The 56,857-nt window shown below is 56.1% G+C and overlaps 2 protein-coding genes and 1 non-coding gene across 3 annotated transcripts; all 3 read right to left on the bottom strand.

Moving 5' to 3' along the window:
• Positions 1 to 13,070: 13,070 nt before the first annotated feature.
• On the bottom strand, positions 13,071 to 18,416 carry GOT1L1 (glutamic-oxaloacetic transaminase 1 like 1). The gene is made up of 9 exons (XM_062213819.1): positions 18,302 to 18,416; positions 16,489 to 16,670; positions 16,033 to 16,144; positions 15,404 to 15,513; positions 15,144 to 15,236; positions 14,918 to 15,068; positions 14,364 to 14,529; positions 13,467 to 13,609; positions 13,071 to 13,252 (listed from the first exon to the last, which is right to left on the bottom strand). Exons 1-9 carry the CDS (start codon positions 18,414 to 18,416, stop codon positions 13,071 to 13,073), a joined length of 1,254 nt encoding a protein of 417 aa, XP_062069803.1.
• A 10,663-nt stretch (positions 18,417 to 29,079) lies between these two features.
• On the bottom strand, positions 29,080 to 36,474 carry ADRB3 (adrenoceptor beta 3). Its single transcript, XM_062213818.1, is given in 4 exon segments — positions 29,080 to 29,175; positions 34,484 to 34,710; positions 35,300 to 35,400; positions 35,402 to 36,474. Coding segments are annotated over 4 exon segments (1,497 nt in total).
• Positions 36,475 to 39,772: 3,298 nt separating this feature from the next.
• On the bottom strand, positions 39,773 to 39,879 carry LOC133775545 (U6 spliceosomal RNA). The gene has a single exon (XR_009868273.1). It is a non-coding gene; the product is annotated as a U6 spliceosomal RNA (small nuclear RNA).
• Positions 39,880 to 56,857: the final 16,978 nt, after the last annotated feature.

Raw genomic sequence — 56,857 nt, 5'->3', positions numbered from 1 at the left:
TGGGCCCAGCTGCAGACATCTGGTAGTGCCGGTTCAAATCCTGGCTGCTCCACTTCCAATCCAGTGGGCCTGGGAAAGCAGCGGAAGATGGTCCAGTGCTTGTGTCCCTGCCACACATGGGGAGATGCAGCTGGAGCTCCATTCTCCTTCCTGGCTGGCTTTATCCTGGACCCGCTGAAGCCATCTGGAGAGTGCAGGTTCCCATCCTGGCTGCTCCACTTCCAATCCAGTGCGCCTGGGAAAGCAGACGACGATGGCCCAGTGCTTGCGTCCCTGCCACACATGGGGAGATGCAGCTGGACCGCCATTCTGCTTGCTGGCTGGTTTTTCCTGGAGCCAGCTGCAGCCATCTGGAGAGTGCAGGTTCCCATTCCTGCTACTCTGGCTCCATTCAGAGCAACTGGGAAAGCAGGGGAAAGATGGCCCAGTGCTTGTGTCCCTGCCACACATGGGGAGACCCAGCTGGAGCTCCATTCTCCTTTCTGGCTGGCTTAGCCCTGGACCCAGCTGCAGCCATCTGGAGAGTGCAGCTTCCCATCCTGGCTGCTCTGGCTGCAGTCCACTCTGCCTGGGAAAGCAGGGGAAGATGGCCCAGTGCTTGTGTCCCTGCCACTCCTGGGGAGATGCAGCTGGAGCTCCGTTCTCCTTCCTGGCTGGCTTTATCCTGGACCCAGCTGCAGCCATCTGGAGAGTGCAGCTTCCCATCCTGGCTGCTCCACTTCCAATCCAGTGCGCCTGGAAAGCAGGGGAAGATGGCCCAGTGCTTGTGTGCCTGCCACACATGGGGGGACGCAGCTGGAGCTCCATTCTCCTTCCTGGCTGGCTTTATCCTGGACCCAGCTGCAGCCATCCGGAGAGTGCAGGTTCCCATCCTGGCTGCTCCACTTCCAATCCAGTGCGCCTGGGAAAGCAGGGGAAGATGGCCCAGTGCTTGTGTCCCTGCCAGACCTGGAACTTGCTGCAGCCATCTGGGGAGTGCAGGTTACCACCCTGGCTTCTCTGGCTCCAATCCAGTGCGCCTGGGAAAGCAGGGGAAGATGGCCCAGTGCTTGCGTCCCTGCCACACATGGGGAGATGCAGCTGGAGCTCCATTCTCCTTTGGCTGGTTTATCCTGGACCCAGCTGCAGCCATCTGGAGAGTGCAGGTTCCCATCCTGGCTGCTCCACTTCCAATCCAGTGCACTTGGAAAGGAGGTGAAGATGGTCCAGTGCTTGTGTCCCTGCCACACATGGGGAGATGCAGCTGGAGCTCCATTCTTCCTGGCCTGCTTTATCCTGGACCCAGCTTCAGCCATCTGGAGAGTGCAGGATCCAGACCTGGCTGCTCAGGCTCCAATCCAGTGCGCCTGGTGAAACAGGGGAAGATGGCCAAGTGCTTCTGTGTCTGCCACACATGGGGAGACGCAGCTGGAGCTCCATTCTCCTTCCTGGCTGGCTTTACTCTGGACCCAGCTGCAGCCGTCTGGAGAGTGCAGGTTCCCATTCTGGCTGCTCCACGTTCAATCCACTGTGCCTGGGAAAGCAGGGGAAGGTGGCCCAGTGCTTGTGTCCCTGCCACACACGGGGAGATGCAGCTGGAGCTCCATTCTCCTTTGGCTGGTTTTTCATGGAGCCAGCTGCAGCCATCTGGAGAGTGCAGGTTCCCATCCTGGCTGCTCCACTTCCAATCCAGTGCGCCTGGGAAAGCAGGGGAAGATGGCCCAGTGCTTGTGTCCCTGCCACACATGGGGAGACGCAGCTGGAGCTCCATTCTCCTTCCTGGCTGGCTTTATCCTGGGCCCAGCTGCAGACATCTGGTAGTGCCGGTTCAAATCCTGGCTGCTCCACTTCCAATCCAGTGCGCCTGGGAAAGCAGCGGAAGATGGTCCAGTGCTTGTGTCCCTGCCACACATGGGGAGATGCAGCTGGAGCTCCATTCTCCTTCCTGGCTGGCTTTATCCTGGACCCGCTGAAGCCATCTGGAGAGTGCAGGTTCCCATCCTGGCTGCTCCACTTCCAATCCAGTGCGCCTGGGAAAGCAGGGATACATGGACCACTGCTAGCATCGCTGTCACACCTGGGGAGAAGCAGCTGGAGCTCCATTCTCCTTCCTGGCTGGCTTAGCCCTGGACCCAGCTGCAGCCATCTGGAGAGTGCAGCTTCCCATCCTGGCTGCTCCACTTCCAATCCAGTGCGCCTGGGAAAGCAGGGGAAGATGGACCAGTGCTTGTGTCCCTGCCACACATGGGGAGACCCAGCTGGAGCTCCATTCTCCTTCCTGGCTGGCTTTATCCTGGACCCACATGAAGCCATCTGGAGAGTGCATGGTCCCATTTGGCTGCTCCACTTCCAATCCAGTGCGACTGGGAAAGCAGGGGAAGGTGGACCAGTGCTTGTGTCCCTGCCACACATGGGGCGACGCAGCTGGAGCTCCATTCTCCTTTGTCTGCTTTATCCTGTGCCCTGCTGCAGCCATCTGGAGAGTGCAATGTCCCATCCTGGCTGCTCCACTTCCAATCCAGTGCGCCTGTGAAAGCAGGGCAAGATGGCCCAGTGCTTATGTCCCTGCCACACATGGGGAGACACAGGTGGAGCTCCATTCTCCTTCCTGGCTGGCTTTACCCTGACCCAGCTGCAGCCATCTGGAGAGTGCAGGATCCAGACCTGGCTGCTCAGGCTCCAATCCAGTGCGCCTGGTGAAACAGGGGAAGATGGCCACGTGCTTCTGTGTCTGCCACACATGGGGAGACGCAGCTGGAGCTCCATTCTCCTTCCTGGCTGGCTTTACTCTGGACCCAGCTGCAGCCGTCTGGAGAGTGCAGGTTCCCATTCTGGCTGCTCCACGTTCAATCCACTGTGCCTGGGAAAGCAGGGGAAGGTGGCCCAGTGCTTGTGTCCCTGCCACACACGGGGAGATGCAGCTGGAGCTCCATTCTCCTTTGGCTGGTTTTTCATGGAGCCAGCTGCAGCCATCTGGAGAGTGCAGGTTCCCATCCTGGCTGCTCCACTTCCAATCCAGTGCGCCTGGGAAAGCAGGGGAAGATGGCCCAGTGCTTGTGTCCCTGCCACACATGGGGAGACCCAGCTGGAGCTCCATTCTCCTTCCTGGCTGGCTTTATCCTGGGCCCAGCTGCAGACATCTGGTAGTGCCGGTTCAAATCCTGGCTGCTCCACTTCCAATCCAGTGGGCCTGGGAAAGCAGCGGAAGATGGTCCAGTGCTTGTGTCCCTGCCACACATGGGGAGACCCAGCTGGAGCTCCATTCTCCTTCCTGGCTGGCTTTATCCTGGACCCACATGAAGCCATCTGGAGAGTGCATGGTCCCATTTGGCTGCTCCACTTCCAATCCAGTGCGACTGGGAAAGCAGGGGAAGGTGGACCAGTGCTTGTGTCCCTGCCACACATGGGGCGACGCAGCTGGAGCTCCATTCTCCTTTGTCTGCTTTATCCTGTGCCCTGCTGCAGCCATCTGGAGAGTGCAATGTCCCATCCTGGCTGCTCCACTTCCAATCCAGTGCGCCTGTGAAAGCAGGGCAAGATGGCCCAGTGCTTATGTCCTGCCACACATGGGGAGACTCAGGTGGAGCTCCATTCTCCTTCCTGGCTGGCTTTACCCTGACCCAGCTGCAGCCATCTGGAGAGTGCAGGATCCAGACCTGGCTGCTCAGGCTCCAATCCAGTGCGCCTGGTGAAACAGGGGAAGATGGCCACGTGCTTCTGTGTCTGCCACACATGGGGAGACGCAGCTGGAGCTCCATTCTCCTTCCTGGCTGGCTTTACTCTGGACCCAGCTGCAGCCGTCTGGAGAGTGCAGGTTCCCATTCTGGCTGCTCCACGTTCAATCCACTGTGCCTGGGAAAGCAGGGGAAGGTGGCCCAGTGCTTGTGTCCCTGCCACACACGGGGAGATGCAGCTGGAGCTCCATTCTCCTTTGGCTGGTTTTTCATGGAGCCAGCTGCAGCCATCTGGAGAGTGCAGGTTCCCATCCTGGCTGCTCCACTTCCAATCCAGTGCGCCTGGGAAAGCAGGGGAAGATGGCCCAGTGCTTGTGTCCCTGCCACACATGGGGAGACCCAGCTGGAGCTCCATTCTCCTTCCTGGCTGGCTTTATCCTGGGCCCAGCTGCAGACATCTGGTAGTGCCGGTTCAAATCCTGGCTGCTCCACTTCCAATCCAGTGGGCCTGGGAAAGCAGCGGAAGATGGTCCAGTGCTTGTGTCCCTGCCACACATGGGGAGATGCAGCTGGAGCTCCATTCTCCTTCCTGGCTGGCTTTATCCTGGACCCGCTGAAGCCATCTGGAGAGTGCAGGTTCCCATCCTGGCTGCTCCACTTCCAATCCAGTGCGCCTGGGAAAGCAGGGATACATGGACCACTGCTAGCATCGCTGTCACACCTGGGGAGACGCAGCTGGAGCTCCATTCTCCTTCCTGGCTGGCTTAGCCCTGGACCCAGCTGCAGCCATCTGGAGAGTGCAGGTTCCCATCCTGGCTGCTCCACTTCCAATCCAGTGCGCCTGGGAAAGCAGACGAAGATGGCCCAGTGCTTGCGTCCCTGCCACACATGGGGAGATGCAGCTGGACCGCCATTCTGCTTGCTGGCTGGTTTTTCCTGGAGCCAGCTGCAGCCATCTGGAGAGTGCAGGTTCCCATTCCTGCTACTCTGGCTCCATTCAGAGCAACTGGGAAAGCAGGGGAAAGATGGCCCAGTGCTTGTGTCCCTGCCACACATGGGGAGACCCAGCTGGAGCTCCATTCTCCTTTCTGGCTGGCTTAGCCCTGGACCCAGCTGCAGCCATCTGGAGAGTGCAGCTTCCCATCCTGGCTGCTCTGGCTGCAGTCCACTCTGCCTGGGAAAGCAGGGGAAGATGGCCCAGTGCTTGTGTCTCTGCCACTCCTGGGGAGATGCAGCTGGAGCTCCGTTCTCCTTCCTGGCTGGCTTTATCCTGGACCCAGCTGCAGCCATCTGGAGAGTGCAGCTTCCCATCCTGGCTGCTCCACTTCCAATCCAGTGCGCCTGGAAAGCAGGGGAAGATGGCCCAGTGCTTGTGTGCCTGCCACACATGGGGGGACGCAGCTGGAGCTCCATTCTCCTTCCTGGCTGGCTTTATCCTGGACCCAGCTGCAGCCATCCGGAGAGTGCAGGTTCCCATCCTGGCTGCTCCACTTCCAATCCAGTGCGCCTGGGAAAGCAGGGGAAGATGGCCCAGTGCTTGTGTCCCTGCCAGACCTGGAACTTGCTGCAGCCATCTGGGGAGTGCAGGTTACCACCCTGGCTTCTCTGGCTCCAATCCAGTGCGCCTGGGAAAGCAGGGGAAGATGGCCCAGTGCTTGCGTCCCTGCCACACATGGGGAGATGCAGCTGGAGCTCCATTCTCCTTTGGCTGGTTTATCCTGGAGCCAGCTGCAGCCATCTGGAGAGTGCAGGTTCCCATCCTGGCTGCTCCACTTCCAATCCAGTGCACTTGGAAAGGAGGTGAAGATGGTCCAGTGCTTGTGTCCCTGCCACACATGGGGAGACGCAGCTGGAGCTCCATTCTTCTTCCTGGCCTGCTTTATCCTGGACCCAGCTGCAGCCATCTGGAGAGTGCAGGATCCAGACCTGGCAGCTCAGGCTCCAATCCAGTGCGCCTGGTGAAACAGGGGAAGATGGCCCAGTGCTTCTGTGCCTGCCACACATGGTGGGATGCAGCTGGAGCTCCATTCTCCTTCCTGGCCTGCTTTATCCTGGACCCAGCTTCAGCCATCTGGAGAATGCAGGTTCCCGTCCTGACTGCTCTCGCTGCAATTCAGTGCGCCTGGGAAAGCAGCGGAACATGGACCAGTGCTTGTGTCCCTGCCACACATGGGGAGATGCAACTGGAGCTCCATTCTCCTTCCTGGCTGGCTTTATCCTGGACCCAGCTGCAGCCATCTGGAGAGTGCAGGTTCCCATCCTGGCTGCTCCACGTTCAATTACTGCACCTGGGAAAGCAGGGGAAGATGGCCCAGTGCTTATGTCCCTGCCACACATGGGGAGATGCATCTGGAGCTCCATTCTGCTTCCTGGCTGGTTTCTCCTGGAGCCAGCTGCAGCCATCTGGAGAGTGCAGGTTCCCATCCTGGCTGCTCTCGCTGCAATCCCGTGCGCCTGGGAAAGCAGCGGATCATGGACCAGTGCTTGTGTCCCTGCCACACATGGGGAGATGCAGCTGGAGCTCCATTCTTCTTCCTGGCCTGCTTTATCCTGGACCCAGCTTCAGCCATCTGGAGAGTGCAGGATCCAGACCTGGCTGCTCAGGCTCCAATCCAGTGCGCCTGGTGAAACAGGGGAAGATGGCCAAGTGCTTCTGTGTCTGCCACACATGGGGAGACGCAGCTGGAGCTCCATTCTCCTTCCTGGCTGGCTTTACTCTGGACCCAGCTGCAGCCGTCTGGAGAGTGCAGGTTCCCATTCTGGCTGCTCCACGTTCAATCCACTGTGCCTGGGAAAGCAGGGGAAGGTGGCCCAGTGCTTGTGTCCCTGCCACACACGGGGAGATGCAGCTGGAGCTCCATTCTCCTTTGGCTGGTTTTTCATGGAGCCAGCTGCAGCCATCTGGAGAGTGCAGGTTCCCATCCTGGCTGCTCCACTTCCAATCCAGTGCGCCTGGGAAAGCAGGGGAAGATGGCCCAGTGCTTGTGTCCCTGCCACACACGGGGAGACCCAGCTGGAGCTCCATTCTCCTTCCTGGCTGGCTTTATCCTGGGCCCAGCTGCAGACATCTGGTAGTGCCGGTTCAAATCCTGGCTGCTCCACTTCCAATCCAGTGGGCCTGGGAAAGCAGCGGAAGATGGTCCAGTGCTTGTGTCCCTGCCACACATGGGGAGATGCAGCTGGAGCTCCATTCTCCTTCCTGGCTGGCTTTATCCTGGACCCGCTGAAGCCATCTGGAGAGTGCAGGTTCCCATCCTGGCTGCTCCACTTCCAATCCAGTGCGCCTGGGAAAGCAGGGATACATGGACCACTGCTAGCATTGCTGTCACACCTGGGGAAACGCAGCTGGAGCTCCATTCTCCTTCCTGGCTGGCTTAGCCCTGGACCCAGCTGCAGCCATCTGGAGAGTGCAGGTTCCCATCCTGGCTGCTCCACATTCAATCCACTGTGCCTGGGAAAGCAGGGGAAGGTGGCCCAGTGCTTGCGTCCCTGCCACACATGGGGAGATGCAGCTGGACCGCCATTCTGCTTGCTGGCTGGTTTTTCCTGGAGCCAGCTGCAGCCATCTGGAGAGTGCAGGTTCCCATTCCTGCTACTCTGGCTCCATTCAGAGCAACTGGGAAAGCAGGGGAAAGATGGCCCAGTGCTTGTGTCCCTGCCACACATGGGGAGACCCAGCTGGAGCTCCATTCTCCTTTCTGGCTGGCTTAGCCCTGGACCCAGCTGCAGCCATCTGGAGAGTGCAGCTTCCCATCCTGGCTGCTCTGGCTGCAGTCCACTCTGCCTGGGAAAGCAGGGGAAGATGGCCCAGTGCTTGTGTCCCTGCCACTCCTGGGGAGATGCAGCTGGAGCTCCATTCTCCTTCCTGGCTGGCTTTATCCTGGACCCAGCTGCAGCCATCTGGAGAGTGCAGCTTCCCATCCTGGCTGCTCCACTTCCAATCCAGTGCGCCTGGAAAGCAGGGGAAGATGGCCCAGTGCTTGTGTGCCTGCCACACATGGGGGGACGCAGCTGGAGCTCCATTCTCCTTCCTGGCTGGCTTTATCCTGGACCCAGCTGCAGCCATCCGGAGAGTGCAGGTTCCCATCCTGGCTGCTCCACTTCCAATCCAGTGCGCCTGGGAAAGCAGGGGAAGATGGCCCAGTGCTTGTGTCCCTGCCAGACCTGGAACTTGCTGCAGCCATCTGGGGAGTGCAGGTTCCCATCCTGGCTGCTCCACTTCCAATCCAGTGCACCTGGGAAAGCAGGGGAAGATGGCCCAGTGCTTGTGTCCCTGCCAGACCTGGAACTTGCTGCAGCCATCTGGGGAGTGCAGGTTACCACCCTGGCTTCTCTGGCTCCAATCCAGTGCGCCTGGGAAAGCAGGGGAAGATGGCCCAGTGCTTGTGTCCCTGCCACACATGGGGAGATGCAGCTGGAGCTCCATTCTCCTTTGGCTGGTTTATCCTGGAGCCAGCTGCAGCCATCTGGAGAGTGCAGGTTCCCATCCTGGCTGCTCCACTTCCAATCCAGTGCACTTGGAAAGGAGGTGAAGATGGTCCAGTGCTTGTGTCCCTGCCACACATGGGGAGACGCAGCTGGAGCTCCATTCTTCTTCCTGGCTGGCTTTATCCTGGACCCAGCTGCAGCCATCTGGAGAGTGCAGGTTCCAGACCTGGCAGCTCAGGCTCCAATCCAGTGCGCCTGGTGAAACAGGGGAAGATGGCCCAGTGCTTCTGTGCCTGCCACACATGGTGGGATGCAGCTGGAGCTCCATTCTCCTTCCTGGCCTGCTTTATCCTGGACCCAGCTTCAGCCATCTGGAGAATGCAGGTTCCCATCCTGACTGCTCTCGCTGCAATTCAGTGCGCCTGGGAAAGCAGCGGAACATGGACCAGTGCTTGTGTCCCTGCCACACATGGGGAGACGCAGCTGGAGCTCCATTCTCCTTCCTGGCTGGCTTTATCCTGGACCCAGCTGCAGCCATCTGGAGAGTGCAGGTTCCCATCCTGGCTGCTCCACGTTCAATTACTGCACCTGGGAAAGCAGGGGAAGATGGCCCAGTGCTTGTGTCCCTGCCACACATGGGGAGACGCAGCTGGAGCTCCATTCTCCTTCCTGGCTGGCTTTATCCTGGACTCAGCTGCCGCCATCTGGAGAGTGCAGGTTCCCATCCTGGCTGCTCCACTTCCAATCCAGTGCGTCTGGGAAAGCAGGGGAAGATGGCCCAGTGCTTGTGTCCCTGCCACACACGGGGAGATGCAGCTGGAGCTCCATTCTCCTTTGACTGGTTTTTCATGGAGCCAGCTGCAGCCATCTGGAGAGTGCAGGTTCCCATTCCTGCTACTCTGGCTCCATTCAGAGCGACTGGGAAAGCAGGGAAAGATGGCCCAGTGCTTCTGTCCCTGCCACACATGGGGAGACCCAGCTGGAGCTCCATTCTCCTTCCTGGCTGGCTTTAACTTGGGTCCAGCTGCAGCCATCTGGAGAGTGCAGGTTCCCATCCTGGCTGCTCCACTTCCAAGCCAGTGAGCCTGGGAAAGCAGGGGAAGATGGCCCAGTGCTTGTGTGCCTGCCACACATGTGGAGACGCAGCTGGAGCTCCATTCTCCTTCCTGGCTGGCTTTATCCTGGACCCAGCTGCAGCCGTCTGGAGAGTGCAGGGTCCCAACAGGCTGCTTCACTTAAAATCCAGTGCGCCTGGGGAAGCAGGGGAAGATGGACCAGTGTTTGTGTCCCTGCCACACATGGGTAGACGCAGCTAGAGCTCCATTCTCCTTTGGCTGGTTTATCCTGGACACAGCTTCAGCAATCTGGAGCGTGCAGTTTCCCATCCTGGCTGCTCCACTTCCAATCCAGTGCGCCTGGGAAAGCAGGGGAAGATGGCCCAGTGCTTGTGTCCCTGCCACACATGGGCGGACGCAGCTGGAGCTCCATTCTCCTTCCTGGCTGGCTTTATCCTGGACCCTGCGGCAGCCATCTGGAGAGTGCAGGTTCCCATCCTGGCTGCTCTGGCTCCAATCCAGTGCGCCTGGAAAAGCAGGGGAAGATGGCCCAGTGCTTGTGTGCCTGCCACACATGGGGAGACGCAACTGGAGCTCCATTCTCCTTCCTGGCTGGCTTTATCCTGGACCCAGCTGCAGCCATCTGGAGAGTGCAGGTTCCCATCCTGGCTGCTCTGGCTCCAATCCAGTGCGCCTGGAAAAGCAGGGGAAGATGGCCCAGTGCTTGTGTCCCTGCCACACATGTGGAGACGCAGCTGGAGCTCCATTCTCCTTCCTGGCTGGCTTTATCCTGGACCCAACTGCAGCCATCTGGAGAGTGCAGGTTCCCTTCCTGGCTGCTCTCGCTGCAATCCAGTGTGCCTGGGAAAGCAGGGGAAGGTGGCCCAGTGCTTGTGTCCCTGCCACACAAGGGGAGACACAGCTGGAGCTCCATTCTCCTTTGGCTGTTTTATCCTGGGCCCTGCTGCAGCCATCTGGAGAATGCATGCTCCCTTCTGGCTGCTCCAATTCCAATCCAGTGCGCCTGGGGAAGCAGGGGAAGATGGACCAGTGCATGTGCACCTGCCACACATGGGGAGACGCAGCTGGAGCTCCATTCTCCTTCCTGGCTGGCTTTATCCTGGACCCAGCTGCAGCCATCTGGAGAGTGCAATGTCCCATCCTGGCTGCTCCACTTCCAATCCAGTGCGCCTGGGAAAGCAGGAGAAGGTGGCCCAGTGCTTGTGTCCCTGACACACATGGGGAGATGCAGCTGGAGCTCCATTCTCCTTTGGCTGGTTTTTCATGGAGCCAGCTGCAGCCATCTGGAGAGTGCAGGTTCCCATCCCTGCTACTCTGGCTCCATTCAGAGCGACTGGGAAAGCAGGGGAAGATGGCCCAGTGCTTGTGTCCCTGCCACACATGGGGAGACACAGCTGGAGCTCCATTCTCCTTTCTGGCTGACTTTATCCTGGGCCCTGCTGCAGCCATCTAGAGAATGCATGCTCCCTTCTGGCTGCTCCAATTCCAATCCAGTGCGACTGGGAAAGCAGGGGAAGGTGGACCAGTGCTTGTGTCCCTGCCACACACGGGGAGATGCAGCTGGAGCTCCATTCTCCTTTGGCTGGTTTTTCATGGAGCCAGCTGCAGCCATCTGGAGAGTGCAGGTTCCCATCCCTGCTACTCTGGCTCCATTCACAGTGACTGGGAAAGCAGGGAAAGATGGCCCAGTGCTTGTGTCCCTGCCACACATGGGGAGACGCAGCTGGAGCTCCATTCTCCTTCCTGGCTGGTTTTATCCTGAACCAGCTGCAGCCGTCCGGAGAGTGCAGGGTCCCATCCTGGCTGCTCCACTTCCAATCCAGTGCGCCTGGGAAAGCAGGAGAAGATGGCCCAGTGCTTGTGTGCCTGCCACACATGGGGGGACGCAGTTGGAGCTCCATTCTCCTTCCTGGCTGGCTTTATCCTGGACACAGGTTCAAACATCTGGAGAGTGCAGGTTCCCATCCTGGCTGCTCTCGCTCCAATCCAGTGCGCCTGGGAAAGCAGGGGAACATGGACCAGTGCTTGTGTCCCTGCCACACATGGGGAGACCCAGCTGGAGCTCCATTCTCCTTCCTGGCTGGCTTTACCCGGACCCAGCTGCAGCCATCTGGAGAGTGCAGGTTCCCATCCTGGCTGCTCCACTTCCAATCCAGTGCGCCTGGGAAAGCAGGGGAAGATGGCCCAGTGCTTGTGTCCCTGCCACACATGGGGAGACGCAGCTGGAGCTCCATTCTCCTTGCTTGCTGGCTTTATCCTGGACTCAGCTGCCGCCATCTGGAGAGTGAACCAGCAGAAGGAAGATTCCATCCCTCTCTCTCTCTCTCTCTCTCCCCGTCTCAAATAAATAAATGCAGCTTTTTAAAAATCTTTCAAAAGATGGATGGATTCATTCTCAAGTCCCGAATTTTGAAGTCCAGGCAAAGCTTGTCATAATACCTATTTTGGTGAACTTTTTGAAGACCCCTCATATGCATGGATTTAAAAACAAAATTGAACATCAAAATGCATTTATCTGTCAACTCTGTTTTCCGCACACACTCTGACGTTCCCTCGTATCTTCTGGTATCCCAGGGGACCACAGAGTTCCATGGGTGAGTATCCCCAAGTTACAGTCACGTTAATTATCATGCCAGTTGTCCTCTAACCCTTCACTTCCTTCTAGCTCCCTTCCACCTGCGGTCGCCATCAAGTCCCATCTCCTCCTACGCTGTGCCCCAGCATGCTGGCCCACAGAATCCCTGGTCCCTTTATGTCTACAAGATCCACGGTGCCATATCCCATTCAGCCTTGAATGCCGCTTCTCTGTTCCACGTGGCAGGGTTTGTCTCCCCTGAACTATAAGCCTCTGGGGGAAAAGGACTGAATGGCTTTCCCATGGCTTTACAGGCCAGGCTCGGGGCCTTCACATAGCAGGTGCTCAAGTCTTCAAAACATTCATGGAAACGGTGCCATGAAGAAGACACTATGCTTGGTTTTCATTTTGCATTCCACTTTTTTTTTGTTTTTAAGGATTTATTTATTTATTTAAAAGGGAGAGGGAGAGGGAGAGGGAGAGGGAGAGGGAGAGGGAGAGGGAGAGGGAGCGTCCATCCACTGGTTCACTCCCCAAATGGCCACAACAGCCAGAACTGGGCCAGACCAAAGCCAGGAGAAGCCAGGAGCTTCATTCTGGTCTCCCAGGTAAGTGGCAGGGCCCAAACACTTGGGCCATCTTCCACTGCTTTTCATAAGCCATTAGCAGGGAGCTGGATCAGAAGTAGAGCAGCCAGAACTTGGGGCCGGCACTGAGGCACAATAGGTTAATCCTCTGTCTGTGGCACCAGCATCCCATATGGGCGCCGGTTCTAGTCCTGGCTGCTCCTCTCCCAATCCAGCTCTCTGCTATGGCCTGGGAAAGCAGTAGAAGATGGCCCAAGTCCTTGGGCCCCTGCACCTGAGTGGGAGACCTGGAAGAAGCTCCTGGCTCCTGGCTTCGGATTGGCCCAACTTTGGCTATTGTGGCCATTTGAAGAGTGAACCAGCAGATGGAAGACCTTTCTCTCTGTCCCTCTCACTGTCTGTAACTCTACCTCTTAAATAAATAATAAATAAAATATTTTTTTAAAAAAAGAGCATCCAGAACTTGAACTGGCACTGTATAGAATGCCAGCAATGCAGGTGGTGGCTTTATGCGCTACACCACAGCACCGGCCCCTCTGTTTTTCCATGAATTTTTTGAAATACCCTCAAGTGAGACGGCCAATGAAAGTAGATACTGCCTTGTTCTCCGGGCCTTCTCCTCCCATGTCCTGACCCCGTCTGTCTCCTGAGGCTCCACTCGTGTTTCATAAATGGATGGCGAGAGTACTTTGTAGGGGCATGAATGACAACGGGACGAATCAGCACAGATCCTTTGCAGAAACTAACACGTTTATTGGACCCGGAGGTCTTTTGCTTGGGGATCCTCCTTGGTGGCGTGGGTGAGCAGCACAGCCTCGTGGATGCTCTGAGTGATATACTCGATGTTGTTGGCATTGATGCAGGTGAAGTTGACCCTGCTGTTCCGGGGGATGTAGATGTGCTTCTTCTTAACCAGGTAGTCTATCTGCTGGGCTGTGACCACCGCAGCAGCTGCTCAAGCCACTGCCAATGCCGCCCCCCCCCCAGCAGAACGCTGACGGATCAGGGGTGTCAGTGCCCCTGGGGCCTCCTACCAGCCTTGCAGACAGCCCCACGTTGCAGAGGAAACCCAACTGTGGAGCAGAGCAAGGCACTGGTCCCCTAGCATAAGGCTCCGACACAGGCCCGCTGTCCGCTGGATACTCACTGGTGAGGCCGAGGTAGCCGTGGGTCCCGTTCTGCTCAGTGATGTGATCCCAGGAGCCCGGGGTTCCCAGCAGCCGCAGCCTCTCCTTCACCTTCTCCTTGATCAACATGATGCTCTCCATGATCCCTTTCAGACTCTGCTTCCTGCCAGAGGCACAGCAAGCCATGAGGCTGTGAGGCTCCCCTGCTTTCGAGCCCCCTCTCTCCACTCCTCCTACCTTCTCTGACCTCCAACAGGGGCCCCCGAGGGCATGGCCAGGGACCGTCGTGGATGGAGCAAGTTTTGTTTTTTTTAATTGAAAGACAGAATGATAGAGAGGAAGACACACACACACACACACAGAGCTAGAGCGAGAGAGAGAGATCTTCCATCCACTGGTTCACTCCCCAGATGGCCACAACAGCTGGGGCTGGGCCAGGAGCTCCACCCAGTCTCCCATGTGGTTGGCAGGGACCCAAGCTGGATTGGAAGTGGAGCAGCCGGGACTTGAACCGGCACTCCAATTTGGAATGCAGACATTGCAGGCGGTGGCCTAACCCGCTGTGCCACAACACCACCAGCCCCCTGGGAGGGAGGTTGGATCTTGTATTTAAGCAAGCCAAGCAGGTGCCCAGGCAGAGGTTTGCCAGAGCAGCAAACCCTGGGTGCTGTCTAATCTCCTGCAGCCTGGAAGAGTTCAAATACCTCACTGGTCTGTATCATCCATTCCCCCAAAGTGGGGCAACTCTTGGAATAGCCCCTGCCACTGGCACACAGTAGGTCCTCAGTAAATGTCGAATGGAGTGAAGGTGCTACAGGGAGAGGGAGGGAAGCCCCCAGCTGACCCCGTGAGGCAGCACGTCCGCAGGTGTGCGGGGGCTCTGGCCATCCTCGCCTGCCCCAGTCGTCCACCCTTACCATCCTTCCTGCAGGGCTGGGTTGCACAGGATGGAGGTGATGATGCGAGCCCCCATGGATGGAGGATTGAGCCACAGGGCCTGCGCGTAGCTGCTCAGATGAGAGAGGACACGCAGCAGGCACTGGTTGTTGAATGCCACCACGACCAGGATCCCCACGCCTTCATCTGCAGCATGGGGAAGACAGCCTGGCCATCAGTCTGCTGCTCCGTGCCCACAGCCCTCCCCTGTCCCTCTCTCTCAGCCTGGGGCCCTCCTCTCAGCCCAGCCAGGGAGACGCTACGCAGGTCCCAGGAAGCCGCAGGAGGCTCATCTTCAGCACCAAGCATCCCTAAGTCAGGGTCTTCTGCAGGAGGAAGCCCCATGAGAGACCCCTGAGTGCTACCCTCTCAGCTAATGTTAGGAAGGGAAGCCAGCCTATGTAGCTGGGCGCTCCTCCCTCCTGCCTCCACGGTGCGCCTGCGCGTCCCCCCCTCCAGCAGATAGGAGATATCAAAAGCATGGCCAGGCCTCAGATGCCCAGCCCCTCCGTCCCAGGGTCCGCCCACCCCATACCATAAATGCCGAAATTCTTGGACAGCGACTGGCTGCAGAAGAACTCGAAGCCTCGAGACACAAAGAACCGTAAGATCCTCACATCTTGTTCCAGGTCTCCCGTGTAGAAACCTTGGCAAGGGGCGTCCAGAAACAGGAAGATGCGCTTGCTCTGCACGAGAAAGTAGAACAGCGCCAGCTCGGGCCACGGAAGCCACAGGGTGGAGCTCGGGTGGGCGGAGCTCACCTTCATGATGGACACCACCTTTGTCCACTGGCTGTGCGTCAATTTACAGTCGATGATATTGCCGATCACAAGGACGCAGCCGCGTGGGACCTGCTGCAGGTGCACCAGCCTGTTATCCGCTACTTGGCCTCCCGTGTGGCTCCCATTCAAAGGCTAGGCAACCCCAAGCCCCCGGAGAAGGCCTTGGATGGCCACAGAGGGGTGCAGGCCAGGGGACAAGAGGGGGGCCCGGGAGAAGTTTCTGCGTGGGGCTCCTCTACCTCCACTATGTCGAGGAAGCTGTGGGAGCTCATGCACAGCTGCTGGGGGTCCCAGATGGAATACTCAAACACCGCAAAGCCCATGTCCTGGAAGACGAGTCCATGCAGCTCTGCGGGAACACAGCCCCACCGGATGGTGTCCGGGGAGGGGGGCGGCAGAGGTGGGGCTGGGGGTCCCAGATGGAATACTCAAACACCGCAAAGCCCATGTCCTGGAAGACGAGTCCATGCAGCTCTGCGGGAACACAGCCCCACCGGATGGTGTCCGGGGAGGGGGGCGGCAGAGGTGGGGCTGGGGGTCCCAGATGGAATACTCAAACACCGCAAAGCCCATGTCCTGGAAGACGAGTCCATGCAGCTCTGCGGGAACACAGCCCCACCGGATGGTGTCCGGGGAGGGGGGCGGCAGAGGTGGGGCTGGGGGTCCCAGATGGAATACTCAAACACCGCAAAGCCCATGTCCTGGAAGACGAGTCCATGCAGCTCTGCGGGAACACAGCCCCACCGGATGGTGTCCGGGGAGGGGGGCGGCAGAGGTGGGGCTGGGGGTCCCCAGGGAGAGGTCTGCCCAGGGCAGCAGGGACGACTGCAAATGCAAGCGGGAGGCGGGAGAGGCCACGGCGCCTCACCTTTCTGAGAGGAGATAATGCAAACCACTTGTGCATCCTTGTGCCAGTTTCTGAGGAACTGGGCCCCGAGCTGGAAGGCACCGCTGTCACCAATGATGTGCACTCCTCCTATCTGTCAGCAAAGGCAAACTAGCAGAAAGGCCCCAGGCAGGGAGAAACGGTGCTGCTGAGCCTGTCTCATTCTGCACAGTGCACCTGCTGACTGGAGCGGCCAAGCCAGCTCAGCTCAGCTCAGCGAGGGAGGAGCATTCGAATAGAAGGCACTGGATTTGGGGGTGCTGAGCCTAGTTCTGCCCTGCTACGGCCAGGGCTGTGGACTTTCTGTGTCTCGGGACCCCCTCAACCCGGGCCGGGGGACCCTCCACGGTCCCTTTCAGGTGTCACACGGAGCAGCCCCAGATCTCCCCCTCCCTTCTCACACACATGGGCCCCTGTCAAGCGGGGGCTTGCTCTTACCCTGTTCTCCACCATAGCCTGGTTGTGTTTTCCAAAGAGGAGCTCCAAGGAGGCCTGGACGAAGGATTTCATGCCCATGGTGGGCAAGTACTCGCAGTTGAGCGAGGGGTCCTGTGCGATCTGCAGCCGGGTCTTGCGCACCACAAGGGACACCCAGGGGTGGCCTTCGCTGGTCATGCAGACTGCGAGGGAAACGCAAGGCGGAACTGCAGGGGGCGCAGAAGCGGAGCACCGCAGACAGCCCGCAAACCACAAGTCTGCCCTGCACTGCTCAGGGCTCTGACCGGTTGCTTCTGCAAAGACCACTCTCCCGTGCCTTATTTTCCTTATAAAAACAAAGCACGGTGAGTGAATGTGCACGATCTTTGTCTTAAAAGGCAACTGAAGGGGCTGGCGATGGGGTGCAATCCATTGCACCACTGCTTGTGAGACAGACACAGAGCCAGCCCCTATAGCAGTGCTAGTTTGAGTCCCAGTTTCTTTTTTTTTTTTTTTAAGATTTATTTTATTTATCCGAAAGACAGAGTTACAGACAGAAGTAGAGCGAGAGTGAGAGAGAGAGAGGTCTTCTATCTGCTGGTTCACTACCCAAATGACTGCAATGGCCAGAGCTGAGCTGATCCAAAACCAGGAGCCAGGAGTTTCTTCTGGGTCTCCCACCTGGGTGCAGGGGCCCAAGCACTTGGGCCATCTTCCACTGCTTTCCCAGACCATAGCAGAGAGCTGGATCGGAACCAGCAGAGAGCTGGATCAGTTCAGAGCTCGAACCGGCACCCATATGGGATGCCAGTGCTGCAGGCCATGGCTTTAACCCGATGCACCACTGTACCAGCCCCTGAGTCCCAGTTCCTGCACTTCCCATCTGGCTCCCTGGGAAGGCAGCAGAGGATGGCCCAAGTCCTTGGGTCCCAACCATCCACATGAGAGATCCAGATGGAGTTCCTGGCTCTTGGCTCCCGGCTCCTGGCTTCACTCTGGCCCAGCCCTGGCTGTTGCAGCCATTTGGAGACTGAACCAGAAGATGGAAGATTCTCCCCACCCCATACCCTCGTTGCTCTTTCAAATAAATAACTCTAATAAGAATGATCAAAAAGACAACCCTTTCTGCTTTCAAGATTAAAAATTTTATACAAAGTGTGAGTTAAAGACACATGGAAGCTGGGGGCTGGCGTTGTGGCATAGCAGGTAAAGCTGCCACCTGAGGTGCCAGCATCCTACATGGGTTCCAGTTCGAGTCTTGGCTGCTCCACTTCCGATCCAGCTCTCCGCTATGGCCTGGGATAGCAGTAAAAGATGGCCCAAGTCCTTTGGCCCCTGCACCCACGTGGGAGACCCGGAAGAAACTCCTGGCTCCTGGCTTCGGATCGGCGCAGCTCTAGTCACTGCGGTCATTTGGGGAGTGAACCAGCAGATGGAAGACCTCTCTCTCTCTCTCTCTCTCTCTCTGCCTCTCTGTAACTCTGCCTTTCAAATACATGCATAAATCTGTTTAAAAATGATACATGGAAGCTAAACAAAGGCAATATTGGGAAGGGAGACAAAGAATGAGGAGGAGGAGAAGTGGCTGGAGAAATGGTGGCGCCCATGCCGGCCCAAAGCATAGCCTGGTGGGAAATAGCTCTGAGCAAACCCCAGGAAGCCCACAGAGAAGGCCAGAGGGCAGACAGCAACCTGGCGCTTCCTCTGATCTCGTCCCCACTAGGCGGTGCCGTAAACAGAGAAGATAGTTCTCTACCCGCGGAGGCGAGGGCCACCCCGGCTCCTCCTCCGCCCTCGCCACGCCATAAACCCACAAGTCCTGAGCTGCAGCTACCTCTGTAGGCCAGGAAGATCTTGTTGGGGTGGTCATCCTGTTTGTAGGTCTTAAACAGGCTGCCCTCCAGCTTCTGGGCTGGGGGCACGTCCGTGAACACCGACAGGGTGGGCATCACTGGGATGAACGCGGAGCCGCGCCCTCCCCTGCTTCTGCTCCGGGCGCCGCCTCCACGCCTGGACCAGCTCCAACACAGGGGCTGTGCGTCGCTGGTCGGCCTGGCAACGGAACCTCCGAACTCCGCGGCTCAGAGGCCACAATGCTCACGGCCACGGAAGCATTCTGTGGCACCCGTGGAGAACGCCTGAGCGATCAGGCTGCGGCAGGCAGACGTGGGACTCCCAGGCCTTTTTCCCTAACTCACTGCCTCACTTCTCTGGCCCCAAGTCGCCCAATCCAAAAACGGGAAACCGGCCACGTAGAAGACTGGGCAAGGCGGGCAGCGAATGAGCCAGCTAGGGCCTCCCGGGGAACAGCCAAAACCCTAGAGTGTGCCCCGTTGCAAGTCGAGAGAGGAATTTTTAAACCATCCTTCCCCCCCCCCCCCAAGCTTCCACCTTTGAAAGACCATCAGAAAGAAAACATTGTGAGCCGGCGCCGCGGCTCAGTAGGCTAATCCTCCGCCGCAACGCCGGCACACCGGGTTCTAGTCCCGGTCGGGGCACCGGATTCTGTCCCGGTTGCCCCTCTTCCAGGCCAGCTCTCTGCTGTGGCCCAGGAGTGCAGTGGAGGATGGCCCAAGTTCTTGGGCCCTGCACCCCATGGGAGACCAGGATAAGTACCTGGCTCCTGCCATCGGATCAGTGCGGTGCGCTGCCAGCGCGCCAACCGCGGCGGCCATTGGAGGGTGAACCAACGGCAAAAAGGAAGACCTTTCTCTCTGTCTCTCTCTCTCTCTCACTGTCCACTCTGCCTGTCAAAAAAAAAATTAATTAATTTAAAAAAAAATTTTAAAAAAAGAAAACATTGTGATCTTCCATGTCGTTTGCTATGTTTAGGAATACTGCAAGCCAGGAAGCCAGTCCTATTTCTTTCAGCTCTGTTAACAGTTTTAGGGACGGCTAACCAGCCAACGTAGACAGCAGGGGCCAGCAGACAAGCGGCAGCCTCTACAGGGTCAGTCTTGCATTTTGTTTTGTTGTTCTTTTGCAATATTTATTTATTTGGGGGTCAGCGCTGTGGTGTAGTAGGTTAAGCTCTGCCTGTGGCTCTGCCATCCCATATGGGCGCTGGTTCAAGTCCCAGCTGCTCTACTTCTGATCCAGCTCCCTGCTAATGGCCTGGAAAAGTAGTGAAAGATGGCCCAAGTCCTTGGGCCCCTGTACCCATGTGGGAGACCTGGAAGAAGCTCCTGGCTCCTAGCTTCGAATTAGCTCAGCTCTGGCCATTGTGGCCATCTGCGGAGTGAACCAGCAGATGGAAGACCTCTCTCTCTGTCTCTCCCTCTCTCTGTCTGTAACTCTGCTTCTCAAATAAATAAATAAAATCTTTTTAAAAAAGGTTTATTTATTTGAAAGTCACAATTACAGAGGGGGGGGGGAGATCTTCCATCTACTGGTTTGCTCCCCAAATGACTGCAACTGTTAGGGCTGGGCCAGGCCAAAGCCAGGAGCCTGAAACTCCATTCCGTTCTCCCACATGGGTGCAGTGGGGGCCATCACCTGCTGCCTTCCCAGGACATTAGCAGGAAGCTGGATTGGAAGCAGAGCACCTGGGACTCAAACCGGTGCTCCTGTGGGATGCTGGTGTCACAGTGCCACAATGTCAGCCCCTCTTCTTTCTTGTCTAATATCTCTTTAGGGGGACTTGGTGTACTGGTTAAGACACCACTTGGGTCACCCGCATCCCATATCTGATCGCCTGAGTTCCAGTCCTGGCCCCATTCCCGACCCCAGCTTCCCGCTAACGTGCATCCTGGGAAGCAGCAGGTGGGGCTCCAGTGGTTGGCTCCCTGCCACCACCCAGGTAGGAGACCTGGCCTGAGTTCCCAGTTCCTGCCGTCAGCCTGGCCTAGCACCAAGTGATGTGGCCATCTGGGGAGTAGAGCAGCAAATGAAAGATCTCTCCATCTGTGTACAAGAGCCTCTCTTGTCTGCCTTTCAAGAAAAAACTACATAAAACAATTAAAGTAGTTCCTGAATAACTTCCTAAAAGGCAGCACTCTTAAATGATGGCAGTAGGCATTGGGTCTCACTCAATTCCCTTCCCTCGCCGGCACACCCATTGCCAGCTGTGGCTTTGCTGGTGGACAGGGCCTGGGTGTCCTCTATGGAGAACTGCCTTGCTGGCAGGAGCCACCTGGCAGGTTGCAGCCCCACCAGCAGGGAGCTGGGGCATCTCCGTGGCTCAGCTGGCACGCCCAGATCCACTCCCCGGGCAGCCCTGCCTCCCTGAAGGGCACTGCTCCCCTAAGCCACATGCCCCCTGACTCCCTGTTTGACACGCACCTGCTGGGAGGTAAATGATTATGAAAATAGTCTGTATTATTGCAGAAAACTTTAACAGTTCCAAAAAATGAAACGAAGAGCACACATTTCCTTCAATCATATCCATAACCGGTCCGTATTTTGGTGTACACCTTCTATCATCTGAACATCTCCCACCAAATTTCATGTTGAAAAAAAATTTTTAGGGGCCAGCGCCATGGTACAGTGGGTTAATCCTCCGCCTGCAGTGCCGGTATCCCATATGGGTGCCGGTTCAAGACCCAGTTACTCCTCTTCCAATCCTGTTCTCTGCTTATGGCCTGGGAAAGCAGTAGAAGATGGCCCAAGTCCTTGGGCCCCTGCACCCACATGGCAGACCCGGAAGAAGCTACTGGCTCCTGGCTTTGGATTGGCTCAGCTCCAGCAGTTTCAGCCACTGGGGAGTGAACCAGCGGATGGAAGACCTGTCTCTCTCAGTCTGTCACTCTACCTATCAAAAAAATAAATAAAATCTTTTTTAAAAATTTGCTTCAACGTAGTTATTAGAAAGGCAGAGTGACAGAAAGGGACGCAGTGGGAGAGAGAGATTCTCCATCCACTGGCTCACTTCCCAAATAGCCACAACAGCCAGGTCTGGATCAGGAGGAAGCCAGGAGCCAGGAGCTCCATCCAGGTCTCCCACGTGGGTAACAGGCTTCCAAGCACTTGGGCCATCTTCCACTGCCTTCCCAGGCACATTAGCAGGGAGCTGGATCAGAAGTGGAGCAGCCAGGACTTAGAACAGAGCTTGACATGTGATGTCAGTGTCACAAGCAGTGTCGTCACCTGCTGCATCCCAACACCAGCCACTCATGTTAAAATGTGATCCCCCTTGTAAGCTGTAAGAGGTGAGACCAGGTGGGACCAGAAAGAGGTGACTAGGTTAGTTCATTCGCGGATGAAGGGGTCAGTGGGTCATCCCGAGAGCAGACCTGTTAGAAAAGCCAGCTTGGCTCCGTCCCTGGCATGTACGCCTCTCACGGCGTCACGACGCGAACCCCAGCACCACCTCAGGACTCTGCAGACTGCCCGCCAGCAAGCAGGACCTCACCGGAGGCGCCCACGCAGTCTCTAGGGCCAGGAGACAGATGAACCTGCGCTTCATAAACTGCCCAGGCTCTGGGATCGAGCAGAGCAGAGCCGCGGCAAACAGAATGAGACAGTCTTCCAGTTTCTTCCTCATTTTATTTGTAAGATGGGGAGACGGAGACAGACAGACAGAAATCTAGCCTCTGGGTCACTCCCCAGGTACCCACAACAGCTGGGACTGACGGAGCCAGTCCCAGCCAGGAGCCAGGCGCTCCATCCGGGTCTCCCATGTGGATGGCAGGGGTCATCTTCCATTGCTTTCCCAGGGGCATTAGCAAGAACTGGACCGGAACTAGAGCTCCCAGGATTGGAACCAGCACATTGGTATGGGATACCAGTGTTGCGAGCAGCGGCTTAACCCAAGGCCCCACACTGTCAGCTCCTTTTTAAATTAAAAAAAAAAAGTATCTATTTGAGAGACCAAGTTTCCATCCACCTGTTCACAGCCCAAATGCCCACAATGACCAGGACTGGGCTGGCCCCAAGTCAGGAGCCAGGAACTCAATCCACGTCTCCCACGTTGGGTGGCAAGGACCTGACCGCCTGAGCCACCCCTGCTGCTGCCCAGGTTGTACATCAGCAGGAAGCTGACATCAGGGGCTGAGGAGGGATCCCACCCAGGCATTCCCATACGGGATGCGGGCATCGGCACCTCCGTCTTTACCACGAGGCCGAATGCCCTTCCGGGTTGCAAGTTTAACCTGTGTGCCAGCGAGAACTTCTCATGCTGCAGGTAATGAAGAAATAAATAAAGTCCAGCCCAAACTGGCTTGAGCAAGAGAGAGAAGTTGTAGGCTCCAGAGCCGGGCAGGCCAGGGCACATCTGCCCTCTGTCACAGTTCAGAGTGTCGCCGTGCCATTGGGCACTCTCGGCGTGCGTGGGCTTTGTTCTCTGGCTGAGTCTGGCGGCGAGAACAGAAGCAAGTGCAGCACACGTGCGGAGCGACACACGCCTGAGGGAGCTACCTTACGGCTCTGCTTACAGTGCCAATGCCAAAGCCAACACTGATGACAAGGAGTGTTTAAGCGAATACCAGATGTGGGAAAAAATGGAATTCAAAGAGGAGGTGATTTGGATGCTGGCGTTTTTGAAACACAGGCATAGTTTTTTCATAATGCACAGTGTTCCGTGAACTTAAGAGCCTCCTCAAAGAACAGAATTCGATGCAGCTGTTAAAGGTACAGAACAGAGAGGGAGGGACATCTGGGAGGAAAGCAAAGCTACACAGACGTGTGCGTATGCACAGAACTTTCCTGGAAGGATTCGCGGGAGGCGGGTAGCAGGGATGGGCTGGGAAGTGGAACTGGGTGGCCAGGGGCCAGCTGGGAGGAGGGCAGACTTGCTTTCTATGGTGTGCACACATTTCCGTTCAAAATCAGTGTTTGCATTTGTAAACACACACACACATACACACACACACAGCTGCAGCTTCCCAGCCATGCCTTCCTCCTGCCCAAGAGAGAGTGACTCTCTTCCTGAGCTCCCTGTGAGGACAAGGATCCTCCCTTGGGGCCGCTCCTTTCCTCCTCCTCCTCCTCCTCCTCCCCCCCCTCCCCCCCTCCTCCCCCCCTCCTCCCCCCCTCCTCACTAGCTGGCTCCAGCTGAGTCGCTGGCTCTTCCCTGATGTTATCCTGGCTCAGCAAGGCACACCCCAGTCAGTTTAAACAAAGGCAAGCCAAGGTGGTGGCCACAGCTCCCAAACTGCACAGCTAAGAAGGGCTCCAGCTGCTCTGAGGGCTGGGACAGGGGAAAAGGGGGCAGGCAGGCAGATGTTCTCGCCTCCTACACTCTGGATCCCCAGGAACCGTGACCTCCAACAACCGGTGTTTAATTGGGTAGCCTTAAGCCGGCGCTTTTTAATTGGGTAGCCTTAAGCCGGCGCCGCAGCTCAGTAGGCTAATCCTCCGCCTTGCGGTGCCCGGCGCCGGCACACCGGGTTCTAGTCCCAGTCGGGGCACCGATCCTGTCCCGGTTGCCCCTCTTCCAGGCCAGCTCTCTGCTGTGGCCAGGGAGTGCAGTGGAGGATGGCCCAAGTGCTTGGGCCCTGCACCCCATGGGAGACCAGGAGAAGCACCTGGCTCCTGCCATCGGAACAGCGCGGTGCGCCGGCTGCAGCGCGCCTACCGCGGCGGCCATTGGAGGGTGAACCAACGGCAAAAGGAAGACCTTTCTCTCTGTCTCTCTCTACTGTCCACTCTGCCTGTCAAAAAAAAAAATTGGGTAGCCTTGTGCTTCTAAGCCTGGCACAGCCATGGTCCCCAGGGCTTCTCAGCAGCAGTGGGGAGTGGGGGAGGTTTCTCTCTGGATTACCCCAGAGGGTAGGGATGGGAGTGGGAGTTGGGGGCGTGGTTAAGGGGCAGGGAAGTTGGCTCACACCAGAGGCTCTGCCTCATAGCTGCACAGCCGATAACTGGGGAAGGCATGTTTGTGACCCCTAGTTCCCACGGCTCACCAGCCCAGGGCACACAGTTCATGAACTAGAAGAATCTGTCCACAGAGCACCAGCCTGCTAGCCTCTCTTAGCCTCTCCCTATCCCCCAGCCATCTCTGAACATCCCTGGGAGGGTCCCTGCATGGCCTGGGAATGCTGCCCTCACACTGATCCGGTCCTGTGGCCCTCTTGACATATGATTCTTGGGACGTCACTTGGGTTCAGCTTTTGCCCACTGCCATAGGCCCTGGGGACCACTGTGATGGCCACGTGACATCAGGATGCATGCCAAGGGCGCCTTATCCTGAAGCTCCCATAAGCACAAACTCTCTCCTTCCAGCATCCGGCACACGCCTGGAGTCTCCTGAAATGGTTCCTTTGGCTCTTGGCTGCCTCTGCTCTTGCCACGGCACTCACACATATTACCCCGAGCCACCTGGAGACACAGACGGGGTCTTTGACGCCGGCCAGGCCTGCACTTCCATCTCAGCTCCTGCCCTTTGTCCGTACATGGCCTTCAGCGAGTCATGTAAGATCCCCCACTTCATTGCTCTGCACTTTTGAAGTTTCATTTGTTTGAAAGGCAGAGTTACAGAGACAGAGGCATCTTTCATCCACTGGTTCACTCTCCAAATGGCTGCAACAGCTGGGATTGGAGACTCCATCTGAGTCTCCCATGTGGGTGCAGGGGCCCAAATATTTGGGTTATCTTATGCTGCTTTCCCAGGCATATTAGCAGGGAGCTTCCACTGGACCCAAACCAGTGCTCATATGGGAAGCTGGGTTTGCAGGCAGGCAGCTAAACCCGGAGCGTGACAATGCCAATCCCATTGTATGCATTGTTTTAAAATTAAGATTTTATTTATTTATTTATTTGAGAAGTAGAGATACAGACACAGAGAGGGGGAGAAAGAGAAAGGTCCTCCATCTGCTGGTTCACTCCCCAAATGGTTGCGATGGCCAGAGTTGGGCCAATCTGAAGGCAGGAGCCAGGAGCTTCTTCCATGTCTCCCATGCAGGTGCAGGGGCCCAAGCACTTGGGTCATCTTCTGTTGCTTTCCCAGGCCATAGCAGAGAGCTGGATCAGAAAAGCAGCAGCCAGGACACAAACTGGTACCCATATGGGATGCCAGCGCTGCAGTCAGAGGCTTTAGCCCACTATGCCACAGGGCTGGCCCCAGCATTGCATGCATTTTTAAATGGGGAATAACAAAATTAGAGTTGCACGAGGTTTCTGAAAATGGATATGTCCTGGGGCCAGAACTGTGGTGTAGTGGCTAAAGTTGCTGCCTACAGTGTTGGCATCCCCTATGGGCGCTGGTTCGAGTCCCAGCTGCTCCATTTCTGATCCAGCTCTCTGCTATGGCCTGGGAAAGCAGTGGAAGATGGCCCAAGTCCTTGGGCCCCTGCCCCCATGTGGGAGACCTGGAAGAAGCTCCTAGCTTTGGATCGGCGCAGCTCTGGCCATTGTGGCCAATTGGAGAGTGAACCAGCAGATGGAAGACCTCCCCCCCCCCCACTCTTCTCTGCCTCTCCTCTCTCTGTGTGTAACTCTGACTTTCAAATAAATAAATCTTTTTTAAAAAAAGAAAGAAAGAAAGAAAATGGATATGTCCCTCAGGCGGCTACAAAAAAAAAAAAAACAGAACAGAAACTGCAAAACTGAGGTCCATGTGCAGGTTTTGACAATGTATTTATAGAACAGGATACTTGGGGGAGTCCCCTGAAATTACACTGATGTTCAAACAAACAAGGTCTTTACATGTCTTTTGGGGCCAGCATTGTGGTGCAGTGGCTTAAGCCACTAGAGCACTAGTTCGAGTCCCAGCTGCTCCATTTCCAGTCCAGCTCTCTGCTAATGCACCTGGGAAAGCAGGAGAAGATGGCCCAAGTGCTTGGGCCTCTGCCACCACCCACCTGGAAGGCCTGGATGGAGTTCCAGGCTCCTGGCTTCAGGCCAGCCCTGTCCCAGCTGCTGTGGCCATTTGGGGAATGAACCAGACAGTGGAAGATCTTTCAGTCTCTTTCTCTCTGCCTGTCTCTCTGTCTCCCTGTCTCTCTGTCTCCCTGTCTCTCTGTGTCACTCTGCTTTTCAAATGATAAAAACAAAAAATCTTTAAAATAAATAAAGACATTTCCTTGTCCCGGAAAAATGCAAGACCACAGACAATCCCCAGGCTCCGGCCCCCACGCTCCCAGAAGTTGGCTGCACATATGGGGTATTCCACTGAGGGACCACCTTCCCTCAGGCTCAGCAGAGAGGACAAAGGATAAAGGAACTTCTCACGAAAGGCGCGGGGGAGAAAGACTCCTCTGTTAACTGATCCAGAGTCCACTCCAATGCCAGGAACGTAAATCCAGAAATGGCCGCAGCTTCTGTCCACACCGCGTGGAGGCGGGACGTGCTGGGGCGCGGGATCTCCTGCGTGTGCCTAGCTCCCCTGCTTCTCTCCATGGGGGCCCGTGGACAGTCTCCTGGCAGCTCCTGTATGCTGGGTACACGCAGGAGAGGCGGGGTTCACCTCTAGGCCATGGAGGAATAGCAGAGCGGGGCCCGGCAGCCCACCAGCAGGGGGCGCTGAGCTGGATGTCGGGTGGGATAGTCTCCCTATAACCATCATGGAGAACAGTGTGGAAAACAAAAACAGATGCACTGGATGAGCCGCCTCTTGCACTGCTGGGGACATGTCCAGAGGAAGCGCAGTCCTCATTGGAAAGAGATGACTGAATCCAGGTCTCCCACGTGGGCGGCAGGGACCCAGCTCCTTGGGCTGTCATCTGTTGCCCCCCAGCGTTTGCATTTGCAGGAAGCTGGATCAGAAGCAGAGGCGGGACTCAAAATCTAGGCATTCAGTACGGAGCGTGGCTGCCCACGTGGGTGGCATCTTAACCCACCGAGCCACGCCACCGCCTCCCCCGCCACCACCACCTTTGCTATATTTTGTGGATTAAAAGCAAGTTCTGGCCGGCGCTGTGGCTCAACAGGCTAATCCTCTGCCTTGCGGCGCTGGCACACCGGGTTCTAGTCCCAGTTGGGGCACCGGGTTCTATCCCGGTTGCCCCTCTTCCAGGCCAGCTCTCTGCTGTGGCCAGGGAGTGCAGTGGAGGATGGCCCAAGTGCTTGGGCCCTGCACCCCATGGGAGACCAGGAGAAGCACCTGGCTCCTGCCATCAGATCAGCGCGCTGCGTGGGCCGCAGTGCGCCAGCCGCGGTGGCCATTGGAGGGTGAACCAAAGACCTTTCTCTCTGTCTCTCTCTCTCTCACTGTCCACTCTGCCTGTCAAAAATTAAAAAAAAAAAAAGCAAGTTCCAGCACCTACCCACATACAACAGGAGGCGATTACACAGGGTCATTAGGGTTCATCTCAGATTTCTGACTACTGCACAGTCCACAGCTTCTGGGGACAACAGCTCTGCCCTAGGGATGATTGCAGTGGATGGCTGGTGCAACACCTCCCCCCCCCAAAAAAAAAAAAAAAAAACATTTGTCTGTCTGGAACCTCAGGTGTGAGGTTTGGGAGAAAAGTCTTTGCAGATGTGGTTAAGGCAAGGGTCTTGAGATGAGATCATCTTGGTTTAGCACAAGCCCTTTCCAGTCACCGATCCCTCCATAAAAGACGAAAAGGAGGTGACGAACAGGGACACGAGAGATTGGAAGTCAAGATGGCAGTGAGGGCATGCATCGGGCAGCAGGTCGCATATTGGAGTCCCGGCTGCTCTGCTTCCAATCCAGCGCCCTGCTAATGCGCCTGGAAAAGCAGCAGCAGATGGCTCGAGTGCTTGGTCCCCTGCACCCACGTGGGAGACCCGGATGGAGTTCTTGGCTCCTGGCTTTGTGTTGGCCCGGCTCTGGTTGTTGCAATCATTTAGGGAGTAAACCAGCAGGTGGAAGATTCTCTCTCCCTCTCCCACTCCCTCTCTGCCTTTCAAATTAATAAATATTTTTTTTCAAATTAACAAATCTTACAAAAACTAGAGTGATGCGTCAATAGGCCCAGGCGTGCCAAGGCTGGCAGGAATCCGCAGAGCCCCCAGGAGCCCCGCCATTGCCTGGTTCTTGGAGCTCTGGCCTCTCAAAGCTGCAGCCATTTGTTTTGGCAGCCTTGGGAAACGAATACGCTCAGGGACAGGTAGCCCCAAGAGAACCGATGTCGCAGGAGGGCTTGGTGAACTCAGACTCTACAGAGATGCCAGGTCTCGTGGATCGGAGGTGCCCTGGAGATGCTAGGGTAAGGCAGCTTTGCAACAACAGTTACCCAAGCCGCTCTCATCACAGAACCCAGGGGCTTATCTGTGCAGAGCCCAGGTGTCCTACAGAAAGTATAAACTTCTTTATCATATCTTTGCTGATAGAGCCATTTGAACCAGCTACTGTAAAACCAATCAGTTAACAAACAACCGTGGCTTTAAACGACCGAAGTTTATTTCTCTTTCACTTAAGGGTCTCACGTATGAACAGTCCAGGGCTGAATTCAACACTGCCAGAGACCCTCCCATCTCCGATACATGGAGGCCACCTCATGACCTACCATGGCTGCTTCCGCTCTCACCATCACACCTGCATTGCAGCCAGTGGGGAGAGGAGATGGCGATGTGCCCTTCCCCTTTTGTGGCGGAGCCAGGAGTGGCACACCTCACCGCACTGGACTTCCGTCGCACAGCCACACTTATCTGCCAGGGAGGCTACCAAATGTGGCTGGCGAGAAGGCCATGCTTCCCGCTGGGACGCAGGAAAGTTGCAGAATGGGTGGCCATGGAGGAGGGCAAACACACGACTCCATCAGCGACCGCTCAAGCCTGGAACTGGAACCCCGGGAACGGGTGATACACCTGCCCTCCACCGCATCCACCCTTCTGGCTGGCGATGAGGCGGGATGGGGGCCTTGTCTTTCCGAGGGAGGTCGGAAGCAGCGGGAACAGGACGAGCACGGGAGGGCCGGGAGCCCCTGCTGCTCCTGCCCTGGACGCTGTCTGTCAGGCCTGGAGGTCTGTCCCTTTGAAAGACGTGGGGAAGCCTCCATCCCCAGATGAACGTGCCCTTATTTGGAAATGGTATCTTTGCGGAAGCAATCAAGCTGAGATGAGGTCATACTGGATTGGGTCGGGCTCTCATCCAGTGACAAATGTTCTCATAAGAAGACAGAAATCTGGACCCAGACGGACAGGGGAGAAGGCCCCCTGGAGGCCGGGGCTGGAGGGATGCAGCTAGGATACTGAGAATTTTGGCAACCACGAGCAGCTGGGAGAAGCGAGGACAGATTCCTTTCCCAGAGCCCTCGAGGGAGCCTGCCCTTGCCAACACCTTGATTTGGGACTTCCGGTCTCCAGGACTCTGAACGCATGAATTCCCAGTGTGGCAAGCCTCCAGATGGCCACCTTTGTACAACCTTCTTCTCCCTGGTTCCTTAGGGCTCCGTCTGCATGCCCCCGCACCCCCCGCCTCCCACCGTGCTGAAATACCCTCTGTTCTTAGTCTACTACTCACAATCTCTCGCCTGGTCAGTGGTGCACTGGCAACCACCGGGTCCACCAAGTAGGACCAAAGTGTCGGGCGCAGGCCTGACCAGGCCCTGAGTGGGGAGCTGGAGCCAGGAGTCGAGATGTATAGTGGCAGGCACAGAAAACCCAAGGAGCCCGTCTGAGATGGGCACAAGCCAGCAGAAGCCAGGCCAGCAGGGCTCGCCCACGGTGACAAGGACAAGAGGGTGCAGATCCGGGCTGATGGTGTAAGCAAGAAGACGCAGGGGGCCAGAGCTGGCGACCGGGGCGAGCGTCTGACACAGCAACTGAGTTGTCTCACGCACATCGGAGCGTCTTCGCTTCTCTGCTCCTCTTCGGATTCCAGCTCCCTGCGGGAAGCAGCAGGTGGTGGCTCAAGGACCTGGGTCCCAGCCACCCTCACTGGGAGACCCAGATTGAGTTCCCGGCTCCTGGTTCTTGGCTCAACTCAGCCCTGGCTGTTGCGGACATTTGGGAGAATGAACCAGTGAGTGGGCGAAGGTCTCACTGCTTTTCAAATACAATAGAAAGTAAATTTTAAAATTTGTTTTAAGGGGCCAGCACTGTGGTACAGCGGGTTAATGCCCTGGCCTGAAGCACCAGCATTCCATGTGGGCACTGGTTCTAGTCCCGGCTACTCCACTTCCAATCCCATCATCCCATATGGGTGCTGGTTAGAGACCCGGCTGCTCCACTTCTGATCCAGCTCTCTGCTATGGCCTGGGAAAGCAGTAGAAGATGGCCCAAATCTTTGGACCCCTGCACCCATGTGGGAGACCTGGAAGAAGCTCCTTGCTCCTGGCTTCGGATTGGTGCAGCTCGGGCCATTGCAGCTAATTGGGGAGTGAACCAGTGGATGGAAGACTTCTCTCTCTCTCTCTCTCTCTAACTCTGACTTTCAAATAAATAAATAAATCTTTTAAAATTTTTAAATTAAAAAATTCATTTTAAAACGTGTTTTCAGCCGGCACCGTGGCTCAACAGGCTAATCCTCCACCTTGCGGCGCCGGCACACCGGGTTCTAGTCCCGGTCCGGGCGCCGGATTCTATCCCGGTTGCCCCTCTTCCAGGCCAGCTCTCTGCTATGGCCCGGGAAGGCAGTGGAGGATGGCCCAAGTGCTTGGGCCCTGCACCCGCATGGGAGACCAGGAGAAGCACCTGGCTCCTGCCTTCGGATAGCGTGATGCGCCGGGCGCAGCGGCCATTGGCGGGTGAACCAATGGCAAAAAGGAAGACCTTTCTCTCTGTCTCTCTCTCTCACTATCCACTCTGCCTGTCAAAAAAAAAAAAAAGTGTTTTCAGCCGGCACTGCAGCTCACTAGGCTAATCCTCTGCCTGTGGCAATGGCACAACGGGTTCTAGTCCCGGTCAGGGTGCTGGATTCTGTCCCGGTTGCTCCTCTTCCAGTCCAGCTCTCTGCTGTGGCCCGGGAGTGCAGTGGAGGATGGCCCAAGTGCTTGGGCCCTGCACCCACATGGGAGACCAGGAAAAGCACCTGGCTCCTGGCTTCAGATCAGCACAGTGTGCCGGCCGCAGCATACCAGCCATAGCGGCCATTTGGGGGGTGAACCAGCGGAAAGGAAGAACTTTCTCTCTCTCTCACTGTCTAACTCTGCCTGTCAAAAAAAAAAAAAAAGTGTTTTCAGGAGGGAAAAAAAAGAGCAGAACTGGGATTCACCCTAGTTCCAGATTCTGCCACTTTGCAGGGGAGGCATCTTCTCTCTTTTTTCTTTTTTTTAAAGATTTGTTTTTATTTATTTGAAAGACAGAGTTAGAGAGAGAGAGAGAGAGGTTCATTCCCCAATTGGCTGCAACAGCCAGAGCTGCTCCAGTCCGAAGCCAAGAGCCAGGAGCTTCTGGGACTCCCGCGCAGGTGCAGAGGCCCAAGCACTTGGGCCGTCTTCTACTGCTTTCCCAGGCCACAGCAGGGAGCTGGATCGGACGTGGAGCAGCTGGGACTCGAACCGGTGCCCATGTGGGATGCCGGTGCTGCAGGCAGTGGTTTAACCAGCTACACCACAACAGCAGCCCCAGCGATGTCCATTTGATTCCCAGGCAAACAGAAAGAAGCCGGACCGCGGCCCGACTTAGCGTTAGCAGTGTGTGCGGAGGGAAAGCCCATGCTGACAGGCTCTCTGATCCACAGCAGGGTCTTGGTCAGCATCCCTTACGGTGCTTGGCATACAACAGGCGCTCAATAAATGATCCCATTACCTGGCCTTCTTCCTCTTCTCTCTTGTCTTTCCGGCTCTGGCTTCGCGCTCTTTACGCTACCATAGTGCTGACGTCAGCAATCATGGCTGTTCAGTTTTCACCCATTTTATCACAGAATTGGACCAAACTTGTTCTCAGTCCTGAGACAAGCCAGGGAAAGCAGACAGGGCCAGGCCCGCCCCCTGCCGTGCCCCATACCGCCATCAGGGGGCGCCGCGCACCGCTTCTCCCGTGGGCCAAGCTCAGGCTGAGCCGGGAAGCTCTGCGGGGGACTCCTTGCTTCCTCGTGCAGGCGGAGAGGGAAGCTTTATCCTCTGCTGGCTCTGTAGATGAGGAGACCATTTTGACTTTCTTTAATCTCTGGGTAGGATGCCCTGTGCACGATTAGATGGCTTTGCAGAGTGGGTGCTGATTGGAGGGAGCTGTCCTCGGGCTTCTGGCTCACTCCACCTGGTGGCAGACAGGCCGGCTCCGCCCCTCCTGCCTCTGCACAGGTGCACCTGTGCGAGAGGCCTGTGCGGGAATTTGCATCTTTACTGGTAGGATGATGGCCTCCACCTGTGGCCTCCACCTGTGCCCCCTGGGGCCACGGGAGCCCCCATGAAAACACACAGAGAAGCAAAAAGCTCTACTTTGGAATGAAGCCCGCCTGGAGTGACAGTCCAGGGATGACCTGGCGCGCCTGCCCGTCACCCCATTCCCTGTGGGGGAAAGTGCTGGGGACGGCTGCTGCCAGCCTGCCCCCACCCTACCTCTGCCCAGTCCAGAGGGTGGGCTATCTCTGGCAACCCACTCACCCCCACCCCCACCCCTGCCCTCCCACTGCCTCTGCTCCAGCCCCACCCCCATCTCCCAGCCAGGCACAGCTCCCACCCCACCCCCCACCCCTCGGGAGGCTCCCCATCCTCTTGGTTCTCCGTGGCCTGCAAGTCTTCACCTCTCTCGTTCCCGGCTGTTTGTCTTCCAAGGTTCAAGTGCTAGCAACAGCAGCCCGCTCCCCGCCCGCCAAGGACGTAAATCTCCCACAGCCTGACACCTGGCCGGAGCTGCTGGAGAAATGAGCAGAGGGGCTGCCTCCCCCGCTGTCAGATGCACAGTGACAATCCGCAGGCGGAATCCACAGCCCCAGAACAAGTCTAAACACTGCAGAGGAGCCGACAGCTGGCACAGGAGTGGCCCTGGACAATATGCAAGGGCCACTCTACAAACCACCAAAGCCACGACTCCTCGGCCTAGCACGGACCCGACAACTCTCCTGAGTGATGCCAGGAAAATATCCAAAAACAGGGTGAGGAGGCCCCCTTACTTATCCCCAGGTTAAAGCAAGACTTCCTTCTCCACCAAGAGCCACAGCTCAGAAGTTGCGTCCTGGCCAAGAAACCATCCACGCTTCAGATACCAGAGATCTCGCGTTGAAAAGGAGAGTCATTTCTGGTATGCAAACACCCTCAGACATAAAAACCAGGGCTTCCAGAAGAAAGGGAGCGGCACAGCCCAGGTCCCGTTCCCAGGGAACACCCATATGTGGAAATCCACTGGGCTTATCCTGAGGCCAGATGGACGTTTTATAACAGCAGGGCCCCTGATCACAGCCAGTGCAAAGTGTACACACGCACGCTGGACATTGCATGATTTACCGGGCATCCTGTCAACCTGCGAGGACAATGGCCTGTGTTCATGGAGCTTAAATAAGAGCCCATAAAACGAGCCACTGATTTCTACGGAAATTTTCTCTCTAAAGGACACTTGCCTGATAAGGTTTGTGAAAGTGCAAACACAGCTCCGGGCATCCAGACACACACGTGTATGGCGCTGTGCGTCCTTGTGGATCCACCACTGGCATACGGCAGGGGAGAGATGGCCCAGGGCTCGGCAGGGCCCATGGTCCCGTGGGCACCCAGCTCCAGTGCCGTGTGTAGTACGGCTTGGCAAGGGAGGCAGGCGCACGCTCACTCCCCATCACCCAGGCAGACTGTTCATTTTGTTTGTTTGATGGGGATTAGGAAGAGGGGGCAAGGACTAGCCTGGATTTACTGCCCCAGCAGAAGACAGCTCTGTGGAGAAGGCAAGGGAATAAATGGCTCATGGAAGGAAAACAAATGGACAGAAAAGAGGGCGCAGTCCCAGCAGCACTCAGTGACTTTGATTGATTCAATTTTTAAAGGAAGAGAAGGGGTCTTTTATCAGGTTCATCTTCCTGTGAACCCCCCGGAGGCCCCTCCCCCCAACACCCTGCAGAAATCCTTCTGACTGCTGTGAGGTAGATCAGAGCCGCGCTGTGTTTCAGCCGAGAGCACCTGCTGCTCTGCGACCAAAAAACCCAAACCCAGCTTTGGCCTCCTGCTCTCAGGCTGGGCCCCAGAGCTGGGAGATCAGGGGTGGGTCTCCACAGTTGGGGCAGCAGAGGCTGGGGGCCTTAGCACCCAGCACCCAAGCAACAGAGGTGCAGGGTGCCCTGCCAAGAGCACAGGAGGCCTGGCACCCAGCTGCCGAGGTAGTAGTGAAGTTCAGGGGTGCGGTCCTTGGCGGGGGTGAACCCACCGGGGAAGGATCCCGGCTGGTCTCTCTCCCAGGCCTGAAGATCCGGAGCGCAGAGCCGCATAGCCCGGGCCTCCACGGTTCCTTCCACACAGGGGATCCAGGCTGTCCACGGTTCTGCATCCATGTAGCTGGCTCGGGCTTTGCGTCCTAGGACTACCCCGGGAAGCCCTACAAAGAGGAGAGCACGTGTCTTGAGGTGAACGGACAGGGAGCGGGGACAGGGACCCCGAACGCGTGTTTAACACGACACAAAAAGCTCAAGCAGCCGCAAAACCCCCACCCCAAACTCCAACCCAGCATGGGGCGAGGGAGCTGAGCGGCAGGGCGAGGGGCGCAAACCCGCACTCACCGTTCCTCCCCGCCGTCTGGGCTTAGCCTTCACATCCCAAGTGGGTCGTCACCTGCGTAGCCACCAAACCTTGGAGAGAAAGCACGGCTGAGCCCCCCTCACCAGGCGGGGAGGGGCGCAGATCTTCCCTATAAAGGTCAAATGCGGACGGCAGAGGAACTGGGCGAGAAAGCCCAAACCAGAGCGGGGCCAGGCGGCATCACGGGCTTGGCATGGCAGCGCGTCCTGGGGGGCGCACCCCAGCACTCCCTTGCTGCAACCCCAGGGGCTGGATCCGCCGGGAGGAAGGGGCTCTGAACGGAGAGACCCTCCCCAACTCCCCGCTTCTCCTGCGAAACCCCACACCCAAGGGAGACTCCAGAGCTTCTGACTCTTGAGCTGCGAGTTCCTCCGCCCAGGGTGACCCACCTGTGGAGCGGCGGGCGCTGCCTGGACTCGGCGGGGCTGGTTCCGGCCGCACGGGCGCGCGAGGGCTCTGGCGCCCTGGAGGCGGCGGCGCGGGACTCCGTGCCCCGGCAGCCGCACAGAAGACGGCGGAAGGCGCGGCGAAAGTCCGGGCTGCGGCAGTAGATGAGCGGGTTGAAGGCAGAGTTGGCATAGCCCAGCCAGTTGAGGGCGAGCAGGGCCGAGCTGGGAACCAGCGAGGGGCCCCCGAGGGCGCGCAGCACGTTCGCCAGAAAGAAAGGCAACCAGCAGAGGGTGAAGGTGCCCATGATGAGCCCCAGCGTGAGCAGGGCGCGGTGCTCCCGGAGAGGCAGCAGGCGCGCGGGCCTCCGACTGCAGGCGGGAGCAGCGCACGGCCCCGCGGCGGCGGGCGACTGGGCGCGCGAGAGCGCTGGCGACGGCTCCTCCAGCGGGAAGCGGCCCAGCTCCCCGCGCAGCAGGCGCAGCTGGCGTGTTGCCACGACGAAGACCCGCGCGTAGACGAAGAGCATCACCAGGAGCGGAAGGTAAAAGGACACGGAGGAGGAGAGCAGCGCGTAGGGCAAGTTGGAGGCGAAGGCGCAGCAGCGCGGGTTGGAGTGACAGCGCTGAGCCTCGGCGTCCGCCCCTACGCGCCACCACTGGCTCATGATGGGCGCAAACGACACCGCGGCGGACACGAGCCACACCAGGAGCACGGCCGCCCGGGCGCGGCGCTTGGTGACCAGCGCGCCGTAACGCAGTGGGTTGGTCACGGCCACGTAGCGGTCCACGGCCAGGGCGCACAGGGTCTCGATGCTGGCCGTCACGCACAGCACGTCCACTGAAGTCCACAGCTCGCAGCCAGTGGCGCCCAGGGGCCAGTGGCCGGTCAGCGCCAAGGTGGCCCCCGGCGGCACTACCAGGAGTCCCACCACCAGGTCGGCTGCAGCCAGCGAAGTCACGAACACGTTGGTCATGGTTTGCAGTCTCGGCGTGCAGGCGATGGCCACGATTACCAGCAGGTTGCCTCCCACCGTGGCCAGCGCCAGCAGCGCCCCGGCCAGCGCCGCCGCCCACGGCACCCCCGGCAGCCCACTCGTGTTAGCGGTATTGGGTGCCAGGGTAGGGGTGTCAGGCCACGGGGCCGCAGAGCTGTTCCCGTGAGGCCACGGAGCCATCCGTGCGGCGGGAGGGGAGAAGGGAGGAGGTCTCCCAGCCCGCTTGGCTCAGGGGAGGAGGCGGCGGGGCGCGGGAGCGACTCCCCCAGCCCGGGCCATCTTCCCTGGTCGACCGGGGACGACGACGGGAACGCACAGCCTCCCCCTCCCCATCCCCCCACCACACCCCCCACTCGCTCGGTGCCACCGCTGCGGGGGAGGAGCGGCAACGCTTAAAGGGGCAGTGGCCGGGAGTCTCCGGAGGGAACCTGTAGGGTGGGAAGGGTCGCCCAGACTGCCCTGCGGTGATTGGCCCGCCCCTGCCACGGCCAGCCCCCACTGACCCCGCGCCGCCTACCTTCGCCGCAGGCTTGCGGGGCTCTGCACCTGCTTCTACAGAGGCCCTGCCGAGGCGCTGGGAGAAGCGGAAGGCGACAAGATCCACCGTCAGCAGTAGCTCTCCCTCACGGTGTTTTAAAGAGAGCAATCAAGAAAAAAAAAAAATTAAAGTTAGCAATGGCGGCCAGCCAGTGTGCCCTCGCCCTCATTCCAGTGAAATCGGCCCACTTTCCTCTCTTCCACGCGGAGTCTCCAAAAAGTTCGTGGAAAATGTACATTAGGGGAAAAAACTATGTGTGGATGTGGAAATTGTTTTGTACCCAGAACAATGTTGCAATTGCATTTTTCTGTGAGCCTTTCGAAGTTCCCTCTTATTTCACTTAACCTTTCTACTTCAGTGTGTTTAGTTTTTTGTGTTTGTTTGTTTTGAGATTTATTTATTTATTTATTTGAGAGGCAGAGTTACAAGCAGAGGGTGGGAGAGACACAGAGAGGAATCTTTCATCTGCTGGTTCACTCCCCAAATGGCCACAAAGGCTGGAGCTGGGCCAATCCTATCCGAAGCCAGGAGCCAGGAGCTTCTTCCGGGTCTCCCACATGGGTGCAGAGGCCTGAGCGCTTGAGCCATCCTCCACTGTAGGGAGCTGGATCAGAAGAGGAGCAGCCAGGAATTGAACTGGCGCCCATATGGGATGCCAGTGCTGCAGGCAGAGGCTTAACTACTACACCACAGCGCCACGCCCTCCATTCTTCTTTAAAAAGTTGATTTTCCTTTTCAGTTGCTGAGGACATCACCATCTGTCCGGTCTTTTTCATGGCTGCCCTGTGTGCATTTGCATTGGGCATTTTGCACCCTGCTGCATGGCACACCTCGGCGCTCTCTGCTCTGCCGCTTCAGCACACCTCTGTGGTCTCACTGTCGCTTCTCCTAAACTTCTAATGTCACAAAGACATTAACAGTGGATGAGTGGCGGGGGCATTTGGCTCAGCCGTTGAGCCACTGTTGGAACACCTTGAGGGCCCTATCAGAGGCTTGGCTGCGCCTCTGATTCTCACCTCCCGCTAACGTGTGTCCTAGGAAGCGGCAGGTGTTAGCACCAAGTAGGCGAGTCCCTGCTGTCGGGAAAGAAGAGACAGGGTTTGAAGCCAGAGCCAGGCCAGGTGTATTCAGAAGAATACAGCCTGGGAGGGGCTCACTCCCAGGTGAGCGCAAGGCAGAGAGAGAGAGAGAGAGAGAGAGAGAGAGAGAGAGCCCTCCCTTATAGACATGGTGGGGAGAGAGAGAGAGAGCCCTTCCCTTACAGACTAGCACTTTCTAGGGAAGGGGCTTGGGGGTCTGAGCTAAAGCTGGGCTGCGGAGACGGAGGGAGAGCTTGGGCTCCTTCTAAATAAAGGTCCTGCGAGATCACAGTGTGAGCTGGGAGGGGTTCGGGCTGAGGCTGAGGCTGGGCTCCGGCGGAGCTGCTGAGCTTGGGGAGAGGGCTTGGGAGGAGTGGGGAGAGCTCAGGCCGATGGCTGGACTCTTCAGATAGTGCTGTGTCCAGCGGTCCACGCAGCACGGGGCTGGTCGGGGCAGGGTGGGGCTGTATCAGCAAGGCAGAGAAATGGCGGCTGCTTCTGTCATGTAGGTGAGAGGTCAACACCGCTCTGGGGCTTTTTGCCCTTGCTCCACTACCTGCCTTCTACATGGTGGGGGGGGGGGGGGGGCACCAGGCTCCTGGCTTCAGCCTGGTCCAGGCTGTGCCATTTGGGAAGTGCATCAGCAAATGGGAGCACTCTCTCTCTCTCTCTCTCTTTCTTTCTCTCTGCCTTTCAAAGAAGTTAAATAAATAACTAATTTTTAAATTAGTAAATGGGTTTGAGATCAAGGCTTGCCCATCATCACTCCCATCACCCCCAACTATCCACAGATCTTCCCCACCATCCCCCACCCCCGACTGTAGAAGGTTTGATGTAGGCAGGCATACAGGATAAAATTGATTAGGTTTGTGAGCTGGAAGACCACGCCTTCACCATGCCCGTGTGTGACCTCATGCCCCTACCTGACCACGCCTGTGTGCCCACCAGCCAATCAGGGTAATTAACCACTCCCCTTTGGAAGTGGATTAAAAACCCGGGACACAGTGTGCCCAGCCCTTTTCCCTTCTTTTTGGCCTTTTGCCATTGCGGCCTGTGCTGCTCCATGCTTCCTGGCCTAGATGCTCCTCCATGTGGCTGGTTCCTGGTACTTGGTATTGTTAGGTAGGAAGTCAGATATGAGCTTATGTGTGTGTAACAGACCTAAAGAGAAGACGTCTATGTCCAGCATATGCATCTGCATCTCAAAGTCATCCCAATAACGTTTCAGGGGCAGTCTGCCCTGCCCCTTCTACCCAATAACCTGCCAGGTGGGGGTCCCCACCCCTTCTGCCTGACAATCTTCCACAATCTCCCAGATGCAGCCCAGTATCTGCATTTCAAATACCCTTCTCCAGTTCCTAATTCTCCAGGGGGTCTTGCTCACCCTTCCTCTAAACCCAGGGTGGCGCCAGCTGGGCTTCCTCCTGTCTGATACCTTCAGGGGAAAACTCAGATAGGAGCTTCTTAATATTTACATCCATAAAATCCTTTGTTTCAGGAGGAGATGTGTGAAGACAGAGACCCATCTCCTTAAAAACCCCCGGCCTCAACTGGACTGCGCACTCAGCCCTCTGCCTCTCTGCTGAGCCGCCCGCCTGGCCTGCCCAGGTGTAATCTCTCCACTCAACATGTAACCTCGCTCTCCCCGCCACCCCCAGTCCAAGTGACTGGGCACTCTCTCAGGTCCTGTCTGGAGAGGTGCCCATCTGTTCTTGCGGATGTCCCTGCCCTAATAAACTTTGTTACTTTACTTTCCACTACTCTGTCTCACGCCTGAATTCTTTCTTGCGGGAAGACAAGAACCCTGCCATTCACCAGTAACAGTATGAATCCAGATTTATCTTTTATTTTATTTATTTATTTTTTTATGGAACGCTTCACGATTTTGCGTATCATCCTTGTGCAGGGGCCATGCTAATCTTCTCTGTATCGTTCCAATTTTAGTATAGGTGCTGCCGAAGCGAGCACCAGATTTATCTTTTAGATAGGGCCCTCACTCTCCTATGCATTTCTCCCACTGAATAAAAGCTGCCTCATTCATCTATGCCAGTATTCAGAATTCTTCTCTGAATATTGGGCAAGAACACACGCAGGCTTATTAATATTGGGAATTTGCTAATAAGCACACAGTGATGTTTCATGGCACCCCATATTCTAATATAAGGTTCACTCTGCTTCCTGGAAGATTTTATTCATGAACACTCAAAAACCAGAAGGCACTGGGACTGTGTCGTGGCGTACAGGTTAAGCTGCCTTGTGACACTGGCATCTCATATTGGAGCTCTGATTCAAGCCCCGGCTGCTCCACTTCCAATCCAGCTCCCTGCTAATGTGCCCAGGAAAGAGGTGGAGGATGGTTCGAGTGCTTGGGCCCCTACCGCCCATGTGGGACACCTGGATGGAGTTCGCAGCTCCTGCTTTGGCCTGGCCCAGCCCTGGCTGTTGTGGGCATTGGGGAGTGAAGCCGTGGATGGAAGTGCATACACACTCTCTCTCTCTGTCAGGCTTTCTTGCAAATAAATACATAAATAATATCAATCTTTTTTTTTAAGACAGTAACAATTTTTTGGAATAAATGAAGTTCATGTGGTTATTTTTTAAAAAGACTTATTTATTTAATTGAAAGTCAGAGTTACACAGAGAGAGGAGTGGAGAGAGAGAGAAAGAGAGAGAGGGAGAGAGAGAGAGAGGTCTTCCATCCGCTGGTTCACTCCCTAGTTGGCCGCAATGGCCGGAGCTACGCTAATCAGAAGCCAGGAGCCAAGAGCTTCTTCCAGTCTCCCATGCGGGTGCAGGGGCCCAAGGACTTGGGCCATCTTCTACTGCTTTCCCAGGCCATAGCAGAGAGCTGGATCAAAATGGAGCAGCCAGGACTCGAACCGGCACCCATATGGGATGCCAGCACTGCAGGCGGCAGGTTTACCCGCTTCACCACAGCACCGGCCCCATAAATCTTTTTTTTAAAAAAGCAGGAAGATATTGAACTGAGGAGCGGCATCTTGGGTGTGTGGAATGACAGGGGACACCTGGGAAGTGTTACCGAGCCCCGTCAGAGGGCTCCCGCATCTGGAGACACCCTGAGCCGCCTTCCCCTATCCCTTGTCTCATCAGACTTCTGAGGCTAAGCTCTGGCAGCCCGAGGTCTCCCCATGTCTAAACTTCTTCCTCTCGATGTGGGTGTGGGGCGGCGAGGCTGCACCACGAGCCCCTGCCTGGTTCAGGCCTATCAGGGCCTGGTCCCTGAGCTGTCTGCTTCCTCCCCTGAAACAATGGGCTGCGGAGGAGAATGATCATGGGAAAATCTTCCAGGGCCATGCCCCAGCCCCGTCTTTCAAAAGAACATTGTATGGTCGCAGGGCTAAGCAATCCCTCTGGGAGGCTGAGCCAGGGGTTGGGAGCTAGAAAGGTTGGAGGAGGGGCGTAAGAACCTAAAATTAACCCTGAGGAACAAGACCCAGCCTCATCTCCCGGGGACCCGGCAGCTCACCCATGAGCAGAGGCTGCCCGCCGCGCCCACGCAGGTGCGTGGATCTGCACAGATGCCCGTGGTGGGGGCGGTGAGCAGGGAGTCACTCCCGCCCCCTCCCCCAGCCCCACTCATGCCGTCACTCGGGCCTCACTTGGCTCAGGGCCTGGCTGTGACTTCTTGCCGATCCCCCAGGCGGTCACTCTAAGTTGGATTTCACAACACCCCCCTAGCCTTGCCAGTTATCTCAAAGGGGCCTCGTGAGGTTCTCAAAAAGCAAGCTCTAGAGCAAATCCACACCATTCGCCATCTTCCTCCAGGACCGTGGAGAAATACGCATGATGGAGGAAGGAGCAGGGGTTCCAGGAAGTCGCAACTTCAAAGGGTGTCCCTGCTGTCCAAGGTGACCTTGTCGTTGGGAGGAAGTATATGAAAACTTTTACATCTTCCAAAATGAGATGAAGTTTCTCAAACTGCCCAAGCACACCTGGGTTTGGGACAGGATGAGACTAATAACCGAACAACCCGGTGAGGAGAGAAATTTCAGACCCCATAGCTTTTTTTAAATAATTAATTAATTAATTAATTAATTTGACAGGTAGAGTTATAGACAGTGAGAGAGAAAGAGACAGGTTTTCCCACCGTTGGTTCACCCCCCAAATGGCCGCTATGGCCGGCGCTGCGCCGATCCAAAGCCAGGAGCCAGGTGCTTCCTCCTGGTCTCCCATGCGGGTGCAGGGCCCAAGCACTTGGGCCATCCTCCACTGCCTTCCCGGGCCACAGCAGAGAGCTGGAGTGGAAGAGGAGCAACCGGGACTAGAACCAGCGCCCATAGGGGATGCTAGAGCCACATGTGGAGGGTTAACCAAGTGAGCCACGGTGCTGGCCCCAAGACCTCATAGCTTTTATGAGCAAGCAGAGCTCCATGGAGCACTTGGCTTCCCACCCCTGCTCCAGCCCAATTCTCCCTTCATGCTTCCCCCTGGGCTCTTCTGCCCAAGAAGCTGGTAGGGCCACTCTGGGCTGTGGGATTATTCTCTTTTTTGCATGATTTTCTGCATGCATGGCTTTTTTTTTTAATATTTATTTGTTTGAAAGGCAGAGTTACAGACAAGGAGGGAGAGACAAAGAGAGAGAATAAATCTTCCATCTGCCGGTTCACTTCGCAAATGGCCACAAAGGTCAAGACTGGGCAAGGCCAAAGCCAGGAGCCTGGAACTCCATCTGGGGCTCCCACGAGGGAGTAGGGACACAAGCACTCAGGCCATCATTCGCTGCTTTCCCAGACACATTAGCAGTGAGCTGGATGGAGAGTGGAGCAGCCCGGGCTCACTCAGCATCCATATGGGATGCCGGTGTTGCAGTCAGCAGCTTAACCTGCTGTACCACAGCATTGGCTCCTTGATTCTGTGTTTTTTAAATTTAATTTTTGGAATAGATAGTACAGTCACATTATTCAATCATCAAAATATGCAAGATATGCATAATAGAAAGTGGCCTTTCTCCCAGCTCTCATCTCCCTAACAGGTCACAAACATACATTCTTTTGTCCTTTCTTTTCCATACAAATGGGAGTAAAATGCACCCCTGTTTTACATCTTACTAGTTTAGCTTAACTGCCAGTGATCTTTCCAGATCAATACCTCAAAGCTTCTGATATTTAGTGGTCCATTCTACAGATACACCATTATCTATGAAGCCAGTTGGCTGAGACATCTACTGACCTCCTATTTTCACTAGTAGGTGACATTGTAGCCATGTCTTTTCACAGGTGCCTTTGTAGGAGAGGTTCCTACGTGTAGCGTTTCTATGTCATGAGGCATATGCATTTAAAAACCTGGAGCATAAAATTGTCAGCGTCCCCTCCCCAGCCAATGCGCCCATCTACACTCGCGCCATCCTGTTTGGTGGCCCTGCTGCTCTGGGTCATCGTCCTAATGACTGGCCCAAGGGGAGTTGATACTGCCTGGTCTGCAGAGGTCATCCAACTCGGAACAGACATGTGCGTTGCCCAGAGAGAACGTTACCCCGGTCTTCTGCCCCCATGTGACCTTTGTTCTGTGCCCTTGATGGCAGGCAGTGAACATGAGCCTGTCTACCCGTCTACCCAGTTCCTGCTCCTGGCGATGTTTCCGGGAAAAGAGTAGGCTGTGATTTAGAGCCCGAAGAGGACAGACCTGCTCACGACTGGGAAGCAGCTTGTGGTCCTCTGCACATCTAACTGCGCGCATGTGTGCATCTGGGTGTGTGTTTTTGTGACACAGTAGGTAGAAGCCAGGGGAGTTCAACTTTCTACAGCTTTGCACCTGGCCCAGGACCACGGTGCCACAGGTATTAATAGCTGCCGCCCAATGTCTATCCCTCTTGCTTTAAGGTGCTGGGAAGAAAATAAAAACACTTTACTCTCGCTTCTCCATAGCACACAGTGTGGCCTCTGAACAGCTGGTTTTCTGCTTCTCCTTTTGTTACAATTAGTCCAGGGGGGTGGGGCTGGTGCTGTGGTGTAGCGGGGCACAGAAAGTACGCAGGTCTTTCCACGCAGGTGCAGGAGCCCAAAGACTTGGGCCATCTTCTACTGCTTTCCCAGGCCAGAGCAGAGAGCTGGATCCTGGGGAGCTGTGGTGCTTAGAGGGAAAGGCAGCAACAGGCGGAAGATGCCTCCTCCAGCAGGGCACCCGGGATGCTCGGATGCTCAGTGGGACCAGACCCCTGCAATTAGAAAGGAATGAGGAGCTCTCCTGGCTGGGACGAGGAGGGCAGCGGGGCCAGGAAACCCTGGTAGAGGCTCCAAGCCCAGCCAAGGAGCCGGGCCTGGGCGTGGTCACGTTGCAGGAAGACGCCATTTGTGATTTAATCTCAAGAAGAAGTGGCTGCTTTCTGGGCAAGATGGGACTCTCTTTCCCTCTGGAGATAAATAGGAAATGGGATGAGGCGGGGCGAGGTGGGGACCGGAGGGGAGGGGGAGACCTTCAGCCTGGTGCAGGGGTCCCCGAGCTGCATGGAGGGAGTGGGTTTCTTACTTAGCTCTTCCAAAGGACTCCCAGCAGCCTGGGCTTTGTCCCATGGTGGAGAAGGGAAAGCAAGCGGGTGAGGGCATCTCTTGCGAACACCAAGGTGATGTCTTTGGGGAGAACCTACTAACCTTTGACCCAGCCCCCCCCCCAACCTGGAGCAGACAAGCCTTTTCCCACTCCTGGAAACACCATGGCAACGTAACTCCCTGTCCTCCCCAAGCTGGGAAGAAAAGCCAGTTTTCTCCTCTGGCCTGGACCGAGTGCAGCGTGGTCTGCAGAGGGGTCGGGTAGGGAGGTAGAGGTACAGGGAAGGTTACCATCGAAAAAGCAAATTGGTAGCCGTGACCTCTGCTCCCTGGAGCCTGAGTGGCCTCCCATCACCTGCAGGAGAGGAAAGGGTTGATCTGGGAGTGAAGGAGGCAGAAGAATGGATGAGGGAAGGGTGGGACGGAGCTGGCAGCCCTGGCAGGAAAGCGGGCTTTGTTCATGGGGCACAGTTCATCTGGGAGGGTGGGCAGGGAGGAGACCCCCAGGGAAAGGATGTAGGCAGAGCTGGGAACATCCGCACTCTCCTAGGAGCTGCAGACGGTGGCAGATGACCTTGTCCTTCCAAAAAGAGTCTTCCCTTTTGGCTCTCTGGCCCCCATTAACAATACGCCACAGGACACTGCAGGCTACTGAGGTTCCCCTGGGGGGGCCGTATCAGGACTGCAGGGCCCTGTGAGGGAGTCTTAGCTAGGGACCTTGTGGGCCCCTCCATGCTTTCACCCTCCTTGCCCACACCCCAGCTGAGGAAGGAGAAGGCAGAACCAATGAAAAAACGGGGATATGTGGCCGGCGCTGCGGCTCAATAGGCTAATCCTCCACCTGCGGCACCGGCACACCGGGTTCTAGTCCCGGTCGGGGTGCCAGATTCTGTCCCGGTTGCTCCATTTCCAGTCCAGCTCTCTGCTGTGGCTCGGGAAGGCAGTGGAGGATGGCCCAAGTGCTTGGCCCCTGCACCCGCATGGGAGACCAGGAGGAAGCACCTGGCTCCTGGCTTCGGATCAGCACGATGCACCGGCCGCAGCGGCCATTGGAGGGTGAACCAATGGCAAAAAGGAAGACCTTTCTCTCTGTCTCTCTCTCTCTCACTGTCCACTCTGCCTGTCAAAAAAAAAAAAAAACCCACGGGGATATGTTTCATGTGGTGCCAACACTGCAGGGCCTGGGGCGGAGAAATGGCCCCTGTCCCTGGGGCCCCATGCAGACTTGGGGTGGCCGTGCGCACTCACAGCCGAGGCACACGGATGTGCACACCAGAAGCACAGATGAGAGCTCTCAGAGACAGACTGGCACACACGGGACGCACGCATTCTTGCCCGTGAGTGCGCGTGCCCGCTACAGACCCCTACAGACCCCGACACCCTCAGACGTAGGTGCATAGGCACAGTCACGTGCACCCAGCCTAAGCCCATGCACCCCGCCTGGGCTTGCCCCATCTGTGGAGCTGGGAACGAAATGCCGAATGCATGACTGCAAATAAATAAATAAAAGCTGCAGACACACAACCCCTTCCCCCCACCGCCGTTCAGAAGCAGAACCGGTCAGGGGCCGGCACACTCGGCTGCATCTCTCACCACTCACGTCTCCGTAGTGGTGCTAGTGGCGTAGGCTAGGTCCTGAGGCTGCCGTGGGAAAGACCTTTTAAAGGCTCAGAGGCCCAGCAGCCTAAATTAAACTCGGCTCGACCCCTGCTCACTGGGAGGGAACCAGTCACCCACCAGCCTGCTCTCTGAGTCCTGATGTCATCCATCCCAGGGAAGCTCCGCAGGCAAGGCCTGTTTTTGGAAGGGGGCGGCTGAGAAAGAATGTCTGCCTGTGGAGCCGATTGCTCCTTTGCCACTTGGTGCTTACTAGACGCGGCCATGTGCTGGGCACCAGGCTGTGTGCTGGGCGATGCTGAGGTATGGGAGGCGACCGCTGCCTGCAGAGAGATTCCACGCTAGAAGGCAACAGGAAAACAGCTGCAGTAACCAGGGTGGATGGAGGGAAGGGGTCATCCATGGAGAATTCACTCCCTGATTGGGTGACCAGGAAAAGAAAAAGTCACGAGGGCTGGCACTGTGGCACAGCAGGTGGAACCACGGCTTGCACGCCAGCATCTCACACTGAAGCACAGTTTCCAGTCCCAGCTGCTCCTCTTCCAATCCAGCTCCCTGCTAACATGCCTAGAAGGCACCGGAGGATGGTCCAAGTACTTGGGTCCCTGCCACTTGTACAGGAGACCAGGATGGAGATCCTGGCTCCTGGCTTTGACTGAATCCAGCAGTGGCTGTTGTGGTCATTTGGAGAGTTAACCAGCAGATGGAAAATCTCTTTCCCTTTCGCTATAACTCTCCCTATTAAATAAGTAAATAAATAAATCTTTTTTTTTTTTAAGTCACAAGGCTGGCTCCGTGGTTTAACAGGCTAATCCTCCGCCTTGCGGCGCCAGCACACCGGGTTCTAGTCCCGATTGGGGCGCCGGATTCTGTCCCGGTTGCCCCTCTTCCAGGCCAGCTCTCTGCTGTGGCCCGGGAGGGCAGTGGAGGATGGCCCAAGTCCTTGGGCCCTGCACCCGCATGGGAGACCAGGAGAAGCGCCTGGCTCCTGGCTTCGGATCAGTGAGATGCGCTGATCCGTGAACCAACGGCAAAAAGGAAGACCTTTCTCTCTGTTTCTCTCTCTCTCTCACTATCCACTCTGCCTGTCCAAAAAAAAAAAAAAAAAAAAAAAGTCACAAAGAAGGGGACTGGCATTGCAGTGTAACGGGTAAAGCCACTGCCTGCACTGCTGGCATCCCATGTGGGTGCTGGTTCATGTCCCAGCTGTTCCACTTCCAATCCAACTCCCTGCTAATGCCCAAGGAAAAGCAGCAGAAGATGGCCCAAGTGTTTGGGTCCCTGCCATCCATGTGGGAAACCCGGATGAAACTCTGGCCAGCCTAGGTGGTTGCAGGTTGCAGACATCTAGGAAGTGAACCAGCAGATGGAAGATCTCTCTCGCTTGTTCTCTCTCTCTCTCTCTCACACACACACACACACTCAAATAAATCTTTTTTAAAAAAAGTCACAAAGAGGGGGAAATGGAGGTGACTGTATAAAAATGACTAAGGCTTGTGAGAGCACAGACAGACCGCATTCACATACCACTCCCATTCTCTCTTTTTGCTGTGGACCAGGCTTAGTGGCATCATTCTCGTTTCTCTCTCTCTTTCATGGGCAACCCTCTGGCCCACTCATGATGGGCATTTCTCAGGGTGGGGCAAGCCACACTTGTGCGTGAATGTGTGTTTATTCCCTCACTGTTTCATAAATTCTGCTCCCATTTGCACACGTGACTAGCGTTCACTTAGTATTCTTATCTCTGTGGGAGACAAGACCCTGGATTAGAAATTAGCATCATAACGGCCACACCAGCTGGGCCTGAGGCTGGACTGAAGCCTGCAGCTCCATCCAGATCCCCTTGTTGGTAGCTTCCACTGCCTTCCCAGGCACACCAGCAGGGAGTTGCATAAGAAGCAGAAGAGCTGGAACTCGAACCAGCCCTCTGTTGGAGGATGCCAGCATCACACACTGAGCCACAAAACCAGCCCTGGGAGGAAGAAGGGTTCTTGTTGCACAGTTTTAGGAGTTCAAAGTCCCAGACTGGGCAATCCCATCAGTTCAGCCGTCTGGTGAGGCCAGCGGATGACCGTGGCGGAGCAGGTGCAGAGGGAGGATCCCAGTGGCTGGGCTTTTATGAACAACCTCTTGTGAGAACCACCACCCAGGGCACGCCCCCAGTGAGCCAAGGACCCCTACCAGGCCCTGCCTCCTAAACACCATGGTTGTCTTAAATTTCCTCCCTCCTGGTCACGTTAACATAGACTTTGGGCTTTATACTTTAAACATCTGCCATAGTATACTCAGCCAATAGCATCACTCATTATATTGTGGTCCCCACCTCTCATCTTGAATTGGGAAGAAGCAGCATCTTTTCACAGCTTGCACCGTCGTCTTCATTCCTGGGGGCAGCTGTCCTGCCACAGGCTGCTGGAACACCCCCTCCTGCCCCAAGGGTGTCTCCCCCAGGCGGCTTTCCCACCTGTTCCATTCGCCTGAGAAGGCCAGGAGGGGCCTCCCACGGACACCTGCCCCGGGGGCTCCTTTCCTGGTGTGGTTTCCCAGTGACTGCTGTACACTTGGAAGAACAACAGGACAAGAAGGGGTCTCATTGCAGCTTTATTGGATTTGCCCTTTCAAGGATGATACAGCATGCAATTTGGGGAAGGGGGTGGTAGGAAGATCTCCTTTTCTAAGGGAAAAAAATTCTCCTTAAAATGTAGGGGCCAGTGGGGCTGGCACCGTGGCGCAGTAGGTTAATCCTCCACCTGCGGCACCAGCATCCCATATGGGCGCCAGTTCTACTCCCAGTTGCTCCTCTTCCAGTCCAACTCTCTGCTGTGGCCTGGGAGAGCAGCAGAAGACGGCCCAAGTCCTTGTGGCCCTGCACCTGCGTGGGAGACCGGGAAGAAGCACCTGGCTCCTGGCTGCAGATCAGCCTAGCCCCAGCCATTGCAGCCATCTGGGAGTGAACCAATGGAAGGAAACCTTTCTCTCTGTCTCTCCCTCTCACTGTCTGTAACTCTACCTCTCAAATAAAATCTTAAAAAACAGTAATAATAATATAGGGGCTGGCACCATGACTCAGTAGGTTAATCCTCTGCCTGAGGTGCCAGCATCCCATATGGGTATCGGTTTGAGTCCCGGCTGCTCCTCTTCCAATCCAGCTCTCTGCTGTGGCCTGGGAAGGCAGTAGAAGATGGCACAAGTCCTTGTGCCCCTGCACCCACATGGGAGACCTGGCGGAAGCTCCTGGCTCCCGGCTTCAGATCAGCCTAGCCCCAGCCGTTGCAGCCATCTAGGGAGTGAACCAGTGGATGGAAGACCTCTCTCTGTGTCTCTACCTCTCTCTGTAATTCTGCCTTTCAAATAAATAAAATAAATCTTAAAAAAGAAAGGAAGAAGGAAAGAAAGTCAGAGATACACAGAGAAAGAGAGAGATCTTCCATTCACTGGTTCACTCCCATAATGGCCGTAATAGCCAGGGCTGGGCCAGGCTGAAGCCAGGAGTTTCTTCCAAATCTCCCACATGGATGCAGGGGCCCAAGCACTTGAGCCATCTTCCGCCACTTTTCCAGGTGCATTAGTAGGGAGCTGGATTGGAAGCGGAGCAGCCAAGTCTTGAACTGACACCCATATGGAATGCTGTGTTGCAGGCAAGTGGCCTTACCCTCTATGCCACAACACTGGCCCCTAAATTCATGTTTGTTTTTTAAAGTAGTTCTTTATTTATTTGAGAAACATGGGGAGAGAAACACAGTGCCCATTGATTGGTTCACAACCCATATGCCTACAACAGATGGGGCTGGGCCAGGCCGAAGCCAGGAGCTAGGAACTCAGGCCTCCCACATAGATGGCAGAGACCCAACTACTTGAGCCATTACCACTGCCTCAGCTGTTACAAGCATCTGGGGGAGTGAACCAGTGGATGGAAGAGCTCTCTCTGTCTCCCTCTGATAAGCCAGGCGCTTCTTTCAGGTTTCGCATGTGGGTGCAGGGACCCAAGCATTCAGGCCATCTTCTGCTGCTTTCCCAGATGCATTAGCAGGGAGCTGGATTGGGAGTGGAGCTGCTGGGACTCGAACCGGCACCCATATGGGATGGGGGCATCAGAGGCAGTGGCTTAACCTGCTATGCCACAATGTCAGCCCCATAAATAAATCTTAACAAACAAACAAAACCCTTGTGCATGAATCATCCATACATATCTGTGTATGTGTAGAAAATAAAACTTTTTATTTTATTTATTTGAAATACAGAGAGAGAGAGGGAGGGAAAGACAGAGAGAGAAAGGTCTTCCATCCGCTGGTTCACTCCCCGAATGGCCGTAACAGCCAGGACTAGGCCAGATCAAAGCTAGGAGCCCAGAGTTTCTTCTGTGTCTCCCACGTGGGTGCAGGCGCCCAAGCACTTGGCCCATCCTTCACTGCTTTCCTGCCACGCTGGAAGCTTGAGTTTCAAATGTCCTACCATCATAATGGCTCCAAACTACTTTGGGCCCCTGGTATCTGTATAGAGAGGCTGGCGTTGTGGTACAGGGAATTATGACACCACTTATGATGCTGGCCTTGCATTTCAGAATGCCAGTTCCAGTCCCGGCTGCTCCACTTCCGATCCAGCTCCCCTCTAATGGCCTGCAAAAGCAACAGACGTTGGCCCAAGTGTTTGCTCCCCTGCACACACATGGGAGCCCCAGATGAACCTCCTGGTTCCTGGTTGCGGTCATCTGAGGAGTGAACCAGTGGATGGAAGCCCTCTCCCTCTCCCTCTCCCTCTCCCTCTCCCTCTCCCTCTCCCCCTCCCTCTCCCCCTCTCCCCCCTCCCCCTCTCTCTCTCTCTCCCTCTCCCCTCCCCCTCCCTCCCCTCCTTCTCCATGTCTCAGTAACTCTGACTTTCAAATAAATAAATAAATCTTTTTTAAAAAGTTGGGGTGCAGGGTACTGGGGACTATATTAGAGTTATTTGCGTTTGTCTGGAAAAAACAAACAGGACTGAGTTGCAAGACTCATCCACAGGAGAAGAGCCCCTAAGAGGGCTGCAGGGAGCTCACGCCCCTGGTTCATGTGGACCCAAGCCCACTAGGGATGCAAGCAAGGGAGCAGTGAGCAGCCAGCCCGGCCTAACAGTTGATACTGCGCTCCAGCCGTCAACACCAGCGTGCTCAAGGCGCTGGGCAGCCTTGCTAGTTGGTTTGGGGGTTGCAGTTCTCTGCACCCAGGGGTGAGGAAGAGCCCTCAGACTGTGGTAGAACAGATGGACAGAGGGGCCAGCGCTGTGGCCCAGCAGGCTCAGCTGCCGCTTGTGACACCAGCGTCCCATATCGGAGACCTGTTTGAGTCTGGCTGGCCTGCTTCAGAGCCAGCTCCCTGCTTAGGTGCCTGGGAAGGCAGCAGAAGATGGCCCAGGTGCTCCGGTGCTTGCCACCCTTGTGAGAGACCTGGATGGGGTTCCCGGCTCCTGGCTTTGGCCAGCCCCAGCCCCAGCCCCAGGCCCAGGTGTTACAGCTATTTGGAATTTGGGGAGTGAACCGGCAGAAGAAAGATCTCTCTCTCTCTCTCTCTCTGTCACTCTACCTTTCAAACAAATAAATGGTTTTTTAAGATAAAGGATGGGTGGGCGTTGTGGCACAGGAGTTTAAGGCACCCGTTCAAATCCAGCACTCTGCTTCTGACCCAGATGGAGCTCCTGGCTCCTGGCTTCAGCCTGGCCCAGCCCCAGCTGTTACAGGCATTTGGGGAGTGAATTAGCAGATGGAAGGTTCTCTCTTGCCCTCTCTCTTTGTCTTTCAAATAAATAAATCCAGAGAGAGAGAGAGAGAGAGAGAGAGAGAGAAGATAAAGGGAGAACTCCATGTCAAATCTACCTCTCTAACACCAAAAGATGGACTCCTATCTTTGAAGAAGAAAGAAATCTAAGAGAGGAAGGAGGAAGAGGGGTGGGATTGTGGGTGGGAGGGCGGACACGGTGGGAAGAATTATCATGTTCCTAACGTTGTAATTATGAAATGCATTAAGTTTGTATTCCTTAAATAAAAGGCTTCTGGGGGGTAGAAAAAACGAAAGAAATCAAGGGGGCGGGGCCAGCACTGTGATATAGTGGGTAAAGCCGCTGCCTGCAGTGCCAGCACCCTATATGGGCGCCAGTTAGAGACTGCCTGCTCCACTTCCAGTCCAGCTCTCTGCTGTGGGCTGGGAAAACAGTGAAAGATGACCCAAGTGCTTGGCCCCTGCACCTGCATGGGAGACCCAGAAGAGGCTCCAGGCTCCTGGCTTCAGAACAGCGCGGCTCCAGTCATTGGGGCCATCTGGAGAGTGAACCAGCAGATGGAAGACCTCTCTCTCTCTCTCTGCCTCTGCCTTTAAAATAAACAAATAAATCTTAAAAGAAAGAAAGAAAGAAAGAATTTCCTGTTAGAGATGCCACCTGCCTTTGCCTGGCCAGCTCTCCTCCCAGGCCAGCTAGGTAATGGAAGTCAACAGAGTGCCTTCCCCTAGGAGGTTCACACCTCCCTTAGGATATACCCCATGTGAAGAGATAGATAGGTCTGGGCCTCATAACTGACAAGGCCTTAAGCCCACCAGATAATTATCAAGCCCCTTCTGTCAGGTTCTATTGGACTCTCAATCAGAAAATTTAGTCGTGGCTTAGATAGCACTTTTCTTAGCTCCTCTAATAATGACTCTGTCCTTTATTTTAGATCTTGTCTAGCCACTTGGGGCCTCATTCCTTTGTAATCACACCCTCTACTCTTACAACAATGGCTGCACTTCTGACCTGTGTGTATTGACGGTTCTCTCCCCCACTTACTGTTATTGTTCAGAATTTCTCCACAGACAAACCCTACTACCTGCAAAAGTTGAGTGGCCTTTCTCCTGGACTTGGCTGGGATCAGCTTTAAACCACGTCCATCAAACAGTCTTCACAAGGGTCCCCCCCCCCTCATTTCCTCTCCTCTATGAAACCCTCTCATTACCTGGCTAATGCCACTCTTAGGATCATTGGCTGCTGTTCTCACCCTGTCTTTTATACTACAGTGTCTGTTTAAGTGTTTACAAGAGGTGGTAATGGAATGAACCAAGGCCTTCAACAACCAGGCAGTCAACCAAATGCTGCTATGGGGACATACTTGGCTCCCCACCCAGGAGACAGCGGCTTGAGAATCCCCCCATGCTAGCAAAGAGTACTTTGTCACCTCATGTCAGCAGGAAGTAGCTCTAAAGACAGATCATCGTCCCTCTACCCCTCTTGGACTTTTGGGACTAATGTAATCCCATACAACTCGTGCTTTATAAAAAATAAAAGGGGGGAATGTTAGGAAACTGGCGCAGTCTTTTCTATGGCGCGATCTACACCATGACACCATCCTAGGCTCTAGCCCCCACTGCCATGGCTGGAAGCCAGGTGGCCACCTGGCCCAACCACTGGTGTCAGCTCCACCCCCATCCTAAAGGGATTCGCTGCTCCTACTTCCCTGCCAGCCCCCCGGCAAAGTTTTAAAAGGACCTGTCCCTGAACACGTGGCAGGCTCTCTCTCTCTCTCTCTCTCTCTCTCTCTCTCTCTTCCTCTCCATCTCTTGACCTCTGTCTCTGCATCCCCCCCCCCTGGGGTGTGGCTTGCCACCTCCTCCTGGATTTTTTTTTTCCCTCCTGACTGTGGAGTTTAGCAATCTGAAAATCCTCTGCCTCTCTTATGCTCTCCTCCCTCTCTTTTTCCTTCATTGCCCCTTCCCTCCAGTCTGTTGGGTTTCCCCCAATGAACTCTTTCCAGAGAGAGAGAGAGAGAGAGAGAGAGAGGAAGGAAGGAAGGAAGGAAGGAAGGAAGGAAGGAAGGAAGGAAGGAATCAAGAGGTTGAGGTCAGAAAACATCTGCAGCAAAAAGGAGCCCGAGAGCGCCAGGGCTGAGGCACAGTAGGCTAAGTCCCCACTTGCAGTGCCAGCATCCCATGAGGGCACCGGTTTGAGTCCTGGCTGCTCCACTTCCAATTAGCTCCCTGCTGGTGCACCTGGGAAGGCAGTGGAAGACGGCCCAACTGTTTGGACTCCTGCACCCATGTGAGAGACTGGAAGAAGCTCCTGGCTCCTGGCTTCAGCTTGGTCCAGCCCCAGCTGTTGTGGGCACCACGTCGGAAGCTGGTGCCTGGATGGGGCAGGTGTACGCACAATCTGTATGTGTGATGGGGCTGGGTATGCACGAGGACCCCTTCTGACTCTGTAACTTCCTAAAGATCTGACACCGGGTCTGAAGACCAAGATGCAGCTCCCTTTCCTAAACAGTGACCCATCGGCTTGCCTCGGTGAGTCCGTGTGGGACCAGGAAACTATGAGTGAGAGGACCAGCTCTATCTATCCTTGTACAGCTTCCAGGCTGTGGGCCCCAGTATCTGCTGTTTGCTTCTCTTCCTAGACTGAAATTGCTGGTGCATTTATACTGCTTTCTTATGGAAAAGCAAAACTTCATTGACGGCTTTTGTCTACAACCAGAAATCCTGTAGGCAGAGTGAGAGAGAAATAACACAAATGGCTAGGGATTCTTCCCTGGGGGCCTTAGGCTCTCCAAGCACGGGGGTGGCTGTCTTTGCTCCTTGCTGGCTGATGTAGAGACAGAATCTGAGAAGCCGCCTGCCACTGCCTGAGTTCTTGGTGCCAGAGACTGGCGTGCTGGAGCCTATGGGCCAGTTACCACAATTTTATTCTATTTATTTATTTTAAAAATATTTATTTATTTATCTGAAAGGCAGAGTTACAAAGAGGCAGGGGCAGAGAGACAGAGAGAAAGGTCTTCCATCCGTTGGTTCACTCCCCAGATGGCTGCATCAGCCGGAGCTGCCCTGATCTGAACTCAGGAGCTAGAAGCTTCTTCCGGGTCTCCCATGTGGGTGCAGGGGCCCAAGGACTTGGGCCATCCTCTGCTTTCCCAGGCCATGGCAGAGAGCTGGATCGGAAACAAAGCAGCCGGGACTTGAACCAGCGGCCATATAGGATGCCGGTACTGCAGGCAGCTGCTTTACCCGCTGCACCTCAGTACCAGCCCCCACACATTTATTTATTTATTTATTTATTTATTGACAGGCAGAGTTAGACAGTGGGAGAGAGAGAGACAGAGAGAAAGGTCTTCCTTCTGTTGGTTCACCCCCCAAATAGCCGCTATGGCTTCTGTGCTGCGGTCGGCGCACCGTGCTGATCCGAAGCCAGGAGCCAGGTGCTTCTCCTGGTCTCCCATGGGGTGCAGGGCCCAAGCACTTGGGCCATCCTCCACTGCCTTCCCGGGCCACAGCAGAGAGCTGGCCTGGAAGAGGAGCAACTGGGACAGAATCCGGCGCCCCGACTGGGACTAGAACCCAGGGTGCCGTCGCCACAGGGGGAGGATTAGCCCAGTGAGCCACTGCGCCTGCCCCCACAATTTTATTTTAAAATGTATTTATCTTATGTATTTGAAGAGAGAGGAGGTGAGACAGAGAGGCATAGAGAGATCTCCCAACCATGGGTTCACTCCCCAAACGTCCACAACAGTTGGGGTTAGGCTCCACCAAAGCTGGGGGACTGGGGACTCAAATTGGAGCCCCATATGGGGGCTGGGGGAAAGCTACCAAGTAGAGGGTGGAGGAGGCAGCTGCCACCATTGCAGTGAATGCCTGGGTGTTGAGGAGGAGGGCCCATCTCCAGGCCGCCCTGGAGGCACAAACCCTTGTAGGATCACAGGGAGTGAGGCACCTGGGCAAGATGGGAGGAGGGGAGAGCTGTGGTGAGAGGGCTTCAGCCACCCCAACCCCCACCCCCACCCGCGGGGCTGCCATGACGGGCCCTGTCCATCCAGGTCTTGCTCCACCAACTGGGTGTCATGGAGAGCTCCACTCGGCTTGATTTGGCATGCCTTGCTCTGCACTCACACGCCCGGGCTACCAGCTGCCCCCAGACCTTAAAGGGACTGCAATGTCATCGTGCCACCTGAAGCCAAATTCGGCAGCCCCAGTAGCCTGGGAGGCATCCCAGAACAGGGCAGTGGGAGTGAGCAGCTCCCAGGAGCGGGGCAGGGAGAGGGAGGGGAGCTCAGACTCCCCCTATGATCACCAGAAAGTGCACTGAGGCTCACGGCATGGAGAACTCCGCGCCCCACTGGCTAGCAGCGTGTTAGTCTCGGGTCCTCTGCCTAGACCACAAGGTTATATTGGAAATCCCTCCAACGTAACCTTGCCGTGACCTCTCCCACCTCGCTAATAGAAAAAAAAAAAAATGCTTTCTCTCCACACACGCCACACGCCGCGCTGCTAGGCGGGAAACCCAGGGCTCGTGGGTGCCTTGCCTTTTGTTCCAGCCACTCTTCCCACTTGTGGGCCGCTGCGCACTGGAAGAGGAAATGGCGACGAAACTGGGCGCCCAACCAGGAGGTGGGAGGAGCCATCCTGATGTCAGATGCTGTAGGCTCTTCCTGCCCAGCTCCCGGGGCTCATGGGCTCTGAAGCTGCCAAGGGTGGAGGAGGAGCGTCTGAAAGGTGACTCTGAGAGAAGCCCGTGGGAGATAACATCTCTGGGCTCAGCGGGCCGGGGGCTGGGACAGCAGGCCCTAAGGAGACTAGGCCGAGCACCCCCATCTCAGCCTGCTGCCTATCCCCACAGAACACCTGCCTAGGCCAGGAGAGATCTTCAAGACCGAGGGAGACATGAACGCGCCCTCACCAAGCCCCGTCACTGTAGACAAATTTAAAGTACATTGAGGTCGGCACCGTGGCACCCCACACAGGTGCTGGTTCGAGTCCCAGCTGCTCCACTTCTGATCCAGCTATCTGCTATGGCTTGGGAAAGCAGTGGAGGATGGCCCAAGTCCTTGGAGGGAGACCTGGAAG

The sequence above is a fragment of the Lepus europaeus genome, chromosome 16 (assembly GCF_033115175.1).
Source record: "Lepus europaeus isolate LE1 chromosome 16, mLepTim1.pri, whole genome shotgun sequence".
Lineage (NCBI taxonomy): Eukaryota > Metazoa > Chordata > Mammalia > Lagomorpha > Leporidae > Lepus > Lepus europaeus.
Note: the sequence above shows the minus strand (reverse complement) of the source record. Positions and strands in the feature narration are given on the sequence as shown.

Bases quoted from the DNA above. Each gene is read 5' to 3' on its own strand.
- GOT1L1 (XM_062213819.1), bottom strand. From the start codon at position 18,416: ATGCCCACCCTGTCGGTGTTCACGGACGTGCCCCCAGCCCAGAAGCTG. The intron at 15,069-15,143 runs GTGAGCTCCGCC...TTTCTCGTGCAG, and splicing joins AGGTGGTGTCCATCATGAAG to AGCAAGCGCATCTTCCTGTT. The intron at 13,253-13,466 runs GTGAGTATCCAG...CGGTGGTCACAG, and splicing joins CGGCTACCTCGGCCTCACCA to CCCAGCAGATAGACTACCTG.